General features: G+C 40.4%; 1 protein-coding gene across 1 annotated transcript; it reads right to left on the reverse strand.

Moving 5' to 3' along the window:
• Positions 1-13,829: 13,829 nt before the first annotated feature.
• Positions 13,830-55,038, reverse strand: SAMD5 (sterile alpha motif domain containing 5; the record flags this gene model as incomplete). The annotated part of the gene is made up of 2 exons (XM_081094038.1): positions 13,830-13,892; positions 54,574-55,038. The coding sequence occupies 2 exons, from the start codon at positions 55,036-55,038 to the stop codon at positions 13,830-13,832; spliced, it is 528 nt and encodes a 175-aa protein (XP_080950164.1).
• Positions 55,039-60,948: the final 5,910 nt, after the last annotated feature.

Here is a 60,948-nt window from a genome sequence, read left to right on the forward strand (position 1 = left end):
CTCCGTGGCTGCCGGCCGCCATCTTGGTTGGGTTAATTTGCATATAGTTGCTCTGATTGGCTGGTGGGTGTGGCTTAAGGCATAGGGAGGGTACGGTCAATTTGCATGTTTGTCTTTTATTAGTGTAGATAGATAGAACCACAACATCCTACTAATACCACATCTAAGCAGCAGAGTAACAAAATAATTAAACCTTAAGTAACTGTTATTAGAGTCAAAAGATCCAAAGGTAAGATTCAAAAATTTATAAAACAGCCTGGCTGTGTGGCTCAATCGTTGAACGTAGACCCAGGAACAAAGAGGTCATGGTTGGATTCCCAGTCAGGGCACACGCCAGGATTATGGGCATGATCCCCAGTAGGGGGCATGCAGGAAGCAGCCAATCAATGAGTCTCATCATTGACATTTCTATCTTTCTATCCCTCTCCCTTCCTCTCTCTCTAAAAATCAATTTTAAAAATTTATAAAGCAGAGGAGCAACAAACTTCTTCTGATGTGCAATAAACTAAGTGCACAGCACTTTCCTGTCCTTCCTTATTCTCTCAGCTATACACGACTCCATGAAACAGGCTTTGTCAATGTCTTCCAACTGCTCTCCATCGTATGACACAGTAGGAGGCCTTGCCTTACACTGCATTTAACAGAGCTATTATTCTGCTAAATTGGACTTCTGCCATAGTGTATGTGATGCCAGAATAGAACCCTCATCCATTTATTCTTTCCCTATTATTGGTTAAGATTACACTATGGCTCTTGTTATAAAAATATTAAGTACTAGATCCTAGATTTACATATATATTCAGTTACTACATGCTTTTTAAAAAATAATTCATCAAGATCAAATACAACCTTCCAATTTCCTTACTGAAAATGACTACTATGACTCATATTAATGATGTCTCTGGAGATTTCAAATGTAAATATAGACTTAATTTTTCAGTCAAAATCACTTTTTTATCAACCCTTTACTTATACCTCCAAAATCCAGGAAATGTGCCAAGATTTTCATAACACATATTTACTTATTCTTCAAATGTACTTGGAAGAAGATTAAAGCCTAGAAAAATAAAAGCAGATGAGTAGGACTTGTGGGCTAAAAGAGATATTCAATTCATTTTGCTGTCAGTTCCAAGAAAGGGAGAGAGAAAATGAAAGGGAGGGATGAAGGAGGGAGGGAAGAAGAGAGGAAGAGAAAGATAGAAGATCAAAAATTTGAGGCAATGATTTTAATGTTTCTCAAAACTATGCCATAATCAATTATATCTATCAAATTATTGAATGACCTTATTTCTCTTAGCATGTATATAAACACTACCTTGTTTTGCATTTGGTAGGGACAATGAAATAATTTTCTACAGGGAATATTTCTAATAAAGACATTGGGATTTTATCAAGATAAGAACTATTGAAAATTATAGTTTGTTATGTATCTGACTTTGGTTATTGATTCATTAAATGTATACATGATACTAGGTTGTCTCACCCAAATGTCCACTATAAAAGATACTTTGTCCCTGAATTCTCCAACTTAGGTGTTATGGAGAATATTCATAGTCAATAGGAAGCCCTGGACATGGAAATGATGCTGCCTACTGGATTTTCTAATTTTAAAAATTTTAAGTTCATCAATAACTTAAGACAAAAAGAATCATAATTTATTCAATAGAAAATTATTTTTATTGGGTTCAAAATCTCAAAATGTTAATTTTTCTCTCAGAATCTATAAGGTAATTTCAAATGACAATTTAATACTCTTTATAGAACAAAAGCAATTAAAATCAGTGTAATAAAATGTTTGCAGTTAAGCACCTAATATCTGCAGAGTGCTTAATATGTGGTACCGCTAAGGCTCACAACAAATCAACATTTTATAAATCTAAGGACACCAGGATAACAGAGGTGAAGTGAATTTCTAAGGTACTTAAATTCCCTGAGCCTTGCTCTTCTTGCTTATGAAATGGATCAGCAACAGCAATTACTTTATTGGGTTATGATAAGGATGAAATGGAATTTGCATATAATATGCTCCCACCCTTGGTATTTTTTTTACCAAGCCCATCTAGTAATGAGGAGTTTGGGGATCCCTTCTCCCTAGCCCCAAGGTCACCCTCTTTCCGGTATACCACACATACTTGGATCACAAGAAATAGGAGCCTTAAAAGCCCCCAAAGACATTTAAAAACTTCAAATACTGTAACAGAGTTCTAATATTTAAAGGCCAATTAGAAAATTTTGAACTGACACTTGGAATTCTAATTACAATATGTAGTATTTCTTATGCTGAAGCGTCAGTGAGAACAAACACTTGCTTCCAAGACTAGGCAGATGTATTGGTACTTTTTAATTGGCAAAATTATTAAAAATTAAAATACCCAGTCCTGGCTGGTGTGGCTCAGTTAGTTGAGCATCGTCCAGTGGACCAAGAGGTTGCTAGTTCAATTCCAGGTCAAGGCACATGCCTGGGTTTTGGGCTTGATCCCCAGTAGTCAGCTGATGTTTCTCTCTCCCTCTCCTTTCCTCTCTCTCTCTAAAATCAATAAAAAACATATATTTAAAAATTCAAATACCCAAGTAAATTATTATCATTCCATGAGGGAAAGTGTGAAGTAATATTTAAATCATTTCAATAGTATTTTATAAAATTAATTCAGTCTTCATGAGTCAGAAATCTCCATGAAACATAGAAAACAGTAAGCCAAACATAAGCAATTTGTATTATTTGTCTATGGGGAAAATTATGTCAGAGACTACTCTCCAGTGGAGAATGATGTTGTCACAGGCTTAACTAGAAGGAGAATCAAAAGGAACTCTTACTCTGAGTCCAAGGCAGCTACAGGTAAAATTACTAATACATAATTATCAACAAACTAGAGGACAGAAGATGAAGTGAGATGGGCTGTTGAAACTTCCTTGTAATTTCATAGACAAGCATATTTCATGGAATCAAATGCACACATTTTCATATTCAATCATGTGTGAAATCAGGGTGGAGGACCACAGATGGAGAACTATAGTCAGTTCTGATTGGCAGCTAGTGGTGCCATTGCCACCGTGTGCACATGCACTAATGTGGTGCCCATTCCTGGTGGCACACCTGCAGAGTATAAGCCCAGGACATTTCAGCTAACAAACCACTTAAGAAGCCTTCAAAGAAAAAATGAGCCAACTTCTGCAGACAACCTCAGGTAAGATCAAGAAAACCTTCTGCAGACAACCGCAAGTAAGATCAGAAAAATACCAGCATCTAAACATGTAGAACAGTTTGGGTGAAACCCAGAGATGAGCAAGGTACTTTCAGGTGTGCTACTTTTTAATGGTGAGGATGATGGGCACTGGAGGATCCAAGTTGAGAATTAATTCAAAAAAGTCTGTCTCGACAACTACAGTAGAGGGAAGGGGTGTTGGGGTTGTTGGGGGTGTTGAGCAAAAAAAGGGAAAAAGAGAGAGAGAACTCATGGACAACGGCGTGGTGATTGCTGGGGTTGGGGGTGGGGGTGGAGGTGTGAAAGAGGGCATAGAGGGAATGCTGATGGGTAAAGTAAAATAATGAAATAAAATAAAAATGTCTGCCTAAAAAAAGTTGAAGGGTTACCTCATGTTTACTTAGTTTTATTTTTATTTTTATGTGTAAAAATAAATCATGAATATCTATGTATAAAAAGTCTAAGATAGCTGTCAATAAATTGAAAATAAACATCTTCGTTAAAAAGCAGTGTTGTGCAATAGTCGTACTGGACACATACTGGTGTCTTGCCCTAGGGCATCTTAGACTTGATGGAAAGCCATATGCTTAATACCTTTTTTGCCTAGTCTCCTGACTCCTCAAGTATCCCCTCTTTTATCATAAACCCCACTCTCATTAATCTGCTTCTCTCATTTCTTAAGTTATGCTCATTTTATTTGGACCTGTGTTAAACTTGCCCCATAAAATATAAAGGTTAAAAGGACTGTTAAAAGGCATACTGTTGAGATTCAAATTCCAGCTTTTCTGGTTACTAGTTGTGTGGCTTGGGGTAAATTACCAAAAATCTGTCTTTACCTCAGTGTCCTCATCTGTAGAACGGGCACAATGATCACATCTACCTCACAGGGTTGTTGTGAAGATTAAATACACGTAATGTGCTTTCGACAGTACTGGGCACATATTACTATATTTTTTAGTGTTGTTCTATAATCAATTCAAGAATGTAAGCTTTTTTCTTAACATATCTTGAAAACAATTTTAGTTCATGAGTCACAAATCTCTCTTCACATCCCATCCCTACCTACCAATACTGCCTAACTGATGTGCAGTAAGAACTCATGTTCCTCCAACACAAGACCCTCCTCTAGGGTTATCTTACATGTTATTTTGTTCAATTCCCACAAGATCTCTGGAAGGGGGTATTATTAATCTGAATTTTCAGTTGGCAAAACAAACAAAGAATTTTGTAACCAACCTAGAGTCATTCAGCCAGGTGTGGGGAGTTGAGATTTGCATCTAGGTTTTTGTTACTCCTAAATTTAAATGTTCTTCTCTCCTATTAACATAATCCACACATATCAGGGGATAAAAATCATATAATCACTGTACAGTTGCAAGTTTCCTCTTAGGTCAAGCAATTATAATTCTCAGCAGCTCTGTGGGATTCAAATCTGGGTCTGAACAACCATGGACTGAAATTTTTTAACTACTCTACTTTTTTTTTTTTTTTTTTGTCTTCCTATTGCTAGAAGATAGACATAAACTTCAGGGAAGAAGTAATTATTTCCAGAGACAAAATCATGGGCCACATATTTATTTTAATATATCTAAAAGGAATTGTGTGTAAAATACAATCTAAGAAGGAAGTTAATGTTTGTGTAGGGCAGATTATCAAAATATCTTTGAATTTCATCTAGCAGCACCCTATATGCTAGCATCTATGTGATAAATACATTAATCACAATTTGATTAGTTTTAATTGCAGATATAGATTGATCTTTACTTAACTTTATCACAGGAATAGATGATATGCCTCTTCCAATTCAGATTAAGAAAATATGACCAAAATAAAATCACAATTCAAATAGAGTGTCATTTGAGTATTTTCGTGTGCCTTCACAAATTACAATGTTCAATACATTTATGCCAAAGAAAACCTAAAGGAATATGTAAATTTATTTTATAAATTATTTACATTTATGGTTTTATACAAAAGAAAACAGCAGAGGACCTAAATAACAAAGAAAACCGCACTCCAAGGTTAACTTCTGATAAAGAAAAGCTTGGTTTCCCGGGTCTTGGGGTGAAATGCCTGCTCTCTCCTTCAAAACACAAGGTCACAGCGGTCCTGCAAGTCCCCTGAAACCAGGAAATAACCTGGTAGAACCAACTCTTACGCTGAGCCTTCAGCGTGTGGTTTCCTTCGGTGTGTGAGAACGTCTATCCAGTCCTTCAAACAATAACACAAGGGGAGGCAAAGGTAGGTGTACAGATGTTCATATGGAAAATAACACAATAAATAATAATATAAGAAAAACAGTGTTTTGCATACTCACAACTGTAAATCTACTTTTGCCTCACCCTGTACTATTGAGCACCCACAAAGTGTCGGAAAATACACAAGGAACCATAGAAGACACCGTGGGGACCAATACCAGTAGGGAGGGGGGAGGCAAACCAGGTGGATTCATAGTTTCTGCAGCTCACAGTAAAAAAACTAGACCATGTCACTGACTTTCTTCTAAACAACATGAGGTTATCCAAATACTGCCTGTTTCCCAGGGTGTGTTCGGTCATGCTGTTCTCTGGACACGTTTATAGAGGAGAGAGTAAAGGTGTAAAACAGGAGTGGCTTAGCTACTCACCAGGAAAACCAAGGCTGGATTCAGGGCTTCTGATTGAGAGGTCAGGATTTAGAAAAAGTCAAATGCATATTCTTCACTCAAAATGGTTATTTTTGCAAATGCTGTTATGTAGATTAATTTCTAAAATAAAGTTAAATTGCGCACAATGGATGTAAAAAAAAAAAGCACACTGAATATATACAATTCACAATCGGCGCTCATTATTCAAATAAGAAACAGATGAGATTCCACAGACATCCTGTTAAAGATACATGGATATATTTTAAAGTTGAGAGGTTGGCCAAAAAAGTGTCCATAATTACATGAATGCACTCTGTCCTCAGGGTAACTCTAGGAGAGGGAAGAGTAATTTTTTTCATTTAAACTTGTTCAAGATTCCTCTTTTAAATTAAAAAAAATCCTCAGTGGGAAAGCATATGGCCTGGAATGAGACTAGAAGGTATTCATTTTCCAGGTTCAGATGAAAGACTTTTCAAAAGCTGCCTTATGTGATTTTACTAATGATATTTTATCATCCTATTCTTTGTCAAACTAACACTCCTTAGTTGGAATCTCTACTGCATCCATTGTATTTCACCATTTAAAAAAAATACATTTCAGCCCTGGCCAAGTGGCTCAGCTAATTGGAGCATCATCCCGTATACCAAAAGGTTGTGGGTTTGATCCCCAGTAGAGGTGCATATGGGAGGCAACAAATCTATGTTTCTCACATCAATGTTTCTCTCTCCCCTTCCTCTCTCTAAAATCAATAAAAACATATCCTCCAGTGAGGATTAAAAAAAAATGTTAGTGCTATACTCATCAATCACTGACTTTTCTAAATATGCTTGACAGATCAAGGAAGACTTTAAAATTTTTTTATTCAGTATAGTTGGTATACAATATTATATTAGTTTCAGCTATACAATATAATGATTTGACATTTATATACCGTACAATGTGATCATCACACTAAGTCTATTAATCATCTGTCACCATGCAAACTTGTAACAATGTTATTTCCTATATTCACCTTGAGCACCCATCCTCCAACCCCTTTCCTCTGGGAACCATGAGTTTAATCTGTTTCTATGAGTCTGTTGTTATTTTGTTTGTTCATTAGTTTCTTCTTTTAGATTCCACATATAAATCAAACCATATAGTATTTGTCTTCTTGTCGTATTTCATTTAGCATAATACCATTTAGATCCATCCATGTTGTTGCAAATAGCAAGATTACATTTTTTGTTGTTGTTGCTGAGTAATATTCCATTGTATATATGCACCACATCTTCTTCATCCATCTATTGATGGACACGGGTTGCTTCCATATCTCGACTATTATAAATAATGGTGAAATGAACATAGGAACACATAGTCTTTTCAAATTAGTGTTTTTCATTCTCTTTGGATATATACCCAGGAGTGGAATTGCTGGGTGGTATGGTAGTTCTATTTTTAGTTCTTTTAGGAATCTCCATACTGTTTTCCATAGTAGCAGTCCCACCAGCGGAGCACAAGGGTTCCCTTTTCTCCACATCCTGATCCACACTTAGGTCTTGTCTTTTTTGTAACAGCCATTCTGACTGGTGTGAGGTGATATCTCATTGTAGTTCTGATTGAATTTCTCTGATGATTAGTGATGGGGAACATCTTTTCATTTGTCTATTGACCATCTATATGACTTCTTTGGAGAAGTGTCTCTTCATATCCTCGGCCCATGTTTTGCAGATCAAGGAAGACTTGAAGCCTAAGATTTTAGAGCTGAAAGATTGGGTTTTCAGCTCCCACAGAGCCCTGCAGTTGCTGGGGGCTTTAGTTTATGAGCAAAGGTGTTCTAACACTACATTGAGAAAAATCATGGATCTAAGGTGAAATTAAGGCCAGTCTAGAAGACAGGTATTTTTTGAAGATGCCACAGATACCTTTAGGTATACTTCTAGGCCAGTGATGGCGAACCTTTTGAGCTCGGCATGTCAGCATTTTGAAAAACTCTAACTTAACTCTGGTGCCATGTCACATACAGAAATTTTTTGATATTTGCAACCATAGTAAAACAAAGACTTATATTTTTGATATTTATTTTATATATTTAAATGCCATTTAACAAAGAAAAATCAACCAAAAAAATGAGTTCGCTTTTCACCTCTGACACGCGTGTCATAGGTTCGCCATCACTGTTCTAGGATCTGATATCAGACAAAAAGATTAGAGGATCTGGGGAAATCTCAATTGTCTACCACCAAACCCGTGTTATCGTGAGCATGTCACAAACTCTTGGCTCCTTGGTGCCTTACCTACATAATTTCTGAATCAGATTTGCTTATTCTAAGCTCCCTTTTCATTTCTAAAATTCAAATTTTTGCATATTTCTTTCTAATACTTACTCTACATCTCCTTGCTTTAAATTTACTTTCCTCTCATATTCAGTGGGAATAAAATCAGCCATTCATAATCACTGAAACATATCACAATGCCATTTTTACGTCACACAAAACACTACTATAAAACTTTGAAGTAATGTTTTTGGGCTGCTTATCGTGTGCTAATTATTTTGCTAAGCATTTACATTAATTATTCCATTTGCTGAAGGTCCTGAAGCCAGAAAGTGGTAAGGCTGGGACTGACTCTAGTAGACCCTGGATCTAATGACCCCTGAGATGGAGAATCAGGGGCTGGGGAACCACAGCAGGACTGCATGTGGAGAAACTCCGCATATGACCCTACCTACCACCTAAAACTAGTATATCCCACCGCCCTCCCTCCCACTGTGGTGGGCCACGATTACTGGTTCAGAATCTCATACTATCACCCACAAGTACTATTTTAGTCGGAAGTGGGGTGGAGGGAATAGGGAGAAAGCCACAACATATACATATGTAACAATCACATAAAAGCATCTAAGTACACGTCATAATGATTTATTTGAATTGTGCAGGCAGTGTGGGAAGCCTTGTTTTTTCCTTTCTTTTGAATTAGAACTCTAATTTCCCAGGCTAACCATAATGCTACAGTGCTGTAAACATTTATATATCATCAATTTAAACAACGCACAGGCTGTATTCCATTCATCCAACGTAAATGATCACAAAAGAGGCCAAGGCGGAACCGCTGTGAACGCCGTAACATTTATTGAAGAACGAACATATGTTTGCAAATCACAGGGCTGCACGGGCATACATTCCATGGTTCATAATGCTGTTCCAATTAAGGTTTTCATAGTGCCTTCTCATACAATCCCTTCTCAAAACAATAACCGAAAGGGGGGAAGTGTCAATTGTAATGGCATTTACAAAACCAAACCTGCCGTTTTCACTAGGAAAGACTCTGTGCTTGGCTACTTGGATGTACACATGTTGATTATACAGGGCCATGCACACATTTCTGTATAAGCAGAAATGTTCAATGAATAATGGCTTTACAAATCCAAAAAGGATCTGAGAATACTGTCAAGCTTGGGGAACAGGGTGACAACTGCAATGAACAATAGAATTTCTAACATTTGCCCCAATCAAACACTACCTTTCCCATAACACATGCGACACAGCATTTCATTTTTGGAATAATAAGGGAAAATTTGTCTGACAAAGGGCATGTTACAGAATACATCTAGAAAAGACATTTGTCATCTTAAGTAACACTTAAAAAGTGCCTTCTTTTTGTTCCAATGAAAGAAATGTTGGTCAAGTTGTCAAAAACATACCACCCAGCTCATACTGTGAAATTTAACCCCCCATTTTCCTCTAAAAGTTATATTTTAACAACAACAAATAAAACTTTATTTTTAGGAATTTAAAAATTTTTAAAGAAACATCTATTTTGATAAGTAAAAATGTTACGTTGTTCATGTTTCTAAACTACTTTTTTTTTGCCTTTTAAGGAAATATCTACTATAGTGATCATGGAGTAGAAAGTTATTTTATTAGTTAATAGAAGTTAATATAAAGCTGAACACAATTTTTTAATCAAAGAATCTGAACAGTGTAAAATATCTACTTAGGAATGTCTAACTGATGATCATCGAGGCTGCATAGAGTAAAATTAGAAATTCTAAAAGAGAAAGAAAGCCTAGTTGATTTGCTCTGCTCTGCATAATCTATTTTGTGTAATTTAATACAGCAACTCTATGGCTCTATTCTAAGCTCAAGGTGTCAGCTAATCTCATCTAAGAATTCCCTGTTACTTGGCCCTTGGCCTGAATGGAGAACTGGCGATGCAGGGTCAGGCTCTAGCTCATTGCTTGTGTATATCTCTGGATATTATATTCAACTCTTTATTCCTTATTTATTTCAAAATTCAGAACTCTTCCACTAACATGGTGTTTTGACACCTAATTAAGTATTACTTGTACAAAGTTACATAAACCAAATATTCTGTCCAAAAGTTTAATTTTCTTGAATCTTTTTGTTATTCCTTAGCACCCAGGCAAGGGATGTGTTTCCAGCACTGAGACTCTTAGGAGAACCATCTCGGTATCTGGCAGGTGCTTCCCAGACCCTGGCACATCTGGTTTCTCTTCACATAGAAGGGTTTGCTGTTTACCGTCATCTGCTTCATATCTTGACTGAATTTAGCCCAGAAGCAGCCATTGGGGACTGCCCCTTTGCACCCCTAATTTGTAAATCAAGTCACAAAATTACAGAAAAATGCACATATACTACTCACTAATTTGCACACCAAACTTATAAGTCTAAAGCTGTTTTAAAAAGAGGAAAATCAGCGAGATACTTTCATATGTGTCTATATGACTATCTCCCAGACTTGACAAGTGCTGGCCTCATGAATTTGTTCATTCTTTTATTCAATCAGTAAACATTTACACAACTCCTACTGCGAGGGGCCACTGTAATTTTTTCTTTTATCCTTCCTAAAAGAAAACCAAGGGGCCTTATTCAGTGGGTTCAAGGCAGCAAGAAGAACAGGTCAATTTATGTTTGAGTTTTCTGGTCAGTTTTAAGGTAATGTCTTTCATGGAAGAGGAAATAAAGAAGGTAACTGATAGCAAAGAAGGAAAGAGAGAGAGGCACTCAGCACCTACTATGTGCCACAAACTGATGCAAGGACTGTGTGGGTGTAGGCTGCAGGACTCTTAAGCCTCTTCAGCACTACAGGAGGTATTTATTTTTCCCATTTTATGGACAAGCATAAAAGGCTGTGATGAATTTAATAATTGTTCAAAATCATTCCCATGCTATCTACAGTTTATGTTCTTAGATTCACCACAGACAAAAAAAAAAAAAAAAAAAAAAAGCCATGAATGTGATCTTGATTTTGAACTAAGACCTGAGGAACTCCAAAGTAAAAACCCAATTCTTATTGTTCTTGTTGCTTTCACAACACCAAGGTGCTGTGAATGTCTCTGGACTGAGAAACTGCTTGAGTGCATCTATTCTGCATTGCTGAAAAGTCCTTTGGTAATTATGCATTCCCTAGGCCAAGAAAAAAAATTTTTTTGAATAAAATCTTTCTCCCCCACCCCACAAACTTTGTTTTAAAATGAACTTGAAGTAAACTTTGCCATAATCCTCCAAATTTTTCAATATTTTGAAGTAAATGTCAGTAATTAATCTCTCTTGATGTTCTAGGAAAAACAAATTAGAATAATCCTCTAGTTTTGATAACACTTGTCCCTCAGCCACTTCTTTTGCATAACAAAAATTTAAGGGCATCACAAATGTTAGATTTAAAAGAAAAACACTGGGGAGAAAATGACTCCTTGTAAGAGCAATTATCACCAGAAACAGTTCATGGCAAGGTGACTACCTTTCTCTTACATTCTAACTCTTACCTCATCTTGATTTAATGCAAAGGAATTAATGAAATACTTCTCTGCTTCTTTTAAAGTCTTAGGTAAAAAGTTAGGTAAAGTTTTAGGTAAAAAATCTTTAAAATCCATCAGCTATTTCACTGTTCTAGGTTGTGATTCTTCAATTAGGAAGAGGACTGTTATCTTCAAACCCTAAGAGCCAACACACAGAGAAGACTTAAATTTGGCAAAATAACTGACGTTGGACATCACACAAATAGAAAAAAAAAACTTGAAATGACCAGAAAGTCCCGTTTTGGGTTGCATTACGTTGTACCATAATGCCCACAGTGAAAACAATAGGTTTTTCAGAAATTAGGTCCCTTTCTAGCAGCAGTTCAGCAAATGCATGTAAATGTATGTCTGTGAAATAAATCCGCCACAGGTGCTGCACCTGGAAATGAGGTCTCCAACAGGAAGCCATTTATTATCATAATAAATTATACCTGTGACCTACAGAGATCCCCTGACACACTCCTTTAAAAGTATAGCTTGTTGCCCTGCCCAGTGCGGGTAGTCCCAGGCACCAAAAGGTCGCCAGTTCAATTCCTGGTCAGGGCACACACCCAGTTGCAGGTTTGATCCCAGGTCGGGGGGTGTGTGGAAAGCAAATGATTGATGTTCCTCTCTCATATTGATATTTCTCTTTCCCTCTCTCTCTCCCCCTCTTCTTTCTTCTCTCTCTAAAAATCAATTTAAAATATATATATATAGCTTGTTAATTTTAAAGACTCTAGTTCACTTGAAGAACCATGATTGAAGTTTGGAGTATAATTCTTATAAAACTGCAAGCTATGTATGTTTAAAAGAAAACTTGTACAAACATTTAGATCTTAATTTCCTGGAATTTATAGTGAAGAATAAGACTGAATTTATCTAGTATCTAAATTAATCTCTAGAAGTAGCTAAACCATGTAAACCTTAGATTTTTTTAAAGCAGTATTGTGATAAAATCACCCTTCCCTGCCTACCCATTCCTGGGGACCAGGTGCATACCAGGAAGAAATGAATGTAGGTTTCTTTCCCTTTGAATGTTTCCAACTCTGGAGCATCACAACGCTGCTGTAAACCGGCATCTCTTACTTCTCAATAGCAGAGGGAAGATTCTGCTCAGCTCCTCTCAGGAGCTGCCTGACTCGAGAGCTTGTTGCATGTCTATATCTTTTTTGATGACCTCCATTTAACTAAATTTTTGGTCCTATCAACATGGTTGCATTTTCTCAGCAGAAAATAAAACTGCCAATATCCAAAGGCAAGAACAACAGGAATCAGAAAAACTCCAGAGCCATCCTAATTTCCTCCTCCCACCTCATTCTATTCTCCATCTTGGCTGCAGTTAGACCAGGTTCTGAACCCCCACCTCCCTGGCCCCACAGACCTGAGGTGAGACACCTGGGGAGCAGGGTGAGGTGGGGTGAGGCGAGGCCCCGATCATGGCAGTGTCCACTGAATGAAGAAAACCAGCCTCCAAGGCCCAGAGCTGGCTCTTGCTCAGTGTGTGTCAGAGCAGGGCAGTCTATGGGCCCTAACACTGAACTTCAGCCAGATTAATTTTTTTTAAAAAAAGTTAGAAAAAATCGGCTTCCTTTGGTGATGTGCCTTAATTAGTCAGCTTTATAAATGTACCTATATATATGAAATGAACATAGAAAGCACCTTAAAATAAGAATTCCCTCACCAAACTAGCCTATATAGAATTATATAAACATCCCAACCTATGAAAACATGGTCCTATATAAAGTGAAAAAAAAAGAGTATGTTAAAATACAAAATTAAAGCTACTATTCTCAAGTTACAGGTTAATTTCAAAATGATGTAATTACTAGCAAATGCCAGAAACCTGCTTCTTGTCTAGTGTTACACTTAAAATTAATTCCAAAAACCTTAGCCAAACTAATTTATTTTCATCAAGAGCTCATAGAATAGAGGGAAGAATCCCAAAATATGCATAAGACTGTATCTCGCAATGATGTGCCCTTTAAAAGTGAACTCAGTACTTCTTAATGTGTGATCTTTCACTGCCTCGTTTCTAGCTATGTGTAGGTTAGTTACCCAGTGTACTGATTATTCCAGAATTTTTCCAAGCAAAATTTAAGCTGATGAGTATTTCCAGGGTCACCATCCATTTCCCTTTTTGAAAGAAGGTGTCCTAAATATGCCCTTTTCCAGTCTTCAGGCACCTCATCAGTCCTCCACGAGTTCTCAAAAATGATATCTAGCGGTTCTGTGATGACTTCGGCCAATTCATTAAGTACTCTAGGATGCCAGCCAATGGGACCTGTGGATTTGAACATAGGGGGGTTATTGAAGTTCTCCTTTTCCCATTCTTCCCCTAGTTCAGCATGGATTCCTGCTCCTATTTTTAAGTCATATTTATCCCTTTCTGGTTACCACTTGGACTTTTGAAAAACGGTTTTAGAGTCTGCTTTTTATCTACACATTTTCTCTTTGAAGCTAATCAACAAAAATATATTTTATTTTTCTCAAGCCTATTTTTCTCAAGTTTTGTTTTCAAGCGGTCTGTTTCTTTTTCCTTTTATGTTGCTTGTCAGACATGATAGTAACACAAAATTACATTAACTTGTAATTTGCCTTCCTAACCCACCACTCAATACTATACCTCAGCATCCTTACTAATAGAGTAACAGTCAACACACTGTGAAACCTTCTAAAGGCTACACGCCTCAGGCTCAGAGGGTGCATATCAATTAACCTGTATCTGCAAGTGCTAATTCAAAATGCACCTTCCAAAATGAAACTGATTCACAATCATCTTTTACCATAATCACACATATTATGCAGAAACAGTAACTTTTTCACATATGCATTTTAAAAATGCATGGTTCCACAAGTGCTGGGAAGAGATTGACAAGGATTTCTTCCGAAGCAGAATTGAGTAGAATCCATCGTTGTGTGGTCATCTGTGTCAGTGTTCTGGGATTGAGATTACACTAATTATCGGCAAACTCTCATAGGTGCTGGCCATTTTAACCCCTTCACTGTCACAATGATTCCTCTGCAATCGAAAGACAGCAACAGATTACAGCTCCCTGCCCATCTGTCACAGACATGCCCCGAGCCAAGACACCCTGACAGCTCTGACATGGACAAAGGAGAGGAAGAAAGGAGAGTACGAAGGAAGAGAGGGCACCTGAGTCTTCCCAAGATTCTGACAGGACAGGCAAATTGTGCTGGTAGAGTCAACTGCTCGCTTGTTGGGTTTTTGTTTTTGTTTTTAATTAGAAAAGCTTTTGGGAAAGGTGGAACCAATTTTGCTTTCTTTTGTTTTGTTTTTCTAGTCTGCATCTCTCCTACCTGCCCCCAGTTTTGTGCTTTACAAAAATAACTCATATTCCAGGCATCGTTACAAAGATCCTTTTAAAAAACAATTGTATCATTTCTCGAGGGTACAACAATTTGTTTGAGCACATGCCATTTTCACCTCTGCTCAGAAAGCCACCTGCTGATGGCAATATGTTAACTAATATGTCATCATTAATTAGTTTGGATAACATTATCCAGCAACTGCATCTATATGGAAAGTATTACTAACCATGCACAGAAAGTTTCTTTCTCCAGAGAATCAAGCTATTTTCAGGTGTGTATTTTTTTTCCTGTAATACTAAGTAATAATTTATTATTAACTAATATATTCAAGTAGTCACTCAAAGAAACCACAGCCAAGCCAATACAGCTATTAAAATTACCTCCTGTTACACACTTTGAAAAACTGATGTTCAATCTTTCTTGACAAAACTACGGTGTGGTTTTTTTTGGTGGGGAGTGAGGGCAAGTTCAGCTTACTATAAAGAAAGCAAAACTGTTTGGTTTTGAATGCTCTAATAATGAATAAATGAAAAGATATTACCAAACTCTATAGTTACCCTAGAGTGCAAGATAACTCGCTATTTCTATCAGAAAAAAAAAACAGCAACAGAAAGAGCCACTTTTTCCAACATCAGCAGTTACTAAGGGCAAGAACAGGATCACCAAGGGAGGAGGCAGCATCTTGAGGACATTCTTATTAACATAATAGATGCTCAGATGTCACCATGCTAGATATAGCTCTGCCTGAAGATGGCCTCACCTACCATTAAAGGTCACTTCATTCTAGGAACCTATAAAAATAAAGAAAAATGCCTTTGGACCGGTTATAATCCAGCAAGTGTAGACACACCCTCCACACTGAACTTATCTAAAGATGAGGACCATGGAGTCATTCACAAATCTAGCATCAAGTTTACAGCCTCAGAAACCTCGAGTCTTTGGCTCAACAAAAACAAATTGCATTCATTAAACAAGCCCAGCCTTGCAAGTTACTGTTTTTCATTCTTTGGGGGAGAGGGTGGGAGGCAGACAAACAGGATTTCCGCGGTTGGGCCATGGAGAGTTTTGAGAGGTGAGAGCAGTCACAGAGAACAGTAATTAGCCGGGCACATGTTGCTTCATGACCATAGAAACGCTGGTAATTTCCCTGTTACACACAGTTCCCCTTGCTCTGGCTGCTCACATGCACTGGGACAGCCCTGCTACTACTCGGTCCCATTCCTGTTCAAGTGGGATAGGAATGAGCAGATGCTTAAAATTCTAACCAACTTGAAAGAGACAACTGATGAAAATAAGTCTTCTGGGCACACAGGCACAGGTAGTCCAGCCTCGTTTCCCACAGCCGCTCCCCTCAGCACACATTATTCATATTTCAATCCCCCCTAAATGATATGGCATACTCCCACAAAGAAAAAAGTTCTTTTTTCATGCCACAAACAGCAATAATAATAGTCTATTTTTATGTGTGTATAGTCTTCTCTGGATGTAGCAGGAGGTTGACTTAAAAATCATGAGAGCAATGGCCTCAAATCTGGTCCTTTCTCAAACTTCATGAAAGCCGACCTCTGGAACAATAAACAGCAAGTTCTACTTTTGGCTCTGTTAATGCTCCCGAAGTTATGCTATTTTTATAGCCAGAGTTTGTAAATGAATGCCAGCAGTTTGTCATGTTATCTCTCTATTTCTAGGAAACATTACTGAACGGTCTATACTCCAGCTGACCTAATTCTCCCCTTACCTCTGCCTTGGAGACTTCTCTCAATCACAGAGTTCTTGTGTTAGGGCCGCACAAATCTAATTCTTGGGCTGAACTGCGTGACTTTCTCAGTCTAATTTGTTTTGGGCTATTATGGAGGATGGGAAGGGTGGGAGGAAAGCTCTCATTTCATAGATATTTGGCAATTCTCCTAATCCATGTTACAGTTCCAAACAGAGAAACAGGACGGGGCAGACAACGTTATTTAGTGAATAAAGAAACTGCAATCCTATAGCTAAAAATTAAGATTTCTGAGGTTACATTTTTTATTTTTTTTAACTGGTTTCAAATATGTAACTCCTTTTAGCTTGTGATTTGCCCCTAATTAAAGGCAATCAGAATTATATGTGGGCTAACCCTTTTAGAAGTTATTTCTCTATTGTGATATTATTCTAAGGATGTAGCTCCACTGCAGACACAGAACCAACAAACATAAATTCTCCACATTTGGTTGCCGGGATGAAAAATAAAACTGGTGCTTGGCAGGTCTGGCTCAGCTGGTGAGCGTCCACCTCTGAACCAGGACGTAACAGTTTGATTCCCGGTCAGGGCACATGCCTGGGTTCAGAGCTCCATCCCCAGTGTGGGGCATGCAGGAGGCAGTCAATCTATGATTCTCTCTCATCATTGATGTTTCTATCTCTCTCCTTCTCCCTTCCTCTCTGAAATCAATAAAAATATATTTTTTAAAAAGTAAAAAATAAATAAAACTGGTGACTATACAGTGACAGTCCATGCAATTTCTTTACAATTGAGGGCAAATGTCTTGTAGGAAAAAAATTAATTAGGAATGACAGCACAAATGTCCCCTCCTCTCCTCCTAGGTGGCAAAAAAGGGGCACTAAGCTGAACCTCTGGGTGCGTGGTGACAGGATATGTTTCCTCCTCATGACTTTCTCAAGTTGAGTTGACCAACATTCAGCACAAGGCCTGTCGTTATGGGACCAAGGAAGGTTGGGAATCTGCTTAGAGAGAGGGAGCTTCAATACAGCCTCATTTTAATTGTAAACTCCTCCAAGGGCAGAAACCACATTTTATACTTCTTTATGTCTCCCGAGGGGACATTATAGATAACGTCACACACTACTAGTGCTGGTTGATTGATTCGTCCCGCACTACAATTTTTACATAGAATTTCTCAGTAATCTAAGATCCTATTGGGACATTTAAGACAAGCAAGTCAGACAGACGTATAAATTCTTTTGCCTATACAACAGAGAAAAAGTTATCAATATATGTACACTAAACCCATATGTATCTTAATAGCCATCTTTCAATTCCATAAAGGCCTCCGAAGGCTTATGTATTACTTGGCCCAAGTAAAAACCCTCAGAGGGTTTTTTCTCAGCTGCTGTACTGGGGAGGCCCTGGCTGCCTCCCAGAACCCAACCGGCTGGAGGATGCCTTATGTTAGACAACTAGCTCGATGCAGGTCCTTTTTTCTGCTAGAGGAGTCTTAATGGTAGATTTCTTAGGGACTCTATAGACTAGAAAAATGTTTAACTTCCTCCAGAATAATCTACATATGCGCTTTTTTTTTTTTTTATCTTCACACAAGGGTATTTTTTTTCCATTGATTTTTAGAGAGAGTGGAAGGGAAGAGGGAAGAGGAGAGCAAAAGGAGACAGAGAAATGTCTGTATGAGAGAGACACATCCATCGATTGGTTGCCTCTTGCATGAACTGACCAGGGACAGGGAATAAACCCAAAACCCAGGTACCTGCCCTGACCAGGAATCAAATCCAAGACCCTTCGGTGCTTGGGCTGATGTTCTAACCAGTTAGCAACCCAGGCCAGGGATACATATATACTTTTTTTTTACTTTACACACAAATACCCAAATGCTATGCAAATATTATGGACCAACATCCTGTCTTCATCTATGGTGTGTCCTTGGCAAATACTGACTTACTACCTACTTCCTGGAACAAAGTAAGTGGGTTTTAATAAAGGCACTGCTTCTCGCTACCTCCTCGCAACCCACATGGTTCTAATCTTCACTCAGGACTCATCCACAGGTTTTCAGCAAATGCAAAGTTTACTGGAGAAGCTGGAAATTTTCCTACCTGCTTATCATTCAGAAAATTCTTAGGAACAAATTCAGGGGTTCAAAGATAAAAGCATCTTTGCTTATGCTATCCTCAGGGCATTAACTGATTTTATAATTCTTCCCAACTAAACAGCTATATAAACCCATTTTCTTAAAAGCATTTTGTTATAATCATCACTGCGTACACTGAACCTGCTAAATTCCCGCACAGGGGTTGTGGCCTGCACGTGGTGGCAAGCCCTGGGAGACCGGGCTCTCAGAGGCCAGGACCTCCTCACTGCCATGCAGTGGCAGCCGTGTCTTATCTCTACCAGGAAGATTAACTGTTGGGATTTCGAGACTGTGCTTTCAATAATGTTTTAATAATTAACAGCTTGTCACAACATGAAGCTGGGGCTAGGTCACTACTTTTTCCAGAAGTTTAAAGTACAATTAAGGAGACAAAATGGTAGCTGGTGGGGTCAGTGATTGTGGGAACAAAGAAGAATGTATAGGGAGCGGAAGGACTCTATGAAGAGAGACTAAGTGCAAGACAATAAAGGGATAATTATGAACATAATTATTACTTGGGCCAAGAGTAAATATGACGGGAGGAATTAGTAATTCCTCATCTGAAATAGAGGCAAAGAAGAGCAGATGGTCGAAGATGCCAACACATTTTGAGATGAAGGAGAGAGGGAGGGAGGAGCTCATTACAGGGGATTTCTGGTTCTCAGTAATGATGGAGCCAAGGCTATTTGAAGAAGAGTTGTTGAGAGGCGCAGGTTGGGAGTGGTGGACAAAGTCTGAAATAGCCACTAAGGGAAGTTGCATGGAGTCACTTTGACAGCTGCAAGAGGGCAGATTCAGCTGGATTGGACTGCGTGGAATTACAGTGATATGGATTTTAGAATTCCCCTGTATTATGCTTCAGTGTCTCTAAATACCACCCCAAATAGTGATTAAGACAGACATAGGCCTATAAACGTGTAACACAAAATCCAGATCCAAGATAATGATAAATGCTAGAGCATTCTGAACACCAGGGTTCTGTACTCCATTGCAACTCTTTAATAAAATATATTTGATAAGTCTTTTGATGAAAAAGTCCTATTGATGACTGCTCGGGCTGCTATAACAGAATACCACAGACTGGGTGAATTATAAACAACCGAAACTCATTTTTCATATTTCTGGAGGCCGGAGAGTCCAAGATCAAAGTGTCCACAGATTCAGTGTCTGGGGAAGGCCTCTTCCTGGTTCATGGATACCATCTTTTTGAGGTGTCTTCACATGGCAGAAGGAAGCTCTCTGGGGCCTCTTTTCTAAGGGCACTAATCCCATTCATGAGGGCTCCATCTTCATGACCTAATCAACGCCCAAAGGCCCCACCTCCAAATACCATGACAATGAGGATTAGGTTTCACCCTAGGAGTTTGGGGAGACACAAACATTTAGTCTATAGAAATGTCTATCTCTAAACATGGCTCATTGGCTGCTTACTTAAAGTTCTCATCTCTCTGTCCTTCCCTGTATCCCTCTGTCTCTCTCTCATCCACCTACTCACAGTAAAACCATCCATTATTAGGTACTAGTGGACTTTGAAATCACCATTAACACTAACTCTTATTACAATTATCATCAATAAACTTGCCATTAACTGAGTATTTATAGTGCATATTGTGATTGTCATTACCTGTCTAACCTGGCAAGAGTAAAAACTACTAATATTTATTGAGTGATATTCTTCTGCATCAGGCACTGTGCTGAGAACATTGTGTATTTTTATACCTAATCCCCTTACTTCTCACAAGCCAATGTAATATCTATCATGAAACCCAGTTTTATAGATGAGAAATCTGAGACTTTCAAGTGCAGATAACCTGACAGAGTGCTTGTGTCCAACAGCAAGTCCAACCTTATAAAAGTGTGTCTGCACTCCCAATCATTTTTGACTGGGAACATAGTACTTTTGTTATAGCAGCCCTCAGAAACTGATACAGATATCTTTCATATAAATATATCATTTCTAAAATGCTCTTAGGAATATTTTTAATCTCCTCATTTTGTTTTTATTCAGAATATTAAATGTGCAAAATGTTTACTTAGATATACTATGATATTTAATGTAATTCATAATGTATAAGAAAAATTTTGACTATTACCTATTAAATTAATGGTGCAAACTATTTAAATTAATTATGTATGAAAAATAGAACTTTAAAAATACATTAAAAACTATTCACTGTGTTTATACATGGACTCAATGTATATTAAAATGCAGAATGACATTTAAGTATGTACCACAACAGCAAAAATAGAAAATCAGCATGTGAAAGGATTGTTTTTCTTTTGCTTAATATCCACTTTGTTATTTATTATTTACTTAAATATTTATGATTTGTTTTAAATTGCAAGACAAGAGAGGTTTCAGTGACTATTTACAAGCATTTTTCTACAAATAACACACTAGACATGTGGATATTTTTATTTCCAAATAATTAGGGATAAATATAACTGCCAGTATTTTCCTGTTTTGATATCAGTTACTGAAGAATGAGGAAGAGTTTAATATGCAGTGTAGGTGTATTTGAGCTCTGTGAGGGTTTCATTTTAAAGAAGAAAATATTTAAATAATTTTTATTGAGTTATTTAAAGATATATAATTAAACAGTTACTATTCCCAACCTGGACAACTTTTTTTTTTTTTTTTTTTAGGAAAGAACATTTCTTTTTTTAAAAAAGAAAATATTTTATTGATTTTTTACAGAGAGGAAGGGAGAGGGATAGAGAGTTAGAAACATCGATGAGAGAGAAGCATCATTCAGCTGCTTCCTGCACACTCCCTACTGGGGATGTGCCCGCAACCAAGGTACATGCCCTTGACCAGAATCAAACCTGGGACCTTGAGTCTGCAGGCTGACGCTCTATCCACTGAGCCAAACCAGTTAGGGCCCTGGACAACTTTTATAACTCCTCTGACAGTTCAGAAACCTCCAGCTGGCAAACACTTCACTATCCTATTTTAGTGTTCTCAAGCTTTCAGTTCCAGGATCCATTTGCATTTTCTAAAAGCTTTAAGGATCCCAAAGAGCTTCTGTTTATGTGGGCTATAACTATTGATATTTACTATATTTGAAATTACAACTAAGAAAGGTTTAAAATATTAAATTCACTTAAAATATAAAATAGTAAATGCCTTATATGTTAACATAAATAGCATATCTTTATGTAAAATAAATATATTCCCCTCCTAAAGAATTAATAAGAAGGATCGCATTGTTTTGCATTTTTGCATATCTCTTTACTTGATAGACAACTGGATTTTCACATAGTTCACATTTGTTCTATGGCAATATGTTTTTTTAGATGAAATATATGAAAGAAATCTGTCCTCCATAGATGTATCACTTAAAAAAAAGAAAATATTTTAATAGCTTTTTTAAAAGAGGTAATTGTAGATATGCTTTTTGATACCATGACAAAACTTGACAACAGATAGTGTCTTAAAAGTCAGTTGCAGAAGGAGAAACTAAGATGGCGGCATAGATAAACACCAGGAAATAGTCGCCTCCCACAACAATTGAAAAATATCCCAAAGGACGGAGCAAACATTGTCCAGAACAACAGGAAGGCTGGCTGAGTGTAATTTCTACAACTAGAAGAAAAGAAAAGCACGCTGAGAGCCAGAGGAGCTGCGGAGGCTGAGTGCAGAGGTACAGCGGCGGCTCGCGTGCGCGGAAAGGGGGTGGCACCTGAGGACGCGGCTGTCTTTTTGAATCACAAGCTCCCAACTGCTCTGAACTCCGGTTCTGGGAAGTCTCTGGGGACCCAGGTCTCATACGGGGAGAGGCTGCTCTGTCAGGCAGCAGCGGGCGAACTTGAGGGCGGATTTCCCTCAGAGGTGCTTGCAGCCGTTACCGGGACACTGAGACGCGCGACTCCGGGCACGGAGAATCAGCCATAGCTTCTTTCTCCGCCCTTTTGACTCCCTGAGACCCCGCCCCACCCAGGCTGCAGCAGAGGCTTTTGCATGTGAATGTACCTAACTACAGCCCAGCCAAGCAGACCCGGAACTTCCAAGAGAAGGCCCAAGGCCCCGCAGCGGCTTGCATTGCTTCACAGCTGAGCCTCTTCGTGGCGGCTCCGGCTGTGTGGCTTCAGGCAGGGGCTGAATTAGCACCTCCTTAGATCCAGGAGCCACTGTACCAGTGGTCAGAGGGGGACCATTCTCCCACTTCAGACACAGCTGCTTCCCACAGCCAATTGGCCTGGAGGTCAATTCCTCCCAGTGATCCTACAACAACCAAGGCACCAAGAGTGCACCAAGAGTGTCCACCCCAGGTAACTGGGGAGGCTGAGCCACTGGGCCCTACAGGACACCTGGCGCGCAGGGCCACTCTATCAACACAGGGAAGCAGCCAAAATGCGGAGACAAAGAAACAGGTCACAATTGGCAGAAACGGAGGAGGGCAGACGACTGGATATAGAGTTCAAGGCCACGTTTATAAGGTTTGTCAAGAATTTTATGGAAACCGCCGATAAATTTAATGAATCCCTCAAGGAGTATAGTGAGACCATGGAGGACATGAAAAAGGACCAACTAGAAATTAAGCATACACTGACTGAAATAAAGAATAATTTACAGAGATCCAACAGCAGACAAGAGGATCCCAAGAATCAAGTCAAAGATTTGAAATACAAAGAAACAAAAAATACCCAACCGAAAAAGAAAAAAGAAAAGAGATTCAAAAAATATGAAGATAGTGTAAGGAACCTCTGGGACAACTTCAAGCGTACCAACATCAGAATTATCGGGGTACCAGAAGGAGAGAGAGGGCAAGATATTGAAAACCTTTTTGAAGAAATAATGACAGAAAACTTCCCCCACCTGGTAAAAGAAATGGACTTACAAGTCCAGGAAGCGCAGAGAACCCCAAACAAAAGGAATCCAAAGAGGACCACACCAAGACACATCATAATTAAAATGCCAAGAGCAAAAGATAAAGAGAGAATCTTAAAAGCAGCAAGAGAAAGACAGTCAGTTACCTACAAGGGAGTACCCATCCGACTGTCAGCTGATTTCTCAACAGAAACCATGCAGGCCAGAAGAGAGTGGCAAGAAATATTCAAAGAGATGAATAGCAAGAACCTGCAACCAAGATTACTTTATCCAGCAAAGCTATCATTCAGAATGGAAGGTCAGATAAAGAGCTTCACGGATAAGAAAAAGCTAAAGAAGTTCATCACCACCAAACCAGCATTATATGAAATGCTGAAAGGTATTCTTTAAGAAGAGGAAGAAGAAAAAGGAACTCTTACCATTTGCCACAGCATCAATAGAACTGGAGAGCGGATAAATACCACAAGATCTCACTTATTTGTGGAATATAATGAACAACATAAACTGATGAACAAGGACTGATCCAGAGACAGAGAGGCTTTGATTGGACTGTCGGGCCTTGGAGGGAAGGTAGGGGAGGGTGGGGGCAAGGGGGAAGGATCAACCAAAGGACTTATATGCAAGCATATAGGCCTAACCAATGGACACGGACAACAGGGGGGTGAGGGGATGAGGGGGGGGGGGGGGTAGAGGGTACACATATGTAATATCTTAATCAATAAAAAAAAATAAAATAAAAAAATAAAAAAAGAGAGGCAAAAATGCACCAAAAAAAAAAAAAAAGTCAGTTGCAATGTGAAATCTGAAACCATACCAATGAGTATTTTATTCTCTGTCTACTACATAAAAACCATTGGTCCATCTTCCATTCTTAATGGATCTCTTCCCATCATGATTTGGTAACATCATACATTGGTCATTTGAAAAATATCGGGTTCCTGAGTTATGCAGAGCTTCCGAATGTTAACCCATTATTCAATGTAAAAAAAGAATGTTTATTAATATCACTATCCCTCTCATCAAAGAAAGCTTTCAAGTCGATTACTGAGTAACTGTCAAGCTCACTGTGGCAGATACAAATTTTCCAAAAATAAAATTTTTACTTGAATATTTAAATTTTATTTTGATAAATATTGTCAATTGTTTTTCTTGAAATATTAGGTCCACTTTACTCATCTTTGAGAAATTATCTGCCAAATGCCCAAGTCTAACTATGGCTTGTTCTTCAGTTGTTCTTTCAAGTGAAAATGATGTTCCATGAATAAAGCTGCTAATTCAGCTAGCAACTCAAACAATAGCAGAGGTGGTTTGCAAGGAGACAAGGTACACACACGCTTCCATTTGCAGCAGAAGTCTTTATGAGTAGTTCCATTTTATGGCACAGAATATTTTTTTAAAAAAACCTACGCAAAGGTTGAACTTTAATAAACTTACTAATTTCCACTACTTCGTCAAGGATATTTTTAGGAAAGTGGCTCTTTTTGGCATGTGTACAGATGAAGACTACAATAGGTGCCAATATGGCTTGGTGCCACTGCCTTGATTGGCACTCATGTGCCAGCACTTTCAACCACTGTTGCTTTTGTGCTCCCAGTGCCAGTGTCCACAAGGTGAAAAGAGCAAATAATGTCACAGCATTGCTATGAAACAATTATTACCACGCAGACCCCCTAAAAGGATCTCTGAGACCTCCAATGATGTGAGGACCACACTTTGAGAACCCTTGCTCTACATCACTTCTAGATGGAGAGTCAAGGTAGAGGTCTCAAAATCAGCACCAGCATGCCTCAGATCAACTCATTAGTCTGCAATATAAGTATATGCTTTGAAATGAGAGCTCTTCCTAACAATTGTTCTGTATTCACCCTCCTGCCCCCCTCCCATCTGGCTCTGCCCCATGCAAACTCTGGAGGCTTCCCGCCATGAAGGTGAGTTGATTTTCTTCACCTGTCTGGTGAGAGGGGTTGCAAAGACAGCTGAGCCGGCCAGGAAAAAATACTTCTCTAAGGGATTCTACTTGCCAACCTTGACAATAACAACAGCTTTTGAAATGACTTGGGCAATTCTGAGAACAGCCAGCCTGCAGCATCAATATAATCCTTGGTCCGGTCCCAGCTTCTCAATCACTGGAGCAGGGCCTCCACTGGGCCTTGACTTCACCTGCCAAATTAGAATGGGCAGGGAAGCAAAACTATGACCATATCCTCTTCAGCAATTCCTTGGAAAGCACATTTGCATGTTTATTGGCAGCCAGAGTGAAGGACTATTCTAGAGTGTCTATGTTGTTTTCTATCATTCCACTTCTTCTCTGGTTTTGGCAGGGGAAGGAGGGACACTTTCAAATGTCTCAGGAAAGTATGTAACACACTCTGACACCATCATTCTGGGATTCAAAGACCCATAGCTAATTCCTTTAAAGGCACAGTACCTATAAAGTCATCTGAATAATCCTCAAGATGCTGACCTTGTCCAAATGAACTCTGAGGACATGTAAATGGATTACCTGAATCAGAAAAATAGGCAAATAGGACTGAGACCCATTATACACTGGAGGTCTTTACCACACATACTTGCTACTATGAAGTGACAGTTCTACAAGGTTTGGGAGCAAAGCCCAGATCAAAGAGCACTGCAGTTACACCTAATGGGTATATTGCAGACTAATGAGTTGATCTGAGGCATGCTGGTGCTGATTTTGAGACCTCTGGTCACAGTGTCCAGAGTAAGCTCAGGGTAGTGTGTGTGTGTGTGTGTGTGTGTGTGTGTGTGTGTGATGTTAGGGCTGGGTGGGGAGTGGAGGACATGTGGGGTATATACTATCTCAATCCAAACCAGCCTATCCTCCAGGTATTCCTCAGCTGTCACTGAATCCCTTGCTGCCAGGAGAGAAACAAAGTCCCCGGTGCAAGCAGTACAGAGATCCCTGCTCAGACTGGAATGAAACCCAGTTTCCTTCTTCTTGGAAGGGTAGCCTTGAGCACATTACTTAACCTAATGGCTCTATACTTCAGTTTCCCATCTAAAAAATGGAACCAACAATTGTACCTACATCTCTCACAGGGTTGTTTTTAGGATTAAACCAGTTAATAGTCATAAAACTGTTTAGGACAGTATCTGGCACTATGTGTGTATGTATGTGTATGTGTGTGTGTGTATATATATATATATATATATATATATATATATATATATATATATCCGGATGTTTATTCTAAGCTCTTCCTCATAAAAGACATGGAAGAGCTATTGCCTGGTTAAGTCACCGAGTGACATAAACCCACCCTGTAAGAGGCATGGATATGTAGTCGCATCTCCAGGACAAAACATAACAAATGTGTGGCAGCATGAAGTTAGTCTTCCACAAAAGTTATTAGAATAAATCAGGAATGTGTATGCTTTAAGCACTGTCTAGCCATTAACTTTTAAAAACTTCACTTAGCTTTGTGAAGCATATCCTATAGAACATAACAGCCATAGTAAGCAGTTCTCAGTTTGTTCAAGCATGAAGACCTCTTTAATTCTTTAAAAACATACACCCTCCCCACATGTTAAGGAAAAAGTAACTATTCTATTTTTCTTACTTTCCTGATACCCTTTGATCCAGAAAAAGTATTGCTTTAAAAGTGACCAAGAACTTAAGAACACCTTCAAGTAAATGTATACAAAACATTATCTATTAGATTTATACTTACAGTGGTTGGTGCCAAATAGTTTCCAGGACCCTCCTATTAATTCCTTAAGGGTCCATGCTCCTTGAATTAGGAGCCACTTTCCCAGAGGAAGAGAATCATCAGAAGCTAAAATTGCATTTTTTTTAAAAAAAAATATATTTTGTTGATTTTTTTACAGAGAGGAAGGGAGAGGGATAGAGAGTTTGAAACATCGATGAGAGAGAAATATCGATCAGCTGCCTCCTGCACACTCCCCACTGGGGACGTGCCCTCAACCAAGGTACATGCCCTTGACTGGAATCGAACCTGGGACCCTTGAGTTCACAGGCCGACGCTCTATCCACTGAGCCAAACCAGTCAGGGCTAAAATCACATTCTTGAAGAAATTCAAATACATTCAAATAAAGACTGGCTCACCAAGTGAAAATCAGACCCCAGCGTCCCGACTTCAATAGAATAGTGAGTGGTCATAGCTACATGCTCGCACTGGTTAGTGTATGCCAGCCAAGAAGACCTCAGAGCAGTACTTCAAGAAGCTAAAGGCCCACGTTTTTTCTGTCTTCAATCAGAATAGCCGTCTTTCCTCTCCACAGTCTTCCAGTTGGGCCTTGCAATTTGTCATTGTTTTCTCCTTCAGGAACCGAACCACTACAGCAACGACGTCAAACAGGGAAACTGATAATCCCATGAAGTTTCTGCAGGAACCACGCCTGGTTCCAGAGATAATACGACAGTCCCCAATTTCCTGGAACTAACACAGATCCATGGAAACATCCACAAGCAAAGCCACAGAAGCTCAATGGATTGGATATTTTTCAGAAATTCAAAACCAGCATAACAAGGGATTTTAACCTCCTGTCCTTTGACAGGAGTGTTTCCTGTATGACATAGGACGCAATTCCAATAGCTGACTTTTGTCTCTCAGATAAAATAGAATTTAAAATGGAAAATACATCCGCTGAAATCACATTTAGAAACAAGTTCCTCAATTCTTTCCTTCTGTTTTTCTCATTCCCTTTGAGAACAAATATAAAATAACCTTCCACGTTATTGCGTTTTACTATCACTTTAAAGGAGAAGTTGTTTTTATTTCAGGACATACGGTAATGTGCAAAGTCATGCTATTTAACACTACATTATATTCACAGATTATGCAAGTTAAATAAAGACACCTTGCTGATTTCTTAATATAGATCTAGCTAAGATTAGTTTTGCATCTGCCACCTTAACATTCAGATTGGGGGTGGGGTGCGGGAAAAAGCCTTAGTTAAAAATCACACTTGCATTGTGAGTGCTTAGAATTTTGTGGCTCGTTTAAGAGCATCACAATCAAGAATATAATTATGTTAAAAAAAAAAAAAAAGCAAACACAATATCTTCTTATAAATTTCATCCCCTTCAATTTCTTTCCCTCCCCCCACCCCCCACCCCGCCCAAGTGGATCATTTTCCTTAACATCTGTGGACTTTTCTGACCTATAAAACAGGAGTTTGGTGATCTTAAGACACCCTCCAGTTCTATCATGCTGTGATTTTAAGATTTCTGGGGAATAGACTGACAAGGAGGCAGAGAAGAAACAGAGCCAAGATGCTATGGGAACTGAACCAATTCAGTTCCTAAACAAGGCATCTCCCACGATGCCTGACAAACGTCCCCCATGGCACTGTCAGTGGACTGGCAGCTCAGAGCTCAAGGGCAACAAGGTGCCATAGAACTACAGGTCTACCACAACCTCAGTTGTGCTGTAACAAGGAAACATTTGCTTAACAACAGGCTATCCAACACATCACTAAATCTTGAAAACATGAGCTCCTCCCAACCAACAACTGTGGACCAAAACTTATGACAGATTAATCTGTGTGCGTGGGAGGGGGGAGGTCTTATTTTTGGATCAGCAAATCTAACAATAACTTCCAGGCTGAGCAGCAAAGTGTTTATGCTTGCAAGTTTCTATAAATGCACAGTGTAATTCTTTCCGCTGCCGAATTATGTAAATAATTCATTCTGGTGGTGGATAATGCTCCGATTGGATCATTTAAATGAGGTTCCAACTGGTCACAGTCATGTTCCCCCACCAAGCAGAGCCTGAGACAAGGATTTATGTACAGGCAGATTATTTAGGGGTTGGGGAGAGTGAAATAAACCAGGGAAAGCCAATACGCGGATGTTTATGGAGTTTGCCACTTGGTGATATGCTGTTCAATTTTGCAAGACTTTCGGCGGAGACTTAAGAAATTCATCTCAGAACTGTGCATGTAAGAGAAGAAAGAGGGAAACATTTATACCTCAGCATCTATTACCCATTTGTCAAGATATGCCTCCTGGGTGTCAATCTCCCTGCACTTCCTATTTACACATGTGTGAGTGCCTAGTCAGCTCCCACAGGAGTGCATGACAAAATCAGAGGTGTATTTGGACATAAAGCAAAAGGCAGGGGCTTCAGCCAGTGAGCTGTCAGGCTGTGAGTTGAAGCCTGTGAGGAATTGCTTGCTTATCAGTGGCTGGAATAGTTTAAGGCCAAGATGATTTAAACTGGTGCACACAAGTATCAGGCATGTGTATTAGTCAGGATGGGCCAGTTACACTGCAGTAACAAATGACCCCACCATTTCAATGCCTTACAACAACAAAGGTTTTATTTTTCTCTCGTGCTATAAATCCAATGTGGGTCTATTATAGTTCTGTGCCAGTTTATTCACTCCAGGACCAAAGGGGACAAAATAGTCTCAGTCAAGAACATTGCCAGTCATTGTGACTTCAGGGAAAGGATTAAATTTGTGAACCACTCACAATTTTGTAAAGCTTCTGCTTGGAAGAGATTCACATCACCGTTCTCACCTTTCATTGACCAAAGCATGCCATGTGTCTACTAGTTCAAAGGGCAGGGACATAGAACCCCACAGGGAGGCGCCATGAGGACGAGTGATTTAGAGCCCATTAATCCAATCTATCATGCCTTCATTTTCATGGGAGAAAAACCAAGGGTTACTGTATATTACAAAGCCTTTGAAAAAAAATTCATCCTCTCTCCTCACCAATCCCAGCCACCCTCTCTTCCCTTGCCCACATCTAATTGTTGTTGTACAAAGAAATTTTTCCTTTCAAATGTGTATTTGGGTAAAATTACAGGTTGCACTAAACAAAATCTTCCTTTCTAACTTACCCTGGGCAGAAACACATACAGGAGGCAGAATTCTAAGAATGAGCCCAACCCCTTCTCTTTTGAGCATAGATGGAACCTGTTAATAATATATGATGGGATGGCATTCTTGTGACTAGGTTAAATTATGTGACAAAAAAATAAAACACAAATTCTTTGGGTTGGCCTAATCTAATTTAATCCTTTAAAAGCATAGTGTTTCTCGGGCTAGAAGACAGGTCAGTGAGATTGGGAGCATGAGAAGGACTTGTCCCACGTTCCTGGTTAGGAGATGAAGGGGCTACATGAGAAGGAATTCAGTCAGCTTCGAGATGCAGGCAGTGGCCCACAGCTAACAGCCAACAAAGAAATGGGGGCCTCAGATCTACAGCTCTCATGACCTGGATTCTCCCAAAGCCTATATGAGCTTTGAAGCAGATTCTTCCCCCAAATCCTCCAGATCTGAAACCAGGCTGACTTTGGCCTTCTAAGACCTTGAACAGAAAACCCAGTCCAGATTGCCTAGAATATTGACCTACTGAACTATGAGATAATAAATGGTGTTATTTTTTGCCATTACGTTCACGGTAATTTGTCATGCAGCAACAGAAAACTAATCCAACACGTAACCAGACTTATCGGCTGAAGTGTTCTGTTAAACAGCTAAATAATGACTCTTTCCAACCTTCAGAATGTGTGACATTAATTCTAATGAAAGGAAAGGACTTCCCAGGAGGAATAAGGGAGGAGGGTCAGTGATGGAAAAGCAGGACCCAAGGTGGGACAGACTGACAGGAAACACTGTGGCGCTACCTGCCCAGTGGCTGTGTGATGCCTGCGTGTGGCCACCAACCTCAGTAAAGGAAAGAAAGAGGCAAAGTGACTAGGATAAACCAAGAGTTGCCAAGTCACAAGTGAGAGGAATTTGGGCACAACCAACTGATTTTCTTTCCAATTCTTGGTATATAGGTTGGAACAGAGAGGGGAGATTATAAAATTGTTTAAAAGATGTCATGCCTCTTTGGCATTTTCCCAATTATAAATTCACATGATTACATGCAGAGAGTTCAGAAGCATTTATGTACTGCAGTAGAGGGAACACTGGCTGTTCACCTAATTCCCTTTTATTTCCTTTTCCTTGGCACCAAGGATGACTATAGTTCTCAAGCTCCCCTGTAAATTGGTTGGGGAGATTTGATGAAGTTCTGGCCAATGGAATGTAAGTAGAAATAATAGAAGTCATTTGCAGGCCACACTCTTAAAAAACATCCTGAGCCGATCTGCGGTTCTCTTGTCCCGGAAGAGGCCATGTGTTCAGGTGACAGGATCCTAAAAGGGGGGAGCCTCGATCTCTGAGTCACTGGATGGAAGAAAGCCTCTACCGACATACACTGGACTTTGCAGGAGCCAGAAATAAATATTTGTTTATTGATGTTGTGAGATCAGAGCTGGGGTAGGGAGGTATGTGTGTGTGTGTGGGGGGGGGGGGGGTGTTGGTATATTCTTATTACAACATAGCTTAATAATGCTATCTTATCCTGAATAATGTACATATATTTTCTCATTTGATTTGATTTGACAGGTTTAGGCAGAATTTCTGTATCTGTGACTTTTTGAATTTAGTATAACATTCAGGCATCACATAAGAACATTAACACAGTAATTAAATTTGAATATCAAATTTAATTACTGTTACAGGAATTCACATTCTTACACATCTGATATTTACATTGGATTTCTGTCTTACATAAAACAACGAGGAGCATATAAATCTTAAAACACACACATACACATCTATATCTATGTAAATTTACACATACGTACATATTAATAATAGGAATCATGACAAACTAAAGTTACTGCAATGCCATTTTAAAGTGTACTTATCATTAACTCCATCCCTGTCCCCCATCACCCTGACTTTCAAATCACAAAAAGGGTCTAACTCCCTGATCTGTTGAGCTTAACTTAAGCAGCATTTGTTTAACACAGAGAAGGACTCACAATGAGAAGTAAAATTATTTTCCTGAATATTCAGAAAAGATGTTAACTATTTATAAACCAGGCTGTCTAACCCAATCACCCATTTTTCCATTTATCTGAAATGAATTTCCAAAGCCCTAAGAAGAGACAAAGGCTAATACGTATCTTTAATGTACAAGATTATAATTAACCTAATGTCTGTTTCAAATTTACTATTATCTATTAAAGAATAAATTATTTTACAGCCTTCTAATGTAGCTCTTAAGCTTTAAATCACTGACCATAACTAATAAGCAGCTTAATAGCAAGAATACCCTAAATAGAGCCACAGATCGCAATTTCCACTAAGCGTGAATCATCATCATTTTTAGCGCAAAGGCAATAGTGGATCTCTGTAATTACTGGCTGCATTTGGAATCACTTTTATTATTCCTGCACTGGCCCCATTTTAAAAAATCCGAAACAATGAACTGCATATAAAACTGGGCTTAGGATACCCTACAAAGTCTAATTGAAATCCATAAATTTTCTACTAGTATTCAGAATTATCTTGTTGCCAAAGAATTTCAGCTATTCAGAATTACCTTTGAAAGCACTTGCTTTGTCGAGAGCAATAAAGAGCATTTTACACTGCCAACTTTGGGGAGTGGATTCTGGAGGAAAATTATGTGGCTGGTTTCTTATTCATTCAGGATGTTACATCTCTACAGTAAACTGTTAATATGCAAAAAATAAATACAATGGAAAAGTCAAATTGAATATACCACCCATGAAGACTATTAAAATAGTACCTATCTTTCCACATCTCTCCCACACCCACCTGCACCCAGTGGATGTAATTCGGATCACAGCAGACTCTGCAACATCAGTATTAAATCTCCTTACTAAAAATGACAAAGGTGTGTCACCAAATTTACAAAACAGGAACCATGAAAACTTTCTTACTTGTGTCTATGAGAACTGAACACAGGATGAGCCCTCCAAGCCATTCTAAGGAATGGCAATACTATGAACATAACTTCCTGTGTACGTTTAATAGCGAATGATTTAATAACTGCCTCTTAAAAATATTCTGTAATCACTGGAGTTCACATGAGCATATCTATGTAGATAAAGTATGTATTACATCACATGGCTGAGCATGCAGTGTAATCATCCTATTAAAATCAAAGTTTCTATATACTTACTATGACTAATTTGCCTGATGTCCACAATGGAGGCTACAACCGTGAAACCAACAATCTATAATAATAAAAGGGTAATATACTAATTAAACCAGACAAAGCCAGTGCCAGAGGGAAGCCAGCCCGGGTCCCGGGTGCCAGAGGGAAGCCGGTGCCGGCAGCCAGGGGAAGGAAGGCCTACTCTTGCACAAATTTTCTTACATCGGGCCTCTATTTTTCTTATAATAAGACTGTGCCACTATAAGAAGTCTTTTTATAAGTTAAATGCATTATAAATTTCTAGTCACTGTAAAATGGCACCTTAAGGGCATTAGTGTCCTGTGAGTATCTTTATAATTTTAAATATATCTTTTCTATCTTTAAAAAGAGTGCCCTGCTCTCCTTGGAACTTTCTTTCCTACTCTACACGTCTGCTTGTGTTTTACAGCCTCCTGGAATGCCTCCACTTCTCCTTCTCCCAACTCAGATCCAGACCGGACTCAAATGCCATTCTTTAGGCTATAAATTCCCAGATCAGCCCATCCTGAAGAATTCATTCTCCTTATTTTAGACTCTTGGTTCATTTAAAATCTAGCGCGATTTTCCATCTTTGCTGCCTTAGTTATCACTTACCTTATACATTTAATATTTCACAAATTTCTGTCTTTTCTTATCAACCACTAGAAGTTCATCAAGAAAGAGCATAGATATGTATTGGAAGTATTAAAAAAAAATTGACCATAATTCTAAATACTTAACATTTGCATAATTTTAGGCCTCAAGTTATTTAGACCTAAATATTGTATATTTTGATCATTGTATCCAATGTGGCTCCAAGCAATTTAAGCACACAAACACCGACACAAAGACTCCGTACATTCTTTAAAAATTAAATTTTTGTACGCCTATAGAAGTTCAGTTAAATTACAGAATTCTGACTTTGTTACCATTAGAATTTTCCCCAGCAGTGGAGTCATATCTGCCATGGTGCTCTCAAGTGGACTTGTCAAAACGTACATGCATTTAAGCAAATCAATACTAGCAAAGGCCAAGTGGCACATCTTTCAACAGAGAAAAAGAATTTTGCAGCTAGAAGGAATGTGACTTCAAATCATGCTTTTGTCATTTTATGATCTCAGGACTTTGATTTAGCGGTTTAAAAAACCAGGATGAGGAAGTAGGGTTAGAATGACACCGGATCAGTGATTCTCAATCCATGATCCTCAGAGTTACCCAGGCTTTGGGGGGGGGGGGGGTAGGGGGGCTCCTGTTCCTTGCCCCAAGAATTCATACACACAAGCTACTTTTGACGATCTTTTTGGCTTTGGGATTTCTTATGAGATTGCCTCAAAAAGGGTTCTACAAGAAAAAAAACACAAAACATTGCAAATCCCAGTCCTTTCACTTCTGACATGGCACATTTCTACAAATGCTCTCATTTTGTAAAGCAGAAAACTCAGGCTGGAAAGGTGAAGGGCTTGCCTCCCTCAGAGCCCAAATCTAAAGTAGCCAATGGCAGAACAGGGATCTGATCACCCTATTCACTTACAACCATTCCCCCCAGTCCTAGGTGCCGCAGGCCATCTCCACACTGTGGCCGGTGGAGATCTGCCCTCCTAGCCCACCCACGTGCTGGTGCAGGCCAAGGACTTGCCCTGGGGGGTGTGATGGTTCATTTCATGTGTCTACTTGGCTTGGCTATGGTGCCTGGTCTAGATGCTGCTGCCAGGTATCTTTTAGATGTGATTAACATTTAAATCAGCAGACTTTGAATAAAGTCAATTACCCTGCATAATTATATGGGTGGGCCTCTTCCAACCTGCCAAAGACCCTAAGAGAAAAGACTAAAGCCTCCCCCACCCCCACCACCAAGAAGGAATCTGGAAGGAATTCTGCCTCCAGACTGCAACATCAACTCTTCTCTGGGTCTCCAGCCTGCCCTGCAGATTTCAGACTCACCAGCCCCTACAATTGTGTGAGTCAATTTCTTAAAATGTCTCTCTCTCTCTCTCTCTCTCTCTCTCTCTCTCTCTCTCTCACACACACACACACACACACACACACACACACACACACCCTTTTGTTCTGTTTCTCTCAGATAGGGCTCTTCATGGTAGACCTGGAGTGACTCTGTCTTCTGCCACCCCTCTGTTCTTGGGAATCCTGTAGTCTCCCTTCCCAATATCAGCCTGAAAGCCTGCATTTGATCCCTTAAATGTTCCCTTTGCTTGATCAAAGGCAGGTCTACCATGAAGTTGAAGCCTCAGGGCTACTTACATGAGTTTTCTCAGGCCTTTTACCTAATTGTATATTCTGTTCCTTTAAAAAATGGCCTTCCTCAATTTTAAAAGCTTCATGCCTCATAAAACCTTGCTCCACCCCTGGGCTCAGTGGATTCATCTGGGCCCTGCACTGGAGTCTGAACTCTAAATGTGCTCACCTTGCCAATGACAGCGCTTCCAGACTCCTTCCCTACTCAACGCCTGACCATTCCTGGGCCATGCTGCACCGCACAGCTGTATACCATGGGAAGCCAAATATAACTGTTCTTCCAATCTCGGCCGAGAAAAACGTCAGTTAACCTTTACTACCCAAAATCATAGAAGTTATCATAATAGGAAGGCCTCAGTGTGATGCTGCTGAACATTTAATAGCTGGCTCTCCAGGGGTCATGGGTTGGAAATATATGTAAACATACACATTCATATATTTATTATAAATTTTACTGCCATGAAGAATATGTAGCATACCATTTACAAAAGGATAGTAAACTCTATAGTATGCCTTATTGTAAATTCCACTTTTCAATTGCCTCCCACAGAATGCTTCTGCTGACATGGACTAAATTCTTCTATATTATAATAATGAGTATAGTTCTGACATGAATGGTGGTTGATACATTTGTATACATTAGTGAATAAGACGCAAATGGAGGCAAGTGTCCTTTTAGTGAGCATTCCATTCAGGGCGATATTGGCTGGGTGCGGGGCCTTGGGGCTAAAGAGCTGAGCATCACATGTGCCTGCCTTCACATCTTAGGCACTAAGCAGATAAAGCAGCAATTATCGTGCTAATAACATGAAATTATAATTAAATACTGCAATTTCAGGCAGAATATTTTAAATGCTTTGCCAAATTCACTCCTACAAGGTACATAATCATAACTGGCTATTATAACTTTAATGTAGATTTCCCATGTGGACTGGACTTTACTCACATAAACAAGATTAAAGTATTTTTCCAAAATATTAGGACAAAAATTAATTGAGCATTTTAGAGCCCAAAGAACCTCTCTAATCCCTAAATTTTTTAACACAGAAAAAAAATATTCTTTTTAAATCTTTGAAAGTTTAAATTTCCTGGGATAATTGAAATATATATTCTGGTTTTGTTATATAGACTTCTCAAGCCAGAAAGGATCCACAGTAGGGAAAAAAAAAAAAAAAAAAGGCAGACGTTTTATAAACAGAACACTCTTTAACGGGGCTGTAGTCAAAGATGGTAGTTTACAATTTTAAATAAGGCTAATTGTAAAGGAAAGTAGGTCAAGTTCAGACAGGGGTTAACTTGGAGATGTGTACCATGATTTTGTGGTTCTCAGAATAACACATCAAGACATTAAACAGCAGAAATGGCAAAGAAGTCTGATTATGCAAAACGCCCAGAGCTCAGAACCCAGAGCATGGCTCTCCTTCCAGTATTTGGGAAGCACTGGCCAGGCCCCACATCTCACTAACTCTTCAACTCCAGCCCAAGCCACTTTCCACGCCCACTCTCTTCCTTTCAGTAGGTGATGCTTAGCATTTACAACAAATCCTTTGTCTGCAAGGCCTGCATCTCACAGGTTGCTCTGCTTATTAAATCAGTTACACAATCCTCAACACTAACCACAAAGATTTAAAAACCAAACGAAACAAAAACAAAACCACAAGCCAGTTGTGGCTGAGGAGGCAGGGGTTGAGGCTGCCTGGCATGTCTCCAAGATGCCAACTGAAGGAAGGAGTTGGATGGCTCCAGAGGGCACTGCGGGCTGCTTCACTTCGTACTTCTCTACAGAAAGGAAATGAGAACTGACATGTCTATCACTTAGGAAAAGCTGTCTGCACCTGCCTCCTGCACACTGCACGCTGCACACAGGCCCTGCTCCAAGGTAAATGCCAACAAGTACCATGTACGTGTGTGCGCTCCTATTAATGCGATTCCTGCCCATGCCACCTCTCTGTGTGTTTGAAAATATGAAATCAATTATTACTAAAGAGAAATCTCAAACACAGACAACAATTTCCCTTCCTGTGGCAAAGACTCTTAATATGTTTGTTGGATGGTTCTGTTTGTCATTTTTTTAAAGCAGAACCTGAATGTCAGGAAAATATCTTTCTGTGTATGGTAAAGACTAACGCACTTTAAAGAAAAGCCTGCCATAGGAAAAAATTCTGAAGAATCCCAGCTGTATATAGTATTTTTACTTTTATTGATTTCTTAGAGAGAGGAAGAGGGAGAAAGAGAGAGAAACATCAATCTGTTGCCTCCTGCATGCGCGCTGACTGGGAATCAAACCTGCCATCTCTTGGTGTATAGACCAACAAACTGAGCCACCCGGCCAGGGCTGATATTTTTAAATGTCCTCTCAACCCATCTCTAAAACTAATAAACCTTTCTTACTAATGTTATTCTTTCAAACATGCAATATAAATCATAAGTATCTCTGTTACCATTTTCATTGTATAAACTGGAAAAACCCTGAAAGAATTATTTCATGATAATATTCAAAACAGCTTTACATTACAAAGCATTTATAAATTCCCAACTTGTTTCTGTTGGATATTTTTAAATGTTCTAAGATGAGCATGGTACCAGCAAAATAAGTGAAATGAAAAGCATTAATGTACACTTTTACTCTGACATGGAGACAAAGTAGGCAGGAAGTACAAGAGGTCCAATAAAGCCATGACTAATGAGTGTATCCAGCGTTTTTTGAGTACTACCTTTGCTGTAGGCAAAACTCCTGGAACCTTCCCATGATGTTATCTACAATGAAGCAATAATGACATTCAATGTTTCTGTGTATCTTAACATCACAAAGAAATAACTTATTTGTGTGCATACGTCATAACTAAGACACTTAGAATTTATACTACTAGCAGAATCAAATGTCTAATTCCAGAAGCTAAATCTACCTAAGTTAGATGTAAATTGGTATTCATCAAATTATTGGAATAAAGTCAAGAAAAGCTAGTCTTCAATAACAGTATAATACAAGAATAAGTAGTCCACTTTATGTGATAAGGTTATAAAAATAATACTCATGATATTTTTAAAACATGTGAAACATATGATTGCCAACTAAAAAAAACTGATTTATTCAATTTGCATAAATATGGCTGCAAAAACTAATATTTTGCTAACAAGTCTATTGCTAACATGCCTGTGAACAGATCTATCATTTTCATCTTTAATAATAGCTAACATTGAATACATATTTGATTAACTTATTGAGTGCTTACTACATACATATCAAGGACTATGCTAAGTGCTTGACGTAAATTTTTCTCATTTAATCCTCAGAACAATCTTATGAGGAAGGAAACATTATCTGCCCTTTAGAGATAAGGAAAGAGTGGCTGACAAAGGTTAAGCCATCTGCCTGAGGTCCTATAGATCAAAAGGGAGGGAGCCTCATGCATCTGACTTGAGAGCCTGGCATCCCATTAACTGAATGGTTTAGCACTTGTTTAGTTTGTTATTCTCTAGTAAATGCCATACAGTGGTGCTATGGATTTATGGTCATGGTTTCCAAACTTACTTAAAAGGACTAATATGGACTGCTCCTAGATTTGCTAGAAAGTGAGCTCTTCACTAGGGATCACTGTCACTAGGCAACAATCTAGTTCCATCAGCTTCTGAGCAATTAGCCACCTCAAGTCTTAGATTGAAGCTCAGTTTCCAACCACATGTGATCCAGACTGACTTAAGCCCCAACAACACGACTTCATGTCAGGTGGTATAGCATGGATAAAGCTCCTTAGGTCAGTGCTATGGGCTGAATTGTGTCCCCTCCAAAATTACTATGTTGAAATCCTACCCTCCAGTGCCTTGGAAGGTAACTGTATTAAAGACAGGGTGTTTAGCCCAAGCAGTGTGGCTCAGTGGTTGAGCATTGACCCATGAATCCGGAGGTCAGGGTTGGATTCCAGATCAGGCACATGCCTGGGTTGCAGGCTCGATTCCCAGTTGGGGGCATGCAAGAGGCAGCTGCTCAATGATTCTCTCTCATCGTTGATGTTTCTATCCCTTTGCATACTGTTTTTCACAGTGGCTGCACCAGTCTGCATTCCCATCAACAGTACACTAGGGTTCCCTTTCCTCTACATCCTCGCCAGCACTTGTTGTTTGTTGACTTATTGATAGTGGCCTTTCTGATAGGTGTGAGGTGATATCTCATGTACTTTTTATTTGTATCTCTCTGATGATTAGTGACATTGAACATTTTTTCATATGTGTATTGGCCATCTGTATGTCCTCTTTGAAGAAGTGTCTATTCAGGTCCTCTGCCCATTTTTTAATTGGATTGTGTGTCTTCCTGGTGTTGAGTCATATAACTTCTTTATATTTTTTGGAAATTAACCCCTTATTGTATGTATCACTGGTGAATATGCTCTCCCAATTCAGTGCATTCTTTTTTCCAATTCTGGGAATATATCCTAAGAGTCCCTAAACACCAATCAGAAAGAATATCTGCATCCCTATGTTTCTACTAGCACTAGAGGCCTGGTGCATGAAATTCGTGCACAGGTGCGGTCCCTAGCCTGGCCGACGATCAAAGTGTGAGCGTTTGACATGAAAGGGCAGGTCCCAGCTGACCTCTGGGCCCTGGGCAGCACCTGGGCCCCCAGGCCCTAATGCACCCCCCTCCGCCTGAGTCATGACACCCAAGTTCCCATGTGGAGGTGAGGTGAGCTCAGCCGGACACCATGGGCCAGGATGCAGGTGGGCCTCTGGGCTGCCCAGTGGTGCCACATGGAAGCCAGGCAGGCAGCGCACTCTCTTCTGGCCGGCCTCGCAGACCAGCTCCTGCGCGAAGCCATGGGGAGCCCGACCAGTCCCTGCAGTCCCAGTGGAGAGGTTGCACAGGTGTCATCCTGGGGGAGGGTAGCAGGGGGAGTGAGAGTGAGCTCGGCAGACACCCTGCATTCTCACCACACCTCCATCCCCATCACCCCCTCCCCCAGGTAGCCAGCGAGAGGTTGCACTGCGTCGCTGACGCCTGCCATGTTCAGCACCGCCCCCTAGTGATCAGCACACGTCATAGCGAGAGGTTGAACTCCCACTTGAACTTCTGGTTGAGGGGACAATTTGCATATTAGGCTTTTATTATATAGGATTATTTACAAAAGCCAGGATCTGGAAACAACCCAAGTGATGTTTTTACCTCTATCCCTGTTTCTAGTTTTTTCTCTGTCTCCATATCCTGAGCATGTGTGTGTGCACACACACACAAATACATCCACAGATTCATTTAAAATCTCTAGGAAGTCACCCACTCCCTCCCCACAGCTATTTTTCACAACTGGAGGACAGACAAATCCCTTTACACAAGGTTTTCAGGCAGAATTGCATCTGATGGGTTCCATGGGGTCTGGGGTCAGTACACCTGGATTCTAAAGGAGATCTGCTAACTGTGGTTTTGGACAAGCTACATAAGCTCTTTGAGCTTCATTTTCCTAATTTATTCAACCAGGATGGCAAAAATAGCATTTCCCTCCGGGGCTGTTATGAGAATTGAGTGAAATAATGTGGTAAAGCAGTCAACACATAATATAAACTGTTACCACTATTATTATTCTACATATTTCAAAGCCATTTTCTTAGGTTATATGTGAAGAGGCCTCCAACAGCAGGAAGCAAGTCTAACTAAAAATAAGTAAATCTGGGTGGGAATGGAAAATAATATTTTAGCTTTCAAAACTCTACAGGGAGAGCAAGGGAGATGGTGCAAGCAGGAAGAGAAGTCCCCTCCAGCTGTGAAGAGGAATATCAAACATTCCTAAGTAATTAGCATCTGGTTGAATTAAGAATAAGTCTAATTTTCACCATTAATGAAATCAAAGCACAACAAAAGGTTTTCAGAAAACAGGCTGAGCTCACTGTTCTAGGAGCCCTTGCTTTTTCTATCTGTCTGCTTTCAAAAGAACACCATCACTCTCCCCTTTTCCCCACAAATCACTTTTAAAATACATATTATTTAGCACGTTAATCTCAAAACAGCGATGTTGGGGGGTGGGGAGGCATGGAGACAGAACAGGACTAATATGGTTCAACAGTTCAAGCATGTTACTGTCAGTGTTTTAATAAACAACCATGAGAAGATCAGAAGATTCCATCCAACACTGTTTTCAAGGTAAGTATATCAATAGAAGGGATCAGATTAATACACTGGCTCAAGCTGCGATGCCAAGAAGTGGCAGTAAAATCTCTGATTTAAAATGACACAGCAATAAAACTCAAAGTGAATGGCACCAACCTAACTCCAGCTCTCCATCACCTCTCTGTAATGAAGTAGATCTCAAAAGAGTAATTACTTTGCATACCCTCTGGCTCAACTCTAATCTATAATGGATACAATATGCATATCCTGAATTTTTTCCTACTGTACAAGCCTAAACAAGCCAGAGGTAGAGTGAGTTTGTGTGAGCCCCAAGAGCAACTAATTCCATCCTTTCGTCAGATGCCTTATAAACGACAGTGACTAGAGCACAGACCTTGGATGCAATGAACAACTCACCAAATTAATGACTTTTTCTCTCACATTTACGTAGAGTGACTTTTCACCTTAACCAGATCCTGCAGAAAGCGAGTCCCAGAATGCTTGCTGGTTTTTTAACGTAAAATATATTTTCTCTTCATAAAGATTAACCATGGTTTTATTACATCCTGGCTATGAAAATATTGCTGCTACTTAATGCAGTACGGACTTTTGTCAATCAGGAGTTTCCCAGAGGAGCGCTTCATAATCCAGCAATGCTCCGTTCCTGTTGATACATGGTTCCTTTAAAGTGGCTACATCTTTACTGCATGATTGATGGCTAGCTTGGGAAACTTGGGATGCCTCCATTTCTGCAAACTCAGCAGAATTCAGCACCTGCTGTGGGTATGTTCTCCAGCCATGTACCATTCCTGTACCCCATCTTTAATCCTTGCTTCAGTGACCTTTAAAAAAAAAACCGTTCCATTTGACCTATTAACAAATGTGTAAATGTAAACCAAAGATTTGTTATAATTATATTTCAACAGAGGCTTTTAGTTTTATGTGTGTTACACATTGGGCTGTTGTTTCTATGCAAAGCCAAACCTTCAAATTAAGATGAATGCCACTTCCATTGCTTTTATACGGGGTTTGAACTCAGCATGGCATCTGGCCCCATCTGTATTTTCCACTGAAAGGCCTGGGAAGGGGCAGGGGCAGGAGCGAGCAGATGAGCTGATGGGGAGTGGGGGGGCAGAGGGCAGTGAGTGCAAGAGTGGGAGGACGCTGTGAAAACAGTAAGATCAATAGGGATTCAAACTAACCCCTCACCCCCTTCAGAGTCTCTGCCCTCTGGTTCAAAACCAAAATGTCTGCACGAACCAGAAAACTAAACTGTGACCCACAACTATGTGACTGTTGCCTTTTGAGCAACAAGGGTGTGATGCTAGTCCCCACATATCACAGCGGTCACTGCCTCTTTGTGCTTATGCGACAGAGTGCAACTTCCAAAAAGCTGTCCACAGGGAGCCAACTGGAATACACAGGGGTGGGCAAAAGTAGGTGAATTAGCAGCCACCATTGCCTAAAAGATAAATCATAATGAAGAATACAAAATAATATAGATAAAAGTACAATCATTAATAAATAAGTAACATAAGAAGAAACTGTTTTGCGTAGTCGCAACTGTAAACCTACTTTTGCCATATATCATGGCAATTGTCAAAGTGGTTATCAAACATAATGCCAAACATTATTCATGAAAGAAAGAACATGGAATGTAAAAGAATGTCAGGATGATCTGGGAGCAAGATTACAAAATTCCTCCTTTCACTTCTCAAGACATCATTTCATTGTTTACTTCACCTCAGCTATGTAAGGATGGTTTACTAGTAGAAAATCTCTTAATGTAAAATGTAACAATGAAATGCCCAGTAAGAAGAAGACTCAATTATTTTTAGTTGCTAAAAAGACATTAGTAGCATCAACTATTCCCAGTAAAAATGCCTAAAAATTAGGAAATCAAAGATGCCATTTTAACATCATGAATATCTTAAGATGGCATGCAATAGCAGAATAACAACAAACCACCTGAGCACTGCCATTAGAATTTGGAATAAAACAAGGCTATGTCATTACTATTATTATTTAACACTGCTATATAAAATTCCAGCCAAAGCAATAAGACTAGAATACAGAAATAAAAGCTACAATTCCTGTAAAGTAGGTGATAAAATTATGTTGTCCATATGATTCTGTATATCATCAGAGCTTTCCCTTCTATCATGTGCCAAAATAAATTTGAAATGGATTAGAGTTAAATGCAGAAATAAAATAAAAAAATAATAGGAGAGATAAGTAAGTAGTAACTGATTTTGGACTAGAGAAAGGATTTAAAAGGATAAAAGTAATCACAAAAATATAGGTTGCTTACCTCTGTTTCTCTACTAAGAAAAAAAAGAAAAGAAAAACATAGGATGCAAATGACAAACTCAGCAAAATATTTTTTCTTTTTTTTAAAAAAAATATTTTATTGAATTTTTACAGAGAGGAAGGGAGGATAGAGAGTTAGGAACATCAATGAGAGAGAAACATCGATCAGCTGCCTCTTGCCCACCCCCTACTGGGATGTGCCTGCAACCAAGGTACATGCCCTTGACTGGAATCGAACATGGGACCCTTCAGTCCGCAGGCCGACACTCTATCCACTGAGCCAAACCAGTTAGGGCAGCAAAATATTTTCAATGGTTATACCAGGAAAAAAATTATATGTTGTTATTTAAAGAGCTTTTTGAAATTATGAAAAAATAATATCAACAGAATGGCAAGGACATGAACTAACAATTTAAGACAATGTGTTTGCATTGTAAATAACTTCATAATCATTAGGTTATATATAATGTTACAAGTATTAGCAAGAAGTTTTGAGTGACTACTTTGTGTCAGATAGTCTATACATCCCTTTACATATACTGCCTCACTGATTCATCACAATAGCCTTCAGAAGTAGATAATATTATACCCATTTAATAGATGAGGCAACTCTGATTTAATAAGATTAAATAACCTGTCCAAGTAATTGATAAAAAGGAATTCATGCTCAATTCTATCTGAGACTGTACCTTCTATATTCCTTCAGTTTGGAGGAAATAACTAAGATTATTGATAAGGTGGAATATGTAAGAGTGTTTAAATTTTGGACATCCTCCCTTCCCCCTAAAATCTCGTAAAACTCTTAAGGTATCGCCACATTCCCCAGAAAAAACATCTCTACAACCTCTGTGCAATAAAGATTATTTTGCTTAACATGTAAAGAACGCTTGCTAAGCAACTGAAAGAAGTCTGACACCAATAGAAAAAAAACAGGCAAGCAGCATGAACAGATAATACATAAATATAAAAAGCCACTAATATGAAATTATCTCAACTGGTACTCTAAGAAAACTCATTTGAAGAATGATGAAATACTATTTTTCAAACACATTTTCAAATATAAAGTATAATATATATATATAATATATATACATATATTATATATATATATATATAAAAGGCTAATATGCAAGCTGTCTCCTTGGGAGTTTGACCAGGACACCAGTTCGATCGCTTGTTATGACATGTGCTGACCACCAGAGGGCGGCATGGAATGAAGGAAGGCCCCAGCCAGCAGCCTGAAGGCCCTGATCAGCCTTGATCACCAGCCAGGCCTAGGGACCCTACCCGTGCACAAATTTCGTGCACTGGGCCTCTAGTAATCAATAATAGCATGGGTAAGGTTTCAACCCAATAAAATAATTAAATTAATTATGACACTAAACTAAGAATATGTCTTAGTATTAAAATCATTTTAAGTGATATCCGCCAATCTGCCAGCATAGGAATAGCCTTCCCTTATCCACTTACAATGTAATACCAGATCTGTGTAAATGTACAAGACAGATATTTGTACATATAAGTGATTTTATAGAAATACAGTGTAGTGTTAGAAATTATGATACAGACTTTTTAAATTCCTAATTGATCTGCTTCATTGTTCTACAAATTTTCTCAACTAAGTGTTACTTTTCAATCAGAAATATTTTCAGTTTTTTATTACAAACATAATGATTTGTTCATTCAATAAGAACACCTTAAATCAAAGTTCTTTTAGAATTTACAAAGCAACTTCATAAACATTATTCCACTTAATTCATACTATAACACTTTGAGATAGATACTGGCACCATTTCACAGAAGAAATAACTTCTCTTAAACTAATATGATCACACTTCTGAAGTCTTCCAAAGACAAGACAAAGGAAAGGGTTCACAGATAGGAAAGGGGTCCTTACATCTAAAACAAAACTTTAAGTCATAGCTTGGCTGACAGACAACTCTAAACAATGTCAGAAATAAAATATTCCTCCCTGAAAACAATCTTTTGCTGGCTTAAATTCTCATTGCCACAGTTACAGTTACAGTTGAGTTTTGATGGTATGTGTGTGTATTTGCGTCAAATTCGCACCTTTGTATCGCCTATCCTTGAATAAGCATTGAGATCTACAGGGGAATTAATTCAGGAAACTCCTAAGTTATACAGTTGGATCAACCCACAGACTTGGTACAACAGTCCTTTTCAAGAACAAGTTTGTAAAAGTGGTCATGTCTCCCCCACGGTACTACATATTCCTAAGTTTAACAAGGGATGTGAAGCAAACAATACCAGCACCATGATTTAACAAAGCAACGAAACAAAACTCCAGTTACTTAAATTCTATTATTCTTATGCGACCACTTGGAGTTTTATTTGTGTTGAAAATTCAAGACAGTGAAATAATACAAAGTGAAAGGTGTACTGCTTTACTTTGATTAAATGCAAAGTCTATTTCATAGATGAAATATTTTTACTTAATTTAAATGCTTTAAACTTGAAATATATTCTTTATTTTAATTGTTCATTGCTTTAAAACTAAAGAAGATATCAAGAAAATAATTACTGTATATTAATCCTTGACTATTATTTAAAATAATTTTGTCAAGTAGAGGTGAATGTTATAAAAGGATACACTTTTGGTGTGAGATATAGTAGATACACTTCTAAACTTTATTATAAAGTTATCCTATGTTCTAAGGAAAACACCTTATAACTTGAAAAATCTGCTCATATGATTTTGGTAAACAAAAAATATATATAAATTATTTTCTTTATCTTTCTGACATGTTCCAAATGAAATATATCTATTTTTTATATTTATAACTTTATAGAAACAAAACAGTAAGGTTATTAGAACTCATTAGACCATTTATTTCAATTAGAAGCAATAATGAAAACTCTTTAAACTATTGATGTCACTTAGCCTCAACATAAGAGAGATTGTATGTGAAATTCCTCTTGGCATGACCCACAGTTATTTGCCCTTAATCATTTTTATATTGATTGAAAACAAGGATTCCCTTCCTCCACTTCCCAGGCCTCTCCAAGTCCAAATTAGTGGTTGATCTGAAATAGCATTTTTTTTTCCATAGCACTTAGAAAGTAGCTGTTAAAAGCCTTTCAACAAAAGTGCTAAGAGTAGTAATAATAAGGCTTAGTTATACCCAATGACTTGACAGTGTTTCTGCAAACGTCATGACCTTGAGAAGCTATGACGATCATGGTTCCTGGTGAACTTCCCCTCACCACAAGCAATGTTCTTCCACATATCTTAGGATACTCCTTATTTATGTCAAGGACCAGCCCTGGCTGAGTCCATGTCATCTGAGTCACCTTATTTCAAGAAAATTCATTTCAGAACGTATTTCTGGTCAACCAGGATCTGAGCACTTACATCATCTAAAAAAATTTTTTTACCAAAATCGCCCAGCCAGCGTGGCCCAATGGTTGAGCATCAACCTATGACCAAGGAGGTCAGGGATTGATTCCCAGTTGGGGCTCATGCCCGGGTTGCAATTGCAGGCTTGATCCCCAATAGGGGGCAGGCAGGAGGCAGCCAATCAATGATTCTCTCTCATCATTGATTTTTCTATCTCTCCCTCTCCCTTCCTCTTTGAAATCAATAAAAATATATTTTTAAACAATGTTATTTCTTATTTTTCATGGTATACCTTAGACAACTACCTAAGAGCTGACAAGGGTAATGAGGGCATCCTTAATACTGCTACCTCTGTTTTTAGCATTTTTTTTTCCCACTCAAATGTAAGGATGAAAGAATGAGCACAACTATGACTTCATTAAGACCTGAGATGGAAATGTAGGAAAGAGAGCTTTCAAAGCTCAGGGCAAGCCAATGAAAAGCCAAAGAACACCATGAGACTACTCCCCAGATCCAGAATAACCCATCAAGTACTGCAGCTTACTAATAGCTGGGCACAATTTACCTAATTCATCTCCTTTAGGGCCACAGTCACCTTTACACTAATTATCTATTCAGAGAGTCCAAGATTAGTGCCTTGCTCTTTACAAATACATAAGGAATTGCCTTTTTTATTTTGAAAAGGCTGTTGAGGAATTCCATATTAGCAACATGGATACACACCAAGAGCATATTTTTAAGGGTTTATACGTATGAAAAGGATTCAAAATATCATAAAATCTAAAACCAGTTTGTCAAAAAATACTCATCTTATTGTCAGGTTCTGTTTTCCATTTCACATATTATTGAATGTCATTACTCTTAATTGTCTGATTTGATTCCAAATTACTTTAGCTATTTACCCCAAACAGGATCCACCTTAGAAGAAGGAAGGCTTGCCACTACTCAAGATGCTCTAAAGAGTGTCCTGCAGGTGTCAGTTTCAGAACTGTTTTGAGTAACTGAAACACTATCATTGACCCAGTGAGCTAATTTTGAATATCTAGATTCTGAAATGTTTATATATTTTTTAATTTAATCTTCACCCAAAGATATATTTTTACTGATTTTTTTAGAAAGAGAGGAAGGGAGATAGAAACATTGTTCAGTTGCCTCCCAGACATGCCCCGACATATTCCAGTTTCTCTTATCCTTAAAAAAAAAAAACCATACAAATCCACAAAACTCTTCCCTCCTTTCTCCAGCTGTAGCCTCAGTTCTACCGTCTCAGCCCAATTTTGTTTAAAAAAATTGTCTGGTGCATACAGGAAATGGAATATTATTCAATGCTCAAAAAAATGAGTTATTCAACTGTAATTGAAAAAAATAAAATAAAAAAAGAAATTAGTTATCAAGCTATGGAAATACACGGAGGAAACTTAAGTGCATATTACCAAGAAAATTAGCCAATCTGAAAAAGCTACATACTGTGTGATTCCAACTATCTATCATTCTGGAAAAGGTAAAACTATGGAGAGAATAAATAATTTGTGGGGGAGGGGGAGGGCAGAGCAAAGAGGATTTTAGGGTGAAAATACTCTGTGTGATGACATAATAGAAACATGTCATACATTTTTCCAGATCAACAGAATGCACAATCCCAAGAGTGAGCCCTAATGTAAGCTATGGACTTTATAGATGATTATAATCCGATAATGTAGGTTTGATGGGGGAACTCAAGAAATTAAAAATGTTTAGCTGGAGTATATAGTTAAACGCGCCCTCTTAAGCTGGCAGTCAGACCTCCCTTTGACAGCCCAGGAGCCCTAAGATGCAGTCGGCCATCCTTAGCGCTGCCGAGGAGGCAGGAGGCTCCCGCCACCACCGTCGTCAGCCCGGCTTGTGGCTGAGCAGAGCTCCCTCTGTGGGAGCGCACTGACCACCAGGGGCAGCTTCTGTGTTGAGCGTCTGCCCCCTGGTGGTCAGTGTGCATTAGGGTCAATTTGCATATTACCCTTTTATTGTATAGGATAGGCTTGGCAATTAATGCAGGTAGAAAGGTATTGTTTCAGGAACTGGAATGTATGACTGGACCTGCCCTGATTTCAGGAGACACAATGCAATTCAACTTTTGTGCCCCAGGAGGACTGTAAGCGACCATGACAGTATCTGAGTCATTTTGCTCCAAGGAGAGGACATCCACCACCCAGGATGCAGAGAAAGAACCCAAGTTCCTTGAGGGCAAGGCTTTACCGGTCAGCAGGTGAAGGGGTGCTCAGAAATTCACAGTACTGCAGCTTTTATCTGATTAACCTTTTCCCTGAAAATCCAAATCTCTTACCTACTTTTTCCTGAATTCCAAACCCTTTACCTACACTTTCCTTTTCCTTATAAAGAGTTGGTTTGAGATAAGATGTAAGATGGTCTTTTAAGGGTATGTAACATGCTGTCCTCTCAGATTGCCGGCCATCTGAATAAAGTGCCCATAAAGATTCAATCCTTATCGCTACTTATTGGTTCTGGTAGTGACAGCACGAACACTGGCTTTTCCGGTTTCAGGCTGATCCATTGTCATAAATGTGCCACTCTGATGGGGGATGCTGATAATGGGGGAGACTATGCATGTGTGGGGCAGACGGTATATAGTAACTCTCTGTATCTTCCTCTCAATTTGCTGTGAATCTAAAACTGCTCTAAAAAAAAAAAAAAAAGTCTTACAAGCACCAAAAAAGATTGTGTTCCCTGTTCCTACTTCCTCTCATTGTCATATCACCTAAACCTGCTATTTCAGAGGTCCCCAAGAGTTTTCTACTTCCTATGAGTGCACTTCAGTTCTTGTCCTACCGGACCACGAGGTGCCCTCCTGACCGGTCCCTCCTCCTTATAGCCTCACTGTTTGCACCGGCTCCCAGAACACCACTTTTACCTACCTCTACCCTACCTCTCCACTCCCCTTTGGGCCGCCCTGGGTTCTTCTTTGTCAGCTTCATCTCCTAAATCCCAGTGTTCCCCAGCATCCTGTCCTGGTCCTTCCTCTCTTCTCCCTCAACAGCCCATTCATATTCATGGTTGCAATGTGCTGATGTCTCCCAAATCTAGACCTTCTGCCCCAGAATCTCTCCTCTGCTCCACTGCCAAATTTCCAAATGCCACCTACACAACTATGTTCCTCTATTCCACGGGCAGAGAGTATATGTTTAAAACAAAGCAACATTTTTCTTCTATCTGTTCTTCTCCTGGTCCCCTACCTCAGGGAATGGCATTGTAATCCTAAACCAGAAATCTGCAAGTCATCCTCACCTCTCTCCCCTCTGACCCCTATCATCTAAACAATCATCAGGTTCTGTCCATTCTGTCTTTCAATCACCTCCATTGTTCCTCTCCCACTGTTACCACACAGTCCTGGCTGTGGGCAAATTTCTTCTGATACTTCAGTGACTTCCTAATTGTTTACCTTGCCTCTGGCCAGGACTCATCAATAGCTCCCCTTCTTGGATACACTCCAAACTCCTAACTAGGACAGGGCCATCCAAGATCAGCCACTGTCTGTCTATCCATCTCTTACCACTTCCTCCCAGCATTCTGTGCTCCAGCCAGGCTAAATTTCTTTAAATTCCTGTTGCATGCTAAACTCCCTCCCTTTCTGGCTTTTGCAAACACTGTCCCTTCCGACTAGGACACCTGTCTCCTAGGACCCTCTTCTTCTTCAGGCTAAACCCACACAACCTTCAGTTCTCAGATTAAGTACCAGGTCTGGAAAGTCTGCCTTGACCTCACCTTCCTGCAAACTGGGTTGCATGCACGTGTCCATGGTAGCATGTTCCCCATCAAAGCAGTCATCACACAATCATTATCGTTCATTCCCTTTATGTCTTTCCTGCTAGAACCCAAGTCCCTTGAGGGCAAGGCTTCTGCATCCCGCCAACCACAGTAAACTGGAGCCTAGCAGAAGGCTTTGGCAGAGAGAAGCTTGGTAAAGTAATTCAATGATGTATGGAAAGCTTTGCCTAATCCCTTTGCTATGAAAACACTTTATCCTCATCTCGCTAAGGTAGCAATCACCACGGGCAGAGTAGCCAAATACAGGGCAGGAGAGGGACCAGAGTCCAGGTGCTATTTCCCAGCTCCTGGTTTTCAGACTTCCTTTGTATAACCAAGCGAAACTTACTTTTAATTTACATTTTAACTCACCCCAGGAGGGGGAAGTGGGAATTGATGATAAGATTTAAGAAAAATACCACTGTAGCACAGGAATGTCACCATAGCAAATCCTAAATTCTACAGTCTTGGGAAAATCTCTCAACTTTCTTTCCTCTGATTCGCTATTCCTGCCTTGATTGCCCTTTGTATAACCCACTTTCAAGCCATCTAATAGTCTCATCAAAGTGCAAAAAATCACAGGGATCAAGATGCAAATGCCCATAAAAGAAAGAAAGGAAAGGTGAGGCCTTCTCTAACAAGTAGAATTCCAAATGCGTATAATGAACTCCACACATTCAGATCATGACAGAGCCAAGGAATCTGGAGAAATTATAACATAGATCACATTTTAAAGAAGAAGTTCTAGCATTGTTTGCAAAAACATAAGCTGCATCAGAAAACAAATTCTGAAAGAATTAAAAATGCAAAACTTAATAAGCAAACTCAGAATGACCAATATGATCTGATACTATACACGTGTATGCTCAGTTTGGGTACATTAATCATATTTTAGTTTCAATTTCAGTGTTTGTTTTTCTTTTAACAAATATGTAAACATGCACTAACAGAATATTTTTTACAATAAAATTTGTCAGCTCCATTTTTTATTTGGTCCCCATTACATATGTACAGAACGTGAATGGGAGTCTATCTTTATTTTTCAAACATTATTGTTAGGGGATTTATATAGATGCTGACTGAAACAATTATTTACATGGAAAATAAGTGGCATCACAATGCGAGGTGAAATTTTCTTCTATAAATTGCACTCACTCAAATGCATGGCCATATTATACATTGATCTGGGCAGGAATCCACAGACCACAGCCTATGCCCAGATATTTCGTGTCCTCGGAATCAACCTTCTTCCACTGAGGAATCTTCTTCAGTTTCTATGTTTGATATCTAGGCCTGTCTTTTTAAGTATCATTATCCAAACGTGTTATTTCCAATATACCACTCTCAACTCCAACACTACCGCCCCCAGCCTTTGCCTTCCCAGTCCCATTACACATTTCTTTTCCTGAAGAATAAGCAAATCCTAATGACACCCCTTGTTCTCTGCCTCCCTTTCTGGCCAGGACTTGAACTTACCATGAGCCCAGGCACTCACATTCTCTCAACCTAAATCTACCTCACATCCTGGGCTAGAAGCCACAATAGTCTGACCTTGAACTCCTTTGACCTGCTGACTCCAGAAATGAGCTGTTACACTGATGGTCAAGTCCCTCTATCCACAGTTAGACATAACTCTAACTCTACCAGCCTGGAAAGTTATGCTCTCCTCTCCATTCCCCTGTTTTGGGCAGACATCAGTAACACAGTCAGAGTGGGTAACTGGACATGTGTCTAATTTGAGGCAAACTGTCCTCCAAACCTGTCTTCTATATAGTTTTTATAAAACAAATTTAAAAACAAGCAGGTTGTCTGAATTGCCTATCTGTTCTGCAAAATAACATACGGATAATGTTAAACCCTTTATTCTAGTCCACCCTAGATACTGTTACCTACTTTTTACAAAGTTTTTGCTGGAACTTCCTTAAATCCCAGACATTATGACCTGTACTCATGATTATAAAAAAGCAATGTGTGTGCCCAGGATGAGCACACATTTGGATGATCGGCATTTCCCTGGGAGGGTGCTGTGTAAGAGCCCCCCAGAGGGGGGAGGGGGGCTCGCTCTGCCTTGATTTTCCAGCTGAGGTGCCCTTATCCTGGGTAACACCTGGCAGGCTGGATCACCTGTACTGCCTCTTCTCCTCTACCTTTTAAGTCAGGACCCTCTACCTAGAGGGCTGGAGAAACCTAAATGGAACAGATTCCGCTGGAGGCAGAACTCTGGTGTGAAATAAGACCTTCTGTTACTTAACTATTCAACGCCCAAATCCACATTTCTGCCTTCCGCACAGAGCAGCTGCCAATACTTCTGGCTCCTTCCCTGAGGCTCCCTGCCCAGGGAATTCCTCACTGGGTCCTGAAAATCACACCTCCTTGTGCTGTGTCCTTCTCTCGCAAAGGCAAGGCCACTCAGACTTTCTACAAGTGGTAGCCGGACCTTCTTCACCTTTTCAGGATTGCTGCTACACCAAACTGGTGACTCAGCACAGTCGTCACAGCTCACGCTCGGTAGCCCCATGTCACCCAGTCTTCAGCACCTAGTACCTCCCTAAGCTTAAACTGAAGAAATGTATCCCAAGTGGACTCACATGTGTTCTGCTAACTTTTCCACCAGAATATCCAGGTCCCTGTTCACTTTTCAAATGTGCAGCAGTGCTGGGATTTGGTTTTACGGGATTGAGGACAGCAGAGCATGAATTCTCACTCTTCCAAGAAAAGAGTGCGCCAATTTGCCTTGGGAGTGTCTCCAAAGGTTAAGGAGAAGAAAGACGAAACGGAAGGCGGGAAATAAGGTAGACATTAACCATTCTCCGGGTACCCTTCAGACGCCAACTCTACAACAGGGTATCAGGATTGCCTGTGCCTTCGGAGAAGCACCATGAGTCCAATCCTGACAGGTGAGCTCGGGAGACCGCACGGAGGCTTGGCCCTCGTTTAGGATTAACACCTGGGTCCAAGTTCTAGTTACACCGCTAGACACCAGGAAGGGAGGAATAAAGAGCGAATATAGAAAGAACGTAGAAGAGAACCTCAGATACCCAAAGCATTCCTGCCTCCCCACAGTCACCTGGAGTGGGCTGACAAGCCTGGGCTGGAGCGGCTGGGCCGCGGCCCCTCCCGCTGCGCGCCCAGAGCCACCCGGGCGGCGCCTCCTTACCTTGCGGGAGTAGGGAGGCTTGCTCAGGTGGATGCTGTCACGGACCAGCTTATCCCTGATCATGATCTTCAGCTTCAGCTTGGGGTAGCTCACCAGCTCCCTGCCGAGGGGAGCGGTCGTCTGGCTGCGGGGGTCCCCGCGGGTGCCCTGGGCCGGGCCGCCGTACGGCTCCCCCCGGCGGCCGGTGGAGAAGGCAGCCGCGGGCGGCCCGGGCGGCGCGGGCTGAGGCTGCGGCTCCAACGTGAAGTAGAGGCCGGCGGCGGCGGCGTCCTGCTCCCGCAGCCGGCGCACGGCCTCCAGGATGCGGCGGCGGTGCGCGGGCGCCAGCACCCCGATGGCGTCCAGGTCCGGGTCCCCGATCTGCTTGCACACCTCCAGGTCATCGTAGCCGTTATCCACGAAGGACTCCGCGTACTGCGGGAGCTGCAGCGCTTTCAGCCACTCGTAAACTATGTTGGTGCACATGATGGGACGAGACCCCCGCCGGCACACACCGTCCCGGCGCCCGCGCGGCACGGGCGGACCAGTTCTTGGAACTTTTAATCCTCTCCTGCAAGGGGAGAGGGAAATGGCAGTAAAGTTTTCCTTTTAAAAGGAAGAACCGGGCAGGAGACAGAAAGCCATCAGAAGAATCCTGAGGACCCAGAAGCGTACACGCGGCAAAGTGAATTCCCCAAGCAGCCTGAAGCGCGCAGGCACCGGCGGTCGGCGAGCCGCTCCGCGCCGCCCCAGCAAGCGCCGCTGCCGCCACAGCCGCCGCGGGGAGGGGCGCGCGGCGGACGCGGGAGTGGGCGGAGGCGGGCGGGGCCGCGGCACACCCCTCGGACCCGCGCGGGGTCAGCGGCCCGCGGTGCCGCCCCGGAGTTTCCCCAGCAGGGGCCGTCCCGGGGCTGCGCGGCGCATCTTGGTTTCTGGCCGTTGCTGTCGGCGTCTGAACGCACGCCCCAGGCTGGGGAGGAGGCTCCTCCGCGCAGACCCGCGGCCGCCCAGGCGCGCTTCGTCTTCGCGAGTGCGTGTCACTGTCGTCCTCCTGGTGGGGAGGGGTGTCTTCTAAACTGCCAGGCTCTCGCGGCTGCTTGCATTGCTTTTCATATTTCTTTTTAATCCGATGTCTCCAGCCCGTGGAGATCTCTGCGCTCACTTCCTCTGGAGCCTCCCTGACTCCAGCTCGGGCTGCCCAAGGGCATGTCCAGTCCGCCCCACCTGGCTGGGCGCGGCTGTGAGGTCAAGTTCCCTTCTCCTTTCCCAGTCCGCGTTGGATCCCCCTTCCTCGCAGCCTGCGTGCAGATTGGAGCCCCGAGATCTGGCTGCTCCCGTGGACGGCGCTCAGTGCCCTTTGGCGGCCCTTTGGCCCCGCGAGTGGGAGCAAAGCGGGAACCGCCGGCGTCCAGCCGGCGCTGCGTGCGGCCCCTCCTCGCTGCAGCTGGGCGCACGGGGCTGCGGGAGTGGCAGGTGTTTCTGCCTGGCTCTCCCTTGCTAGGCCCCCGGGTCTGTGAAAGTTTGGGATGGGTGGTACTGTCCTCTCCGCTGACATTCCGCACGGCCCTCCACCAGCCTTTCTGCCGGGTCCTCTTATCCTCGTCTCCGCGATGCTTCATCTCCAGTCCCCCCACCCTGCATTCTGCCCGAGCGCCCCGGGTGGCTCTGCCCCCAGGGCACTTTCAGGCGTTCAGTCCTGCAGCCCGGGCGCAGATGTCCCTCTTCTGCCCCGGAGGTGTGTGAACATGGATACCCCACCACCCAGCTTGCGTTACCGGGGCGCTCAGCCGCCCCCGCCCGCTGCACTTTTCCTCTCTAGAGAATAACAAAATCATCGAGTGCAATGCCTGAGCAAGCGCCTGGGGGTGGGGACAGGAGCTGCAGATGGAACAGACCCAGTAGCTCCTATAAATTTCCCCATCTGACCTCTTTGGGGGGCAAAGAGAATTTTGGTCTAGGTACTCGGTTGGGCAGGTTCACTGTCTCCTCCCTTTTCGCAGAAGGACTGTTCAACTTCTCAACTGAGCTATCCCAGGACCTGAAATGGACTTTTCTGGAAGGAATCTGCGTGGGATGTGCCAGCCGCCAGCTAGCCGTGACCTTGAGCATTTTCTAGGCCTGAGCATTTGGCGCTTGGCAGGGAGGTCCCTCTTTCCCTAAATCTGTGCCTTTGGGGGCACAAATACCCTAAAGATCAGATGGCAGCTTCTTTTCCTTTTGCCCGAGACCACACCAGATATAAGCGCACCAAAACTATTCCCTACAGTTCCGGTGGCATGGAGTGGGCAGGGGGTGGGGGAGGGGGAGGCTGTCTGGGTTCCCAAGTCCCGGACTCACGGATCCCAAATTAAGAACAGCTGGCAGAAGGAGCCAGGTGATAGGGGGGAGAGGGGGATGAGGGCAAAAAGGTGTGGGGCTACCATGGCCTCCCCTCTCTCCTCTCCTCCAGTCACCCAGACCACCCTTTGGGAACCCGAGCTAGGGTCGCTGCCCCCCGCATATAGGTGGGCAGGTAGGTGCTCGGAGGCTGGAAACACACAGCCACCTCCGCCCGCGCAGCTCCCAATCTCTGCCCGGCCAAAGCAGGCTCACAGTGCCCCCTGGCGGTCGATCGTGCGAGCACATTTTAAAAGGCGGTGCCCAAGTACCACCGATTCTACTCAGCCCAAGGAAGTGAGCTTCAAGGCATTACATTAATTTACCCCCCGCCTTTCTTCTTCTTTAGTGTTTTTATGGAATTCATTGGGGGTGACACTGACTTTCAAGACCATACAGGTTTCAAGTGTACAACTCCATTAAATTCCATCTGCACCCTGTATGTATAGTACATATAATATATATGGCATGGACTATTATTATCAGTATCTTGCAGAATAAGAAATTAAGGCACCAAAACACTAATTTGCCCCCAAGTATCACTGTACAAGGTGAAGCCAGGGTTGGAACTCGAGGAATAAATGCAGTGCCTGTCTTGCAGCTCCTAACCTCCCAGTCTCCATCGTGCGCTGTGGAGCAAATGCCAGAGAAATTGGGCTGGTTGTAAGAAGGTGCTCTCTCTCTCTCTCTCTCTCTTTTTTTTCCTTAAAGACTAGGAAACCTAAAGCTCCAGGTTTTATTATTGTGTTGTTTTCTTTCCCAAGTTGTACGAAAAGTCCAACAGTGCTACTTCACAGTTCCTAGCTTGCTTTTGTACAGGCTTTTCCCCTTCGGGAGCTTACACATTCACCTTGTCTCATTAATCCTCAGTCAAGGCAGCAAGTATTTTTATTTCCATTTTATAATTAGGGGAACTGGTTTGGGGGAAGATGAATGACTTGCCCAAGGTCATACAGTAAATACAGAGAGGAGAACTAGCCTGCCATGTCCAAGTGTCGCCCCACCAGGCAGCACTGATTCTCCTTTATTTATGTGCAATGTCACTGTCCAATTAGGAAATAAAGCATCCTGGTGCTCTCTTCGGAAGCCTTTTATAAATTCATCAGTTGTTAATCAGTCATAAATAAAACTTAGTCTCTGCAACATCCTGCTATCCAGAGGCTTCACTAGTGTGAACTCTGGAAACACTGTCTACCAGCTATCCCTCTGCTTCTCTCTCTCCTACACTTGTGCAAACCCTCCGGCTTCTGTCTTTCCACTGCTTGCCTTTGCATATCGGACCTTTTAATAAATTTAGTTCTAGAGGCTACACCATGCAATCATTTGAGAATGTAGAAGTTTTATAGCCTAAATGTGTCTCTCTCCATGGCTCAAATCCAAAGTAAAACTGGCAAGGACACTTGGCTAATTTTAAGCTTCAGAGCTGGAGTCTCAGAGCCAGAAGGCCATTCGAGATCATCTGAAGCATCCACCTTACATGGAGGATGTCAAGGCTCAGGAAGGTGGGTATTTACCTGGGGTCACACAGCCAGTTCATGGCAGAACTGGAACAGAACCAGGTCTGCTTCCTCATATCTCTTCACAATGCACTGTGTTGCCTCATTTTTGCTGTAAGTGCCCGGCTGCTGTCAAAATCATTCATTTACTCATCAAATGTTTATTAAGTAGGCACTTCAGTGCCAGGCACTGAAGCAAAAAGAGTTTTTCTGCATTAATTGGAACTGGAAAAATCTCAGCATGTTAAATAAGTAGAGAATAAACTGATTGCTTTATATGTTAGTTCATGAAGTAGGAAGGTTACAAAGGTGATATTTTCTTCTATCTTTAATTAGTTATCTAAATTTTGTGAACCATAACATTAGACAAAATTTATAATGAGACTATATTTTACATCCAGACAAAGTGTACTTTAAAAAATCAAGTTGCTATTATACTCCTAGGCACAGCCTTAAAACACAAATTAATTTACTCAACACACATTGTCAAGTACCTATACTATTACAAGTATGTTTTAGTTGTATTGCTTTATTATAGTTGTTTCTTTTTATACAAATATTCAGGACATGTATCCTGCTGATTATTATTTAATATGTTTGGGGCCAGATGTTTTTTTTCTGAGAGAGGACTTCCTGCCTATTGAAAATTAATAAGAATGTGGGTTGTGGAGAAAGATTTTTTTCAGGCATCATTTTAGAACTATTTCATAGTGGTACTAACTCTGGCAAAATGCCTGTTGTTACTTTCAGTGTAATACATTAATGATAAGTACATTCAGGTTTTAAAATCTAAATATCAAAAAAAACAGCTTTTCTACTTTACTCAAATAACTTGATTTAAGGATATAAAGTGGAAAATAATTTGTTTTGAAATTTTCTTGGTGCCATTTTATTTCTAAGACAAATGTTCGCACATAGGGTGTATAAAAATTAAGTTCCATTAACATCTATTAAACATCAGTTTCCACAGTGCCTAGTTTTGTAAAAATCAAAGATATACAATATTAATCCTATAATGCAGAATATGTCTTGCTTCTGTTTACCATGAGCTACAAAAAGCATTGAGAAGGAACATATGCCACAGGGAGAAGTGAGAATAATGGACTTGAGTGATGGAGCAGGCACTCTGTTCTCCAGTGGCTGGGCAGGAGCAGGCTGGGTGGGGGTGTCTGTTAATATGTCTGAGCTGTATACATTATACTTGGGTGTGAAACACATATATGAAAGAAGGAGAGAAAAGGAACAGTAGGGAGTAGCCGCAGGATGCCAATAGATTATTCATTGCTATTATAATAGGCCAGTTTTTAAGGAAGAAAAGAAAAAAAATGTTCAAAAAGTCAGAGACCTGAAGGTCCCTAAAAGAAAGAGAGCGAAGCCCTGCCTGGGTGGCTCGGTTGGTTGGCGTGTTATCCCATACACCAGGGGCTGCAGGGTTGATTCCCTGTCAAGACACACACTGGGTTTGATCCCCATATATGAGAGGCAGCCGATAGATGTTTCTCTATATTTATCTATCTTCCTTTCTCTCTCTAAAAACCACCAATAAAAACATATCCTCGAGTGAGGAATAAAAACAGAATCTGAGAGGGAGAGAAAGAGAGAGAGAGAGAGAGAGAGAGAGAGAGAGAGAGAGAGAGAGAGAGAGAACGCCAAGCAAGACCCTAATAGTGACAGAAAATAAAATTCTTGTCCTCTTATCTCTGGTAACCCCCAAACATTCTATATTTTAAAATGCACTCATAAAGAGGAGTTAAGGATTAGTTCAGTGCTTCCTACAATAAAAATGATAGATGGAGGGGTTATTTTTGTTTGTTTGTTTTTTCTTTTAAATATTCACCTAAGGATACTTTTCCATTGATATTTAGAGAGGTGGAAGGGAGGGGGAGAGACACACAGAGAGAAAAATCGATGTGAGAGATTTTTGCTTGCCTCCTGCATGCGCCCCAACCAGGGCCAGGGATTGAGCCTACAATTGAGGTATGTGCTCTAGACTGTAATCAAACCTTCAGTCTGCAGGCCGATGTTCTATCCAGTAAGCCAAACTGGCAAGGGCAGGTGGAGTATTTTGTTAAATAATAATAAGTAGTTCTTAAGAGTATCGTGTGTGTGTGTGTGTGTGTGTGTGTGTTGTGTGTGTGTGTGTGTGTAGAGAGAGAAAGAGAGAGAGAACCTGAAGGGCAGATTATTTAACCTCATACAAGTAAAGTGATATTGACAAAAGCTATTTCAGGCAAGTGCAAGTTATTTGCATAATCACAACCATGAAATCATTCAATTTATGACCAAGTATCCAAATTGAATAATAAATGTTCATTGTTCCCATCTAGCAGTTTGTCTCCATTTTGGTGTTAGGATAAATTATTCCTGAGATCTATTTGGCTTTTGATGGCCAAGAGGTTGAAGGTTGTTACTTTTGACTTAAGGCAATCTTATGTGTTTATTAAAATTTTTTCATTCCTTCTTATTTGGGTTAAATTTGCTATTGAAATATTTACTCTATAACTCTTCAACCCTTAACTGATAA

This window comes from Myotis nattereri (genome assembly GCF_964212035.1).
Source record: "Myotis nattereri genome assembly, chromosome: 6".
NCBI classification, from domain to species: Eukaryota; Metazoa; Chordata; class Mammalia; order Chiroptera; family Vespertilionidae; genus Myotis; species Myotis nattereri.